This window comes from Periplaneta americana, chromosome 2 (genome assembly GCF_040183065.1).
Source record: "Periplaneta americana isolate PAMFEO1 chromosome 2, P.americana_PAMFEO1_priV1, whole genome shotgun sequence".
NCBI lineage: Eukaryota > Metazoa > Arthropoda > Insecta > Blattodea > Blattidae > Periplaneta > Periplaneta americana.
Genome location: NC_091118.1, coordinates 133,703,483 through 133,775,571, shown reverse-complemented (window position 1 = coordinate 133,775,571; position 72,089 = coordinate 133,703,483). Strand labels below are relative to the sequence as shown.

Here is a 72,089-nt window from a genome sequence, read left to right as displayed (position 1 = left end):
AAGTGTCCCACCTACAACGTCGCATGCTCTTTTGCCATGTGATATGCAAAAATAATGCAATTCTGTTGGAAATCCAAAATCTTCTTCATGTAATGTGAGGTTCAGGAAATTTTTTTCTATTTTTATACTGAGCAGAGAATCCATTGGAGAAATACATAATTTTTGTGGTGAATTACAGATGTTTGTTTTAATGACTCCATTAGATATTTTTGAAACAGATGTACAGCTGTAGTGTCATATTTCGGGCAGTGTGAAATTATTACCAGATTTTTAATAGAGACTGTATCGGATGACGATTCATTATGATATATTACGAAAGTATGAATGGTTGTCTGCACATTAGTCCTGTGATATGACTGAATTTCATCTTGGATTACGAAATAATAGTTTTCAGCGAAGTCGCATAACACAACAAGCAGGCATGGCTGTAGAAATGATTTCATATCACGTAGAAACTTACTTTGTTCAGATGATATAAATGAGTGAGTCAGTAAATCACCAAGTTTCTCCAAGAGACAGTTGAAAAATTTGTCTGTGGCTTTCATTATAGTCTCAAGCGTTGATCGGTCAGTCGTCATCCACTGCTTGTAGGTCACTGATTCACTGCAGTTTTATACGAAACATTTCTCTAAACCCTCTCTTATTTTGAATGGTTCAGGACATTCTGTACATTTCCTGAACAAGCAATTTATATGAGGAGGATTGCACACCATAGTAGCCAAGAAATGTTAAGTTGGAAAGTATAAAGAAAAATTTTCTTGAAATCCACGTAGACCTGAAACTTTAATAAATTGCTTCCAGCATAAGTTTTACATTCTGATAGGACACAAACACAGACAGTATAGTCCACTAACTCCAGCTAGAATACAATTTCTTGGTCAGGGTTAGAATTTTTAAACACTGCATATAATTAATTTCTGCTCATGTGATTTATTCCCTGATTCTTTAATCACAACAAATATTTCTTACCAGGCATCATTCTGCTTATCTTGTCAGAATAACAGAATTCTTTAACTTTACCGGCAACAGCCGCGAGCAAGGGTTTTCCAGGTTTCGGATTTGGTGAACACAAAATTCCCTTTCCCTTTGCCAGGACTTTGGCTTTCCGAATTATGTATTCGAAAGCTGAAAAAAACTCTTTTTTATATTATTTACGCTGCAGCTTTTAGGTAGTAGTGTTAAAATGGTGATTTTCTCACTTTTACCTGAATTTTGAAAATTTTCCTGCAACTGAGACAAAATTTCAGAATCAGAAAGATCCTGGTTCCTCGGCATCTTTATATCGAAGACTTTGTCTTTTACAATATTTTCAAATTTCTGTCTCTTATATTTCTCTTGTTGTAGCCTTTCTTGTTTAATAAGGAACACACCTTTGTCAAAAAGACTTGTATTTAATGAACTTACATTTGCTGTAGAGTTGACATATTCTTCATTACTAGAGTCATTATGAGGATTCTGCATAATAGCATCATATTATATTTTTATTTCTTTGCGACACATAGCGCACACCTTTTGTTCCTGTTTTAAATCAGGAAATACATTAAGCATGCACGATATAACACTTCTTAAATTTTTCCTCTGATTGCAGTGCCCTGATTTGTCGAAGGGATTGCAGCAAACATAGGCCTATAACTTAAAACGTGACTCCATTACATCGCACAAAACTACCACATACTACGAAAACTAACGACACTGCACTTGAAACAGATTGCACGTTTTGTATAAATTGAAGACTATAAACTGCCACTCATGACGGCCTGACAGATCGATGACACAGCTTATCAAGACAAGTAGGAACTCGTGCGCATGCAGTGTTGGTGTAAGACGGGGTTAAGTGCTACAAACCAATACATTGATATATTTTTTTACTGATATTCCTGAAACGTTTCCAAAATGAAACTTACAGTAAGGGGAGAATACTCTTACCTCTATAACATGCATTTTTCGCGAAATAATTTATGTCCCGCATTTATAGATATTCAATGTTAAAATGTGTTTCACGTGACTATTCAATAAAGAATTCATTACTTTAATGCAAACCTATTTTTATTGAAACGTATGATCCCTTAGCTTTAAAATAAGCCCAAGTTTAAGATTCTACCTCAATTAGAAGAGAAGTTATGAATTATTTTTGTTGACATAGTATGCGACATTTTTACATTTTTTCTCGTATTGACAGAATTGCTGTAGGGATATCGTGCATTATTGAAGGCTAAAATTTTACATAATTACTTAACTTAAGGTTCTTTACCATCCTACCAAATTTAATGAAAATCTGAGGTGGTCGGGTTGAAAAGTCCACTTTTTTGTGTTGATTTGACATGGAATGCCCCTATATTATATTTGTCAAGTTCCTGTATCAAATCTCTCAGGGCTCCAGGTCTAAATAAACTTCTTATGTTCCATGTAGCCAAATACATATCCTTATTCCGTTTGCCTAGTCGTCTCCGATGATCAGTCCGGCTTGCTTCTTTGGGTTTCTCAACTTTAAAATTTTTCCGGGATTGGGTTGTCAACCCAAAGCCCAACCCCCAACCTGGAGGACCAGGGAACCTTCTGTTAGGGTTACCATTCCTTAGCCGAAAAAATCCCGTTTAGGTGCCGGATATTCGCCTTGAGTCTTCCTAAAGAAGACCTACTGGTTTTCTTTTAGTGTTGGCCATTCCTGAGATTTAAAAATTCACCTATTCATCGGCACCTACCAAACCCAAAGATTCTAATATAGTTGACAATATTAACTCATCTGATTATCATGCCCCATCAATCAACATGTCCAGCAGTAAAGTGTAAATTTTGTGACCAGTATTTTCTTAGCAGGAGGGGCGTTTCCATCCACATTAGTTGTTTCCATCCTAGGAAATATCGCGATAAAATAACTCAGAATCACTCAGTTAATATAACTGAATCCAAAGTGCCAGTGTTGCCAGTGTCTGATATTATTAATAGCAAAGAGCTTTCTTCTAATGTTGACAATGGTGACTCGAATAGGCCACTTTCAAAATATAAACAAGAACTCCGTGTCAGGAAACTTCAATTTGAACAAGAAAATAATAATGAAGACTATGACAAGCTTGTTGAAAACTTCGCGTCGTTCTGATTTGAATCTATTAATCTTTTTTCCGGACCTAATCATCCTGCAATATAATATTATGAAGCCAGGTGGAAATGATGTTTGGCCTCCGATAGTAGACACCACCATCTTACGTCAAATCCACAATGCACTGATAAACGGGGCGTTGAAATGAGACGAAATAAATATTGTTGTTTATATAATATACAATTGTCTGCCTTCATTTCTTATATATATATATATATATATATATATATATATATATATATATATATTTTTTTTGGTGCCATGTTTTGTGTATTTTAGTGTACCTATATTTTCAGCAGTGGTGTCGCATGACATTTCGACACAGGGATGCGATTTTTTAAATGATTAAAATACAATAGTATGCTTTCGTTATGTGTGGGAGTTGCGTTCCTGGAAATAGTCGCTTATTGATGAACATTTGAGTTGAATTTTCAAATTTTCTTTATAATTTCCTTGTGGCATAAGTTGAAAGGATATTTACCGAGCTGAAGCCTGGCCGTGTTTACATAAAACATGAAAGACGAAAGTGCATAGAACGAGATCGTCTACACTGTTGATAATACAGTAAATCAAAATAAGCTTCATAGTTTTCTTTTAGATTTAACATTATTTCTTCAGGGAGCGAATTTGCATAGGTGGTAAATTGTGTATGATCAAGCACACTCAAAAGTTTCAATTTGGAATTTTCAGAAAACTTTTGAATAATATCAATTCTAATAACGTGGAGGATTTCATTGAACAATCCCTATACACAATTTTCTTATCCTCTCCAGGGATTGCATCCAGCCGTGATCTTTCAGATTGAGAATAATTTTCAGCAGCAAAATCATCCATGCGTTACCAAAATTCCTGAAAGTAATTTCTCAATCCTTGCTTGTACTCCTCGAAATTATGAATTTTTGTTTTACAAAAAGCAACATCTGTTGCCCTTGTGCCAAACGACAGTTTCATCACAGTCTAGTATATAGTCACGAAGCTTGAGTTTATGAGGGTACTAGAAATAATAGACTGTGCAGGTACTATTTTGCATTGTCTGTAATGAGGCGATAGTAGCGATCCTAGTGGCTAGCGGATGCATAATATTTACTACGTATTGAGCTTCGTGACTGTATATACTAGTCTGTGGTTTCATGGTCCCTTTCACAATCTTCATTATCCAACTGCTGCTGCTGCTGCTGTTGTTGTTGCTGTTGTTGTTGTTGTTGCTCCTGCTCCTGTTGTGTTGTTGTTTAATTAACTGTCGAAAGATAGGTTTGAACCTCATAAGTGACACCAATAAAGCATCACTCATGAGGCAACTAAGCCCCTGTTACACCAACAAAATCAAGAAAGTTTCATTTCAGTTGAGTCTTTCTCCATTAACGTGTACCTACATATTATCTAAGAAAAATTGCCAATATTTTCAACTACCATCCCTTGAAGAACCGAACAAAATAAATTAGAAAGATACTTTTTGAAATTCTTAGTATTTATTTATTTATTTATTTATTTATTTATTTAGTTTATTTATTTATTTAGTTTATTTATTTATTTAGTTTATTTATTTATTTGTTTGTTTGTTTGTTTGTTTGTTTGTTTGTTTGTTTGTTTGTTTGTTTGTTTGTTCTGGTAGAGCCCCTCTCTTCTGTCACTGTAGCAAATGCCCATGGCACTAACATAAACTTTACAGTTACAACTGCTTCAACTGTAAACTTGCACAGGTGATTTCGGTTCATATTCCCTTATTAGACCACAACAGTCAGGCCATAGATTGAACAGCTAGACGCAGTTTCATTTCATTTCATTTATTATATTCCATATCTTACATTAGGAATGAAGTTTTAAGATGTGGAACAAGTAAAAATTTTTGCAATATTACAATTACAATTATAATTTTTACAAATTTTTACAATATTTTACAGTTTTTACAGTTTTACAATTTTGCAATTTTCTACAATTTTTTACAATTTTCCACAATTTTTTACAATATTTTGGCGAGATGTAGTGAGATGAGGTGAGGCCCAAGGATTCGCCTGATGCTTGAGGAAACCTCGGAAAAAACCCAACCAGGTACTCAGACCAAAGGGGGTGAAATGAAGTGAGGCCGACTGCTATTGCTACTGTTACTGCTACTGCTACTGCAACTGCTACTGCTCTCAATTAAAGTTAATTTAAATACATTGTGATTTAATTCGTCTCAATCATTACGATGTTTCTTCTGAATTTAGATCTAGTAAACTCTTTAATATAATGATTTCTTTAACATTTAAATGGCTTGTAGTTCAAAGAACTCTTTTACAAGAACAAATAACTGTGGAATTTAGGTATGTAAACTTATATCTTGAGAAAAAAATAGTTTTGATTTAAAATTAGAAGTAGTATACTGCATGGCCGGTGAAGCTTGACCTTGTATGTTGCAACACAAAGCTATTCACCAAAGTCTACATGAAGTACGAATGTAGCGACAAGTCTGCTGCTAGCGGACAATTATGATCTCCTTTCCATGCTACTTTGCTGGTCTCTGATGTGTATCCACATAAAGGCTGCTGTAATATTTCCTCTTATATTATATGACAATCTGTTATACATAAGTGAGGTTTATAATTATGAGATGATAAAGTAATGATTAGTTCTTAAGTTTTTTTTTCATCATCATCAACATCAGCATCATGGATTAAGCCTTATAAGGCTCGTTCCGGTCTCATTTTTTTTTTAACACTGTTGAGCCCATCTTGTTTTCGGTCTACCAACATTTCTTCTACCTATTGGGTTATAGTTCATCATCAGTTTTGGTATGCGGTCTACTTCCATTCTTTGTATATGTTGTTTCCAATCGTTTCTATATTGTTTTATTCTGTCTATTAATTTAAAAATGCTTAGTTCCCTCCTTATATCATCACTTCTTTTCCTATCCAATAAGGTGTAACCTGCTACAGATCTTAGAAATTTCATCTCTGCTGCTTCTATTCTTCTTTCTTCTTTTTTAGTCAGGATCCAAAATTCAGACCCATAAAGCAACATTGGCACTGCCATTACCTTATAAAATTTAATTTTTGTTTCTTTCCTAGTACTTTTTAGGGATCTATTAATGACACCGCATACATAGCTGAATTTATTAATCTTGTTTTGAATATCTTCATTCTTCATATAAGAAATGTTGCACCCAAGATAATTGAAACAATTTATCTGTTCAATAATTTTTCCTTCCAAGACAATTTTGGCTCTTAATGTATCTGCTCCTCTAAATGCTAAAACTTTTGTTTTATTAATTGAAATGTTTAAGCTAAAACTTTTACTTATATTATTTAATTGGAATAGAGCCCTCTGTGCCCCATTTTCAGAACTGGATATTAAAACTTGGTCGTCCGCAAAGAGCAATGTATCTACGAATATATTTTTTTTAATTTTAAAATGTTCATTTAAATCCATCTGCCAATCCATTACGATTTTGTCAATATAAATATTAAAAAGTGACGGTGAAAGTGGACACCCTTGTCTTACTCCTTTATTTATTGTTGCTGCTATATTCTTTCTTTCCATTGATGTTCCAATTACAATTTTATTTTGAACGTATAAACTTTTAATTGCTGATATTAAATGTTGTGGAATACCTTTCTCTTTCATTATGATCCATAGTTTGTTTCTGCAAACATTGTCAAATGCTTTTTCATAATCCACAAAAATCATGTATGTTGGTAGATTATGTTCTCTATGTTTCTCTATTATTTGATTTATGGAGAATATACAATCGGCACAAGATCTTCCTTTCCTAAATCCATTTTGACTTTCTGAAAGCATGTTTTCTATTATGATATTAAGTCGAGCTTTTAATATTGACGCATATATTTTATAGCATGTATTCAAAATGCTTATTCCTCTATAATTAGAGCAATTTTTCTTATCTCCTTTCTTATATATTGGACATATTTTCCCTACTCTCCATTCTTCTGGTATGTGTCCGTATTTCCAACATATGTTCATCAAATCTAATACTCTGTATTTCAGTGGTAATGAAGCATATTTTATTAATTCACTATTGATATTATCTGTTCCTGGGGATTTTTTATTTTTAAAATTGTTAAGGGCTAATAATAATTCATCAAAAGTAATAGGATCTACGTTTTCATCTATTTGTGTTAAAATTTCTTCTTCTGTTTCTTCCTTTTCTGTCCAAAGATCCTGATAATATTGTAGCCATGTTTCTTCTGGTATCAGATTTAGTTGTAGATTATCTCTTTCTTTCTTACATAGATGAGTTAAAATTTTATAAGCTTTATCCTGTCTGCCATGAATATCATATTCTATATCATTTATATATTTATCCCAGGAGTTTCTTTTTATTTTCCTAACTTCTCTACGGACAATTGCACATTTATGTTTATAGTCAATTAAATTGTCGTTGGTTTTTTGATTAAGATATTTTATGTATGCATCTTTCTTCATTTTGGTCAGGTTTGCCATATCCTCATTCCATATTTTTAGTCCTCTTCGTTTGTAATTTTTCTTCCTTGTTCCTAGCGCTTCTGTTGCTGCTCGTATTATTATTTCTTTTATTTCTGTCCATTCCTGATTTATATTATTGTTTATGGGCGACTTTGTTAAATATAGATTTAGTCGATTTTGATATAACTGTCTAATTGATTCTTCTTGTAATAAATGAATTTTAAACATTTCCGGAATCTCTTTGTATGTTTTGGTACTACTTATATTTCTTTTCCATCTAGATGGAATAGCTAATTTTGAAATTAGTAAGTAATGGTCTGAGTTTATGTCACAACCTCTAAAAACTCTTGTGTCTAGAACTAATTTTGAGCATTTTGTATTTACTAGGGTATAATCTATTATACTCCTGTAGCCTCTTGCACTCCAAGTGTATTTGTGTACATCTTTGTGGGGGAAAAATGAATTTGTTATTTTTAAGCTATTAAAATTTGCAAAATTGATTAAAAGTTTTCCATTGTTATTTAATGTTCTTTCTCCGTGTTTACCCATTACGTTCTGTATGGGTTTATTTCCAATTCGTGCATTTAGGTCTCCCGCTATTACTAAATAATCGTTGGGATTTATATTGTTAACTACTGTCTGGAGATCTTCATAGAATTCTGCAGCTTCTTCTGGCCTACCTTCTTCTGGACTATATACCCCTACTATTGTGATGTATCCTCGTACTACTTTTAGACGTAGTTTTATAATTCTTTCATTTATAAATTCATAGTTATCAATTCTATTTCTCCAGTTTCTCTTAATCAATATTGCTATTCCCGCTGAAGCTCTTTTTTCTTGTGGTACTCCATGATAAATTATAAAATATCTTTCTAACTCGTAAGAACCTTTAAGTTTCTTTTTTGTTTCTGGTATAACAGCAATATCTACCTTCATATTCTCAAGTTCTTTCTCCAGTTCTGTTTCTTTGTTTGTGATTCCTCTAGGGTTCCAAGTTCCAATCTTTATTACTTCCGATCTTCCTAATGCGTTATCCCTTTTCCTAGCCGTAGTCGTCAACAAATGAGCAGCCGTGTTATCCTTTCTGAGACATTTAGTAGTGAAGATGTCCCCTGGGTATGTTACTAGCATCCCGCAGGGTAAGATGATAGATGGGGCTGCCATCTTTAGGATAATCATCGTATCCTCCAATTGTATTACCCCCAAGTGGAGGGTTGCCTCTTCCGCTCTAATAGGACCGTTGAGGACTTTCTCCCTGTATCCCCGGAGATGGGTCTTCACTTTATTCCCTGAAGAATAGGTGCCTCTTCCGCATACAAGTATCCGTTGAGGTCTTCACACTTAACCCTGTGCTGGGGACGTTTCCATCGGTGGCAGTCGCCCAATATGGGTCAGTCACTGCTCGATGTGAGTTACCTTCGCTTCCCTCACCTCTTACCTGCAGGCGAGCTAGTTAAGAAGCTAGACTCCCCCCGGAGGTCATCTGGATCATTGGTACTGAGCACCTCCACCACGACAAGGTGGTAACTCCTGGGGTGAAGTTTTTTTTTTAATTCCCTAATATTTCGATAAAAATAGTTAAATTACTACTGATATGTACAGAATATTCATGATTTGGAACTTAATAATTTTTATCATTTAGCTGAACTTATTTTAAACACCTTACTGATGGAAGATTTAACCTAAAAAGGAAGCAGTCCTAGTACTAACACAGAAATACTATAACTCTGTTTTTCACATGGTTACCTTTCAAGCTATTAGCAATAACAAGCAAAAGGTGTTCCTTGCCTCTATTGTACATATGCAGATGTGTTTATATCTAGAAAGCGCTGCATATACCCATAAATCTAGCACCGCAGCATCACCATAAAGGTACCGGTAATATATTTGTAATGAATTGACGTGTAGTGTGTCAATTGAGTAATTTCAAATTATCTATTACTTGACTACACACATAACTTTGTTTGAGGGAGAACTAGCCATACAGTTCTCATCTAAATGGCCAGTTTCGGTGTAAATAACTGTTGTAAAGTTTGTGATGGGTAAAGTAGCTGTGAATATTTCACTTGCCCTTCTTCTTTTCCTCTTCTTGTGTTTCTTTTCTTTCTCTCCGTAGTCACCTACCTCACCCTTCTCCTTCATCCCAACTCTTCATTTCGGTCGACCATAATGGTGGTCAGTGTACATGCCATTGAGGAACATAGAAGACACGAAAATAGAGCTCCTTTGTTCTGACCTGGTTTTGGAATGAAGACAGTTATTCCTAGGAAAGACTTATACTCAACTTGATAGAGATTGAGTAGAACCTGATCCGTTCTCGAAGTAATGACAATACAAAAAAATGTGTTTTCACTGAGCTTGAAACTATGTTCATCTCCTCCGTATTGTGTAATTCTACCGATTCCAGTTTGGCTCAAATTTAGCATTTGTACCGTTTAAATTAGTCCATTGTGTGCGCCATATATAGGAATTAAACAGACAACCCAAATGCATGAAAAATCTGGGGTATGTAGTATGTTTAATACACTTTTAATTGTCTGGAACGATTACATTTTCATTTTATTTACGGTATTATATTCCATAGATCTTACATTAACACTGAAACTTTAATATGTGAACAAGTCAAGAGTTACACAAATTTTTTGGCGAGATAAAGTGAGTCTGAGGATTCGACATAGATTACCTGGTATTTAGGCCATGTCTCAAAGCTCAAGTCCATACTACACACTAGTGACTAGCAACTAGGTGACTTGTAACTACACACTAGGGAGCTTTGGAAATGTATGCTTGAAACATGGCCTTCTTCATGCACTATTTTTCTAAAAACCATGACATCACGGTGCAGCACTAAATTAAGAAGGCAGTGTCTTAATGCAGTTTCATTACGAATTATGTGGAAAAGATGAGGGCTTAATATATTACAATAATGTTTAAAACATTGTACAGAAGGTACTAACAATGTCAGTGTTCAAAGTTAACGTGTTATTCTACATTATATTTACATTATTTCACTTCCAAAGCATTTTCAAATTTCATAACCCCAATTGCTGATGAGGTATCCATGTTTGTTTAGTGAACAAGTCAACAATTGAGCAAGCATTTTCGTTTACTAGCTACTACGGACTTGATTGCTATGCACTATGTAGCTTTGGATCATAACTTCTGACGTCACATCCGGCTATTTAGTCAACAATCTAGTTCACTTCAGCTGAAAATGTAGCTTTGAGACACGGCCTTACCTTATGGTTGGGGAAAACCTCGGAAAACCCAACCAGATAATAATCAGCCCAAACAGGAAACTAACTCAAGTCCAAGCACAGCTCCAGATCAGCAGGCAAGCAAGTCTGCCAATTAAGCTATGTTGGTGACTCTATAAAAAAATATACAGTACATAGCAAACAGATAATTCAGTTTACAAACATTATTCATCAGTTGGCTTGGTTGGTTCAGTTGGTATAGCGCTGGCCTTCTATGCCCGAGGTTGTGGGATCGATCCTGGGCCAGGTCAATGCGACAGGCTCATGCCTGGAGATTTACTGGCATGTAAAAGAACTCCTGTGGGACAAAATTCCGGCACACTGGTGATGCTGATATGACCTCGGCAGTTGTGAGTGTCGTTAAATAAAACATAGCATTTTATTCATCAGTTGAGCTATAAAAAATAATAAATGGCAAGTGAATTAATTCAATTTAAAAGCGTAAACAATACAATCAGTTGTGTTATACAAAAATAGGTACTTAATACATATCATACAGATTACTTGAATTTACAAGCATAAACAATTCATCAGTTGAGCTATTCAGTAATATGCAATACATTGCAAAAAAATTAATAAAAATAAATAATGATCAAGTTATTTGCCATCCTCGTATTCCTGCAAATACCAGTAGTCCAAGTCTGTTTATCAAAGTTCATTCGCAAACCTTTCATTGTAGATGTACAATCTTTGTTTTATATTGCATTATATGCCACTAAATTTGAGACTTTTGATTGGAATTTATTCCAAATAAAATAATCCATGGCGCTACAGCCCGTGAAGAGCCTAGACCGACCAGCCGGCTGCTGGCCTCACGTCCACATGCCGAAGCAGAGGTGGACGATCATCCAACCAGAATGGAGGTATCGTGTGGTTAGCACGATGATCCCCCCAGCCGTTATAGCTGGCATTCGCAACCAGATTTCGCTACCTATCATAGCTCCCCAAGTGCATCACGATGCTGGGTGGGCACCGGTCCCATACACTGGCCGAAATTTCATGAGAAAATTTCTTGTCCCATGAGGATTCGAACCAGCGCGAGTCCTAGGCAGGATGCCTTAGAGCACGATGCCACAGCGCGGGACAATTTATTCCAAATACTAGAATTAATTTAATAAATTGATCACTATTCACAATAAACTTGCAGCTCTTCGCTTGTTTCATTTACAATTGAAATGAAACAACCCAGAACTCACCACGAGGAGGTGGCTGCATGTCGAGTTCCGCCCTGCCCAACCCAACCTCCCAACCAGTGAGCAAGAGCATCTAGTTATTCATTCTTGTGTGGATAGCAATGAACCAATAAGAAATAAATATTTATTTTATCCAATCTGGTATATTTTCAATTAGATTAATGGAAACTTCATTATGTTTCTGTATCACAACACACAATGTCTTTATTTTTCTTTCTTTCTTTCTATCTTCCTTTCTTTCAACTCATTCTGATTATTTTTATAGGTTCAGTACTGAAAGTTTATTTTACATTCAAATGATTTTTGTATATAAATTGTATTTAATGTAACTGTCGTCACAGTGAATAAGAATCTGGTATGTCCATAATACCTTTCATTTCATTGTATTAATAATCATTTATTCTCTCTCTTTCTTAGTTCACTCTTATCACTGTCTCTCCTGTCCTTCAAATTTTAATTTCTTTCTGTATCAGCATTGGTAATTTAGTTTACATTCAAATAATGTCATTATACAATTTATTGCATTGACTGTAGCTTTTCTTTACAGTACCAAAGAGCATGGTATACTTTTCATTTCAATGTCCATTTTTTATGTGCTTACTTTATTCCTCTCTCGTGTATTCATTTATCTCCCTTTCTTGCTTCATTCTTATCTTTTCTTTCTTTCTTTCTATAAGCCCACTTCTGATTTTTCTCGTAAATATGTCCAGTATTGATAATTTATTTTACATTCACATAATCTCTTTATACAAAATTGTGTCTAATGTAGCTTTTCATTACTCTGACCAAGAGCTTGGTGTGTCCATATAGCCTTTCATTTCATTGTTTCTTTTTCATGTGTTAACCTTTTATTTCTCTCTCTTTTATCTCTCTTTCTTAGTTCACTCATGTCTCTGTCTCTCCTTTCTTTTATTTTTCTTTCATTCTCTAAACTCATCTATGAGCATTTTCATGAGTATGTTCAGCATTTAATTTATTTTACTTTCATATAATCTCGTCATACAATAACATTGTATTTAATGTAGCTTTTCATTACAGTGACTGGTATGTCAATAATTTCACAGCCAATTTCACTGTTTCTTTTTCATTTAGTTACCAGTAATCCTTTCTTTCTCATGTATTAAGCCTTTATTTCTCTCTCTTTTGTTTTTCTTCTTAGTTTGCTCCTGGCTCTGTCTTTCTTCGTTTTCATTTTTCTTTCAATCTCTTAAGCCCATTTCTGATTACCTATATTCAAAAGTAAGTTCAGCGTTGGGAATTTAATTGGCTTTCAAATAATAATTGTGGATTTTATTTAATGTAGCTTTTCATTACATTAACTAAGAACACGATACTGGTATATCCATAATACCTTTTATTTCATTCTCTCCTTTCATTTATTAATCCTTTATTCCTCTTACTTAGATCACTGTTTTCTCCCTCTTCTGTTTTTTATTTTTCTTCCTTTCTGTAATCCATTCCTGATTATTTTCGAAAGTTCAGCATTAGGAATTTATTTTTCATTAAAAATAATAATAATAATCTCTTTTATTTATTGTATATTTATTACAGCTTTTCATAACAAACTGGTATATCCATAATACTTTCATTTTATTCTTTCTTTTTCATTTATTAATCCATTATTTCGCTCTCTCTTCTATTTATCTTTCTTAACTCACTATTGTCTTTGTCTTTCCTTTATTTCACTTATATTTATTTCTCAGAGCCATTCCTCATTGTTTTCGGAAGTGAGTGAGTTCAATCGATTATTATTTGTATATGGGAGAGACAGAGAGAAAGAGAGAGACTATATTGTAAGTTTGTATGCTGGATAGCTCAATAATTCACAATTTTTGTTTTAGGATGTAATATTTCAAAATTTTTACTTAACTGTATTGACATATTTTGAAATATGTCTTCTCCTCTTCTTTAATCTTCATACTTAACCTATATTGACATATATTGAAATATGTCTTCTCCACTTCTTTAATCTTCATACTTAACCTGTATTGACATATCTGGAAATATGTCTTCTCCTCTTCTTTAATCTTCAGATCTTGTCTTAAAATTAGTGTGTCAATTTATAATTTTGTTCTGTGTTGTGTTGTGTGTAAATGTGTATTAGGTTTATCGAATTTTGTTAAAGTTTCTGTATATTTTGTTTTTAAGGTGTAATAATATAATATTATACTTACCAGTAGGTACCAATAAGTATCTACGGTACTTAGTGACAGTTTACAATTTTTGTTCTGCGGTGTGTAGTAGTGTATTAATGTTTAACTTATTTTATCAATGTTATTTGGTTTTAGGATGTATAACTTCTGTTCTGTGGTATGTAGTAATTTGTTTTTAGGGTGCAGTAATATAACTTTATAGTTACCAGTACTTAATATTTAAATTAGTGTGACTGTTTATAACAAACTTTTGTTTTATGATGTGTAGTGTATTAATGTGAAGTATGTTCATTGCATTTTAGCAATGTTCTAATTTGTTTCTAGGATGTAGAACTTTTGTTCTGTGGTGTGTAGTGTAGTAATGTGAAATAAATTCATTGCATTTTTATCAATATTTTTATTTGGTTTTTAGGATGTAGAATTTCTGTTCTGTAATGTGTAGTAATTTGTTTGATGATTTAGTAATATTACTTATACTTAACCCATACTGACATAATCCTATGTCTTCTCCTCTTCTTAATCTTCATAAATTGTGATCGGTATTACACAGATCTTGACTTAAAGTTAGTGTGATAGTTTATAACTTTTGTAGTGTGTACTTAGTGTATTAATGTGAAATATGTTTATCACATTTTGTCATTGTTCTTATTTGTTTTAGGATGAAGAGCTTTTGTTCTGTGGTGTGTAGTGTATTAATGTGAAATAAATTCATTGCATTTTTATCAATATTTTTATTTGTTTTTAGGATGTAGAATTTCTGTTCTGTAGTGTGTACCGGTAGTAATTTGTTTTGATGATTTAATAATATTACTTATACTTAACCCATAATGACATATCTTGAACTATGTCTTCTCCTCTTCTTTAATCTTCATAAAGTTTAGATATTGACTTAAAGTTAGTGTAACGGTTTATAACTGTTGTAGTGTGTAGGCTACTTAGTGTATTAATGTGAAATATGTTTGTCACATTTTGTCATTGTTCTTATTTGTTTTTAGGATGTAGAACTTTTGTTCTGTGGTGTGTAGTAGTCAATGTTTAGTTTGTAGGATGTAGAACTTCTGTTCTTAGGTACCGATATGTAGTAATTTGTTTTTAAGATGTAGTAATATAATTTTATACTTACCAATACTTAACTGTTAAATAGTGTGGCGATTTATAACATTTGTTCTGTTCTGTAGTGTGTCATGTATTAATGTGAAATGCGGTATGTTCATCGCATTTTGTCAATATTTATATTTGTTTCTAGGGTGTAGGACTTCTGTTCTGTGGTGTGCAGGACCAGCATTGGCAATTTGTTTTTAATATGTAGTAATGTAATTTTATACTTACCAATAGTTGTTAACTTTTGAATTAGTGTGGTGATTTACAACTTTTGTTCTGTAATGTTTAATGTATTAATGTGAAATATGTTCATTACATTTGTCAATGTTTTTATTTGTTTTTAGTATGTAGTAAAATAAGTTTATACTTACCAATATTTACAACTTTTGTTCTGTGGTATGAAGTGTATTATTGCCTCATGGCATATTGTTTACCTATTGATCAACAATTTCAATAGCATTTTTCTCATTCTAATTTCATCCATTCTGATTATTATTTTGATCGTAACTTGCCTCATGGCTTATTGTTTACTTGTTAATGGGTAATTTAATAGGATTTTTCCCATTCTAATTTCATTCATTCTCGGTATTTGTTCGTAACTTGCCTCATGGCCTAATTTTTAGCTGTTGATCAATAATTCAATAGGATTTTCCTCATTCTAATTTCATCCATTCTCAGTATTTGATCGTAAGTTGCCTCATGGCATATTTTTTGCCTGTTGATCAATAACTCAATTGGATTTTCATCAGTTTAATTTCAGGCATTCTCAGTATTTGATCGTAACTTGTCTCATGACATATTGCTTACATGTTGCCTCATGACATATTGTTTGTATGTTGATCAATAATTCAACAGGATTTTGATCATTCTAATTTCATCCATTCTCAGTATCAGTGTTTGATCGTAACTTGCCTCATAGCATATTTTTACATGTTGATCAATAATTCAATAGGATTTTCATCATTATAATTTCATACATTCTCTGTATTTGATCGTAACTTGCCTCATGACATATTTTTTACCTGTTGATCAATAATTCAATAGGATTTCCCTCATTCTAATTTTATTCATTCTCAGTATTTGATCGTAACTTGCCTCACGGCATATTGTTTACCTTTTGATCAATAATTCAATAGGATTTTCCTCAGTTTAATTTAAGGCATTCTCAGTATTTGATCGTAACTTGTCTCATAACATATTGTTTACCTGTTGCGTCATGGCATATTATTTGCATGTTAATTAATAATTCAATAAGATTTTCCTCTGTTTCTAATTTCATCCATTCTCAGTATTTGATAGCAAGTTGTCCCATGACATATTGTTTGCCTGTTGATAAAAAATTCAACAGAATTTTCCTCTTTTTAGTTTCATCCATTCTCAGTATTTGATCGTAACTATCTCATGACATATTGTTTACATGTTGCCTTGTTGCTCATGGCATATTGTTTGTATGTTGATCAATAACTCAATAGGATTTTGATCATTCTAATTTCATCCATCCTCAATATCGGTGTTTGATTAACTTGCCTCGTGGCATATTGTTTACTTGTTGACCAATAATTCAAAAGGATTTTCCTCATTTTAAATTCGTGCATTCTCATTATTTGGTCGTAACTTGCATCATAGCATATTGTTACCTGTTGACCAATAATTCAATAGAATTTTCCTCATTCTACTGTCATCCATTCTCAGTATTTGATCGTAACTTCCACGTGTCATACTGATTACTTTTTGATCAATATTTCAATAGGTTTTTCTCCAATCTTTTTTGATTCAATAATTATTTGAACGTACCCTGGCAGCCTGTTTTGTTGTACTGCTATACAGTATTTTGTTTATATCACAGACATGTAACATTTCATGTATTTCGGAGCATCTCCTTTTCTTCAGAAGTGTATGCATTCAAAAGTCTTTAATGTGGACTGAACATGGTATCTCGAGTTATCTTTCAAAATTAAGATTTTTTCCTTAATTTAGTTTTAATTTTTGATTACAGATATTAAATTTCAAGAAATTCTCAGCTGGTTTTGTCTCATTTCTATAGCTTGGCAGTCTCAAATTTTAATTTATATAGGATTCGTTGTTACAATTGCAGTTCATTTATGCCAATTCAATTCTTGTGGTCATGTATACCAGTAGATTCTCTGAAATAGTGTTATTGAAAATTGTAGCTTGCAGTAAAAATTAAGGCATTATATCTTCAAAATTGATAGAAGAAAATGTTACAAACTGTCTGATGGGAAGTTATAGTGGCAGCTGCTTTTGTACCATTGAATAATAATAATAATAATAATACCTTCTTCAGCAAATATCTACCGGTATCCTATTAGTTCATTATGTCTTCATATTACAAGAAATTATACAGGGTGAGTCGTAATTGTGTACTATAAAGTATTATAGAGCTATTCTATATTTCAATATAAACAAATTTTGTCATATAAACATATAGCCTTGATGGCTTTGTTATCGAGATATGGCATCACTGTGGGACGCACAAGTTGGCATTATGTCGAAGCTATTCACGCATCAATTGCTCAGGCGACACTCTACAGTACACAGTAAGTACAATTATAATTATTGAAGAGAGAGAAATGCTACAATCAGTCAACAGGTGCTGTGTATTTGCACTTTCTGCAAACTGAACTACCACAACAAGCAGTACCACTGTCAACATGATTGAACACTTGGCTACTTCAAAATGAAGCATCTGCACATTACCGTCGTGCAGTGAAACGTCATTTGAATGAACGGTATCCAGGCAGATTGAGTGGATGCAACGGGCCTGTTGCATGGCTGATGCTGTCACCTAAACTCAGTCCCTGTGATTTCTGTTTGTGGGGTCATATGAAGGGACTAGTTTAATCTCAACGACATGCACGAGAGATCATCTTTTGAATGGAATTATGGCTGCAGGAAATACAATTCGGGGCATTGTTCAAAGAGCAAGACATTCATGACGGAGGTGAGCGGAAATTGTGTTGTGAAGTGAATATTTCGAGCATCTTCTGTGAACTTGCATTATAAATAACCACGTCATTAAATAACACTCTCAGAAAAGTATCTGTTGTTTTTTTCTAACTGTTCCAGTCATTATCTTCATAATGAAGCAAGCACGACCTTAAGTTTTTATGAAGAAATATGTTTCATTTTTTGTATAGAATACTCTACACTACTTAATAGTACACAATTACGACTTACTCTGTATTAAGAACTTTTTCCTTATGGCCTCAAATTATATTCTAAATTTCTAGAGATACATAATGCTGGTAGATAATTCTGTTTAAGAAGTTCTCTACTTATCACCGACAATAATGTAAAATATCTTGTAATTTTTATTTTGAATTGAATTTCAAGTGTATTAATAAGTGGAAGGTATGAATGAACGAGTAGTTGATTAAGATTCTTATAGATTACTTTGATGCAATTACAGAACGAACTTTAAATTAATGTTCTAATAAAATAGAGAATAGTTCTCAGGTTAGAAGTGAGAATGATTCTCTGCTAGGCAGAATAAACGTCTGATTTTGAATAGTTTGTCTGAACTACCCATCAAAATCTTTGTAACTTTCTTCTATAGTAGAACACTACCTAATGTACTAAAACATCAGCTAAGCTGCCAAATGCATTACGGTATATACTGATTGTAGAATTAAAAATATACACTAATAAACATATGATTTTATAATACTAGACCAGATTCATTTTACATGACTTAGGCTATTACAATTAGTTTTAAGTTGGAATTGATTCCAAGCAGATCTGTGAGATTTATGGTGGATGACTGATAATCAGATAGGTCTATACAGATGGGTCTATACCTGTATACAGGTTTTGAAATGGAGAAAGATTGTGAGGTAGAAATAGCATTATTAGTTTCCACAGTTTTTTTTTTTTAATTTTAAATTACAAATAATAACATATTGGCTACTGACACTAAGCGTACTGGCATTACATAATTTTGTTTCTGAATACTGTTTTATTTTAATTTATTTGTTGAAACCTTTTTATAATGGACAGTTTAAACTTCAAAACTCCTCATGGATTTACAGTTATTTTCTCTTCGAGTAATTTTATTTCCCCTGTAAACTTATTCTTCACTTTCTCGAATATATCTTTACATATCTACAATAATATGCTTACCTGTATATCATCTTCTGAATCTCTTGTGAGGCACATGTAACTTATATGCTGAATTAAAATAAGATCATATGATGCATATTACTCTGTCAATATTGTATGAATGTAATGTTCACGTAAGTTACGATATGTAATATCTCATCAAATTATACTTGTCATCATCATCATCTGCATACTGCTGTTTGGAATGAGTGAGAGAAGAAAATCAAACTAGATTGATAGGTGGTAACAATAGAAAAGCCACAGGCAGGCATTTATCCTAAATCTCAGGACAAAGCATGCAACTGATATTCTAATGCATATAAAGTTCTAAATATCCACTTTCTTTTCTGCTATCCTTACTTCACGTAATTATGGTCTGAAAATTTGTGTTTGAAGTAACTGTTTATTTATTATTTATAAAATCCAAACTAATCAATTTTCATTTAATTGAATAGAATTCCGTCAGTAGATCTAATTGTAGTAGTATCACTTCATGAACATAATTGAAGCATTCAGAAGTAGAGTGATATGAGTGACATTAAAAAAAGTACCAGTAACATAAGTGCATATTCTAAATCTGTAATACATCTCTTTATGAGGAAAAGTGATACAGGTGCAGTACTAGTCAGTGCTGCTCTCTGCAGCCAACGCGTTATATTTTAACCAATGGCGGTACTGACTTACATCATTTACCCATGTGAAGCCAGTTATGTAGATCAATTTACTGACAGAGTCGCCCAGGGTGCGCCATAGGAGGGTGGTCTATGCTACACCCGCGATAAGATGAGATCATCAGGGCCACCGACAAAATTTATGGGCCCCTATGCAATACTGTACTCGGACCCCCATTGAAAAAAGTAACAATTACAAGTTACAGTACCAGTTATTCTAACCATAATAATTATTTGCAAAATAAATAAAAGATAACTCCATACACAGATACGAACTTAAAAATGTATTGAATCAATAAATACAACACGATCAGATTTTTCTTGCCCCACTAGTAGCCTCTCACTGTGACCAATAACATCATGGGCAGCAACCTCTAGACCTTTTGATTTTGACATCAGGTCACTAGAAAATTTGCAGCTTTCTACTGGGTTGATTCAAGAAGTAGTTCTTCGTGGGCTTAAATCACTCCCCAAAGAGTGTCCATGTGACATGGATGGTATTTTATTTCCTCATTGTGTTCTGCAATGCACCTTGAAAAATGGAAAGAGCGTACTACCAAGAGACTGACTGCCACATCTTCAGCAAGTTGCACGGTCAGTATTATGTTCTCTTCTGGTGAAACTCACTTTTGGAAGAGACTCTATGATAAATTATCTATACATGAAAACAGTGCTAGCCATAAGGTATATTATCTAGAGTGGCGGGGCTTGGAGAAATGTTTAAGTGAGTATTTAGCAGTTGATATGTTACTTTCTAGAACTTTAAAGAACGAAGTGGACAATTGTAGGAATATTTTAATCAGTATTTTGGATGTGATTCCGTTTCTAGGTGAAAGAGGCTTGTCACTGAGAGGGGATACCTATCTTATTGGTCATCCCAGGAATGGCAACTTCCTTGGGATCTTAGAATTAATTAGTCTATTCAACCAGTAAACTTTAACAATAACTTACAAACTCTTCAACTCCTGAATGTCCTTACTCAACAGAAACTGATCAATCTATCTCCAAATTCTGCATTGCGTTGTGCGTATTTACTACATTGCCATTAGAAGTTGTTTAACCTGTTGGCACGTGCGAAGAACATATTTTGCTCAACAATGTCGCAAGGGAGACTGTCAAGTCTTGGCACCTTAGTTTTGGAAAGCAGTCTTGCACGAGAGTTGGACTTTGAAGAAATAATAGACTGTTTTGCGAGTCGAAGGACAAGAAGAGCTTCACTGTAGATTTCTTAAAAGTAATATTCTCCTAAAATATAAGTTAGTGACTTAGTGTGTGTGTTTATAATTAAAACAAACAATAGAGAATAGAGTAGTGTAAAATATTTGTTCACTTTTGTAATGTCTGTAATAAAATGCATTGTTCAATGTTATGCTACTTCACATACGAGTGTTCTCAATACTCGTATATCGTTTGTAAGGGAGGCCTGTAGAATCCTAGCCAGGGGGCCCATTTTGGCTCTCTACGGCCCTGAGTATGGTCTATTGTTCGAGTTGTCGTACTGTATAACTTCTATATAAAATGTCTTCCACGAGTATCAAAAGAAATCATGTTGTGCTAAGTATAAAAAAGTGCAAATAACTGCGTGGTTTCTGGAAATGAGAAACTGTGGCTCATCTCAGAATACGAGACTGGAGTCACAACCATGTGCTATTTAATAAAAATCAAGGATGACATATATGAAGTATGCAAATCTACAATACGAGACCTCCATATTTCTATCTTTCCACAGATAGCCATTACAAGAAATTTCCTTGTCCCCTAAAATCCCGTTGCTAACAACCACACTTATGTCAGTGAACTTCTGATTCAGTACCTAGCGTGTTCAATACAAGACCATGGAGGAAATTAATTAGGAAAGTGTAAGCATTATTCACTAAATTTACGAAAATCTTTTATGGTACGGATTATCCGTTCAGTCCACCCCCTTCATTACCACGGATAATAGAGGTTCTGCTGTAGTTTGTTAAAATTGTATTTTATTTTATTGATTTATTATTATTTAAATATTTCATTGTAATTTTTTATTCAACCTGATAGCCTGAATATCTTCTAGATTCACTGATCAGGTGATAGGGCATCAGATAGTTTAACATTCCCATAGAGCATACTGTAAACGCATCGATCGAAGACAGTTTTCAGTCTATGATACCCTTCTAACAACTGAAACTGACCAGTCGACCATGATGCTTCATTGGGTGTTTGCTTTCTGTGGAGTCAGAACACGCGGCAGCCAGTCTACTGCATGTAGTACAGAGCTGCTGACCGACCACACGTATTTAATGACTGTCACTCTGTCATTTGTATTAGAATGCAGAGCTCTAGTCTGGACACACATTCAGTGAATATGGCCAAGATTTTGGCATAATATAAAAACGTGAAAGCACTGCTACTCATGTGTATGTAGGCCTACCTGAAATTGATAGGAAGTAGTTAAAATGTCCAGTAAAAGCAGAGATGTGTTGGCAGTAATTTAACAAAGTGCTTGCAAAAAATAAGAATGGGGTTGGCAGCAGAGAGGTAAGGAGCAAGGGAAGGGGAAGCAATGTTTACCTTACAACAATAATAATGATAATGATGATAATAATAATAATAATAATAATAATAATAATTTCTTTCCTTTAAAATAGGTTCCGAACTGCCATTTCGTTTGCTGATGAGTTCAGCTCAGCTGTGGGATGCACTCAAGTATCAGTAGCAAAGTGATGATTTTTCAACCAAGATAGCTTAAAATGGACTGCCTCCATTCTTTCATAGGTTTGCCAATGATTTTAATAGCCATTAAACTGCACAAGTGGGAGATTATATAAAGTGCCCGCTAAATTCCTATATTTTCAATTGGTCGCTTTATCAAAATGTAAAATAGGAGATGGTTACATTATAGAAAAAGTGCATTTATTTTGTTGATTTTTTTCTCGCGAGCTAATTTAACGAAGGCCTGGGAACAAATGTAAATATTTAACAAACGGCTCGGGCGAGCCCTTGTGAGCCCCACCAGCACTTCCTTGAGTAAAAAGTTTGAAGTTATCAAAATGAAAGAACCCGACTTTCGGCTTTTGCTTACATGAATGTCGTGACTCAATCTTCTGTCTGGAACGATTCAGAAGCGTAAGTCCAAGCAATAAAACGGCGAGAAATGAGATGGATTAATGTAAGAAAAGAATGTCCATTTGTAATCTACTTCAAGACAACTCTCAATGAGGAAATGGAATTTTATAGAGCTGATGTTTCAATACTACGTTTTGGAAGGCCTCCGCATATTGAGCTGGACCAATTGTACAAAGGTCCAATAAAGATAACTTTTGTTAAATTAAAATACTTGCAAGACCTAAAGAGCTACTTTCACCCATACATCACACATTCTTTGAAGATTTGACAAAAAGGATTGCAAGAAGTCAAAGAGGAAATGAAAGGGGACGTTGAAGGAATATTTCTTGCTGTAGACAGCCTGCAGAAGAGCTTGATAATGGAAACACAAAATATTGCACCAGAAAGAGATGTGATTTCATCAGATGAGGATAGTGATATAATGGACATCGATTAATGCTGAATTTAATAGAATGTTAAAAAAAAAATACTCTACTGCTTTAAGTTTCAATATAAGCAGGCCTATATTTACGCATGGGCCACATGGGCTCGGGCCCAGGGTGGCAAACTTGTAAGGACAGCAACATTTTGAGAAAAGGAAAAATTGTGCTGAAAATTAATTCTTGATATTTCCCTAATTTGCAGATGCCTGCTTTAGATAACATATCATCTTTCAACATCAGTCTTCATAATGAACACAGTACTTTTCCAAATACAATCGCAGACTCAGAAATCAAGCAAGCCATTATCATGTCTGGACCAAACTAACCAGAGCAACCTTTTTCAATGGGACTGCTAAATATTTGAGATTTGCATAAGTTAGTTGGTAGGAAGGCACAACATTTTTTCGAGTCTATGAGTGTAGTATTACCCAAATATGGGGCTGAATTTAAGTATTTTGTATTAAGCATGATAACCATGGTATCCAGAGTTTATTAAGACAGAGAAAAAAGATTCAATGTTATGAGTAGATAGTATTCTTATTCTAAATAAAAATAATTCTGAAAACCATTGCATTTATATTATTTTTGCACTAGAACATTTTCATGGCAAAATAATACTTGTGATTTTAAGCCTTTCTTATCCTGAATGAATTTAGGATAGAGCCTTTATTTGCAAAGTTTGGAAAATATAGCTACCAATGTACGTATACCATTGCAGAGGTATAACATCATAACCCTGTTACTGATTTTTTTCACTTCCTTTTAAACATCACAGTCGTTCATCTCAGAACTAACAAAATGTCACTTATCTCACTTTGCTTCTGAATTCCTCAATTGTCTCCGAATCAATATGTATAATTATCAGTTTGTGCTACATGACATTGAGTGTTACACCTTCAGTGAAAGTGTTTTCCTGTTTATTCATTCAATAAGTAACCGTTATAACTCAAATTTTTCACCTTCATCCGAAAGAACTTACAAACACTGCATTCCAGCACACTTACCACCACAAATCAGTCCTATTGTAATTCCAATAAAGGGAAATGTTAAGTTATTATTCTCAGAAGTTATAAAGATCAAGAGATTAATTATGTTTAAGAATAGTAATAGAAACAGTTTTCCTGTGTTAATGTGAAACTTTGTTGGTAATTTACCTTGGTTGACTAGTTTCGACTTGATTTGTAGTTATCTTTAAAAGATAGAGAGAGAAAACTGTTCATATAAATCATGATTCAAGTATAATATCTATTATCTCACATATGGGTAATCATATTTATTAGCAATGTTACTATGATGCTGTATTTTTCTATAAAACTTAAACTTCTGTTGAGGAGAGGCGAATTATTCTGTCACTTCACAATGAAGGAGATAGCTAAAGCAATTGGAAGGAGTAAATCTACTGTCCAAAGCATAAATAAAAAAATTATAAATTATGTTTTATTTAACAATGCTCGCAACTTTCGAGGTTATAATAGCGTTGCCAGTGTACTTACTGGCTTTTAAGGAATCTGGAGGTTCATTGCCACCCTCACATAAGCCCGCCATTGGTCCCTATCCTGAGCAAGATTAATCCATTCTCTATCATCATATCCCACCTCCCTCAAATCCATTTTAATATTATCTTCCCATCTACGTCTCGGCCTCCCTAAAGGTCTTTTTCCCTCCGGCCTCCCAACTAACACTCTATATGCATTTCTGGATTCGCCCGTACGTGCTACATGCCCTGCCCATCTCAAACGTCTGGATTTAATGTTCCTAATTATGTCAGGTGAAGAATACAATGGATGCAGTTCTGTGTTGTGTAACTTTCTCCATTCTCCTGTAACTTCATCCCTCTTAGCCCCAAATATTTTCCTAAGCATCTTATTCTCAAACACCCTTAATCTCTGTTCCTCTCTCAAAGTGAAAGTCCAAGTTTCACAACCATACAGAACAATCGGTAATACAACTGTTTTATAAATTCTAACTTTCAGATTTTCCGACAGCAGACTGGATGATAAAAGTTTCTCAACCGAATAATAACACACATTTCCCATATTTATTCTGTGTTTAATTTCCTTCCGAATATCATTCATATTTGTTACTGTTGCTCCCAGATATCTGAACTTCTCCACCTCTTCAAAAGATAAATTTCCAATTTTTATATTTCCATTTCGTACAATATTCTCGTCACGAGACATAATCATATACTTTGTCTTTTCGGGATTTACTTCCAAACCTATCTCTTTACTTGCTTCCAGTAAAATTCCTAGCGTCGCCAGTGTGCCGGAATTTTGTCCCACAGGAGTTCTTTTATGTGTCAGTAAATCTACTGATACGAGCCTGTCGCATTTAAGCACACTTAAATGCCATCGATCTGGGCTGGGATCGGACCTGCAACCTCGGGCACAGAAGGCCAGCACTATACCGACTACACCACCCAGATTGACTACCAAAGCGTAATAAATAAGTTTAAAGATAAAACAGTGTCAGTAAACAATCGAAGAAGTGGATGTCCACAGAAACTTTCTTCACGAGAAGAGAGATAGGTATGTAATAAACTTAATTAAGGAAAACCCTAAACTAACTTCATCTGAACTAGCAGTTCAAGCAGAAAAATATTTTAACAATCCATTAACTTCACGAAAAATAAGAAGGGTTCTTCATCATGGTTGTGCAAAGCTAGGGTACCAAGAAAGAAACCTCACATACGGTAAGTAAAATAAACAAACAAGAGGTTACGATTTGCAAAACAGTATACAGAAAAAAATGAGTTTTGGGAGTAGGTGATGTTTACCGATGAAAAGAAATTCAATGTTTTTCACAATGATGGACATATTTTGGTTTGGAGACAGCCTAACATGGAGTACAATGAGAAAAACCTCCTAATTACTGTGAAACATGAGGGTGGTGGTGTTATGGTGTGGGGGTGTCTGGCAGCTTCAAGTGTAGGGGAGTTAATTTTCATAGAAGGAAATATGGATAAATTTGAGTATTTGAAAATCTTAAAAGAAAATCTTAAAAAAGCGCAGAAAAAACTAAATCTTGGTAATTGATTTCTACTTCCAACAAGACAATGACCCCAAACATACGACAGCCATTGTTCGTCTGTGGTTACTTTACAACACTCCCCACACATTGAAAACACCTCCACAGTCTCTGGATACAAATCCTACAGAGCATCTGTGGAATGAGAGAGTCCAAGGTGAGAAAATATCATGTACCGGTAATAAGCAAGTCGGAATTGAAACACCTACAGCAGGAATGGAGAAACACTGGGTCAGAAAATATACGAAAGCTTGTTTTTAACTCTCTCTGTACAAATATTTTTGTCCATCCATGTCTGTATATATTCAGAACTTTAATCAAGTCGAAACTAGTCAACCAAAGTAAATTACCAACAAAGTTTCACATTAACACAAAAAAGTTTTCCCTATAACTAATCTTGAGAGATAAAAGTGTGTAATCGAGATATGTATAGATTAATATGTAGTAATTTTCTCGTTCAGTAACTAAATTTCGAATTATTTACAAATTAACTCAACGAATAGATTATATAGTTGCAGTGTACTGGGATGCCAGTATAGCATTATAAAGAATATTTTGGCTCTAAATTGTATAATAACATAAAATTTTATCACAAAAAATTAAACAATTAGTACCAGTTAAAATAACACACGACTAAATTTAAATATTATCACAAATAATATCTTGTTACAAGTTGAAAAGATTTTCTTCATCTGCAGAGGGCAAAGTTTTAAAGGCACATATCAATGTGAAGAATGACTCAGAATACGGTACTGCTTAAATACAACATTGTTATTGCATTATTTAATTATTTAATTTTGGTGCAAGGAACATCTTTTTTATTTATTTACTCACTCACTCATTTAGCTATTCATTCATTCATTCATTCATTCATTCATTCATTCATTCATTCATTCATTCATTCACTCTTGTACCATCAATAAAAAAGATGTGTTTTTAATTATTTTTAAGTTATGCAGTCTTTTTGTATACTACATACAGTATAAATACTTAACAGTATTCTGAAGTAGGATATGGCACAATGTAAAAACGATGGGAAACGTTTTTTAATCTATTTGTTATTATTTTATTTATTATTTATTTATTCATCTGGTAGCTGACTAGAGAGTTTGAGTTAGCCATTAATTTTACTAGTTAATATTGCACAACTTAAATTCTAATAAATACCTTGAAAAAGTAAATTGATGCACTTGAACTTGACAAAACAGCTGAGACTGAAGCTTCAGTATGAAATAATTGAGATTCCAGCTTCTTAAAAGGAAGTGATGATCGCAGGCATGAATCTTTATAGTATTTGAATAATGTTGCTCCACAAATAATTTTTGTTATAAGTATTTGTCTTTCAGGAAACATAATTCGCACATATATTGGATGCATTGAGGCGAGTTAGAAAGCTGTAGCAAAGAGCAGATTGTTGCTGGGCAACAGTACACAATAAATGTAATGTGCTTTTGTTATTGTACCATTGCCTACTACATACTAAAAACCTCGCTCATCTGACAAAGCCTTCTGTTGCTTATTAAGTACCTAACGATTACACTGATCTACAAACAGAAATCTTCAAGAAAATGGATATGTGGATATCACTGAAACTGATAGCTGATTTAAAATGTGTAATTGGTTTTCCTCTGTCATGTATAGGTTTTAAGATGAGTCATATTTTATGTCTCTTTATTGCGAAAAATTGAAGAAATCAAGTTTGAGAATTTTTAAACCTCTTACTAAAATTACTAAAAAACGGAAAAGGCCTTACTTCTACAAAAATATCTGCAGTGGGTATTTGCTTAAAGAAATCGAGCAGGATGCTTCAATCAACTAGTAGTAGTTGTTTCTGATAAGTATGCGGTGATGCCTCACAATACCCTACTGTGGTGTAGGGGTCAGCATGCTGGTTTCTTACGCAGAGGGCCTGGATTCGATTCCTGGTCGGGTTGAATTTCCTGGTTGAGGTTTTTCAGGGTCTTCCCTCAACTGTAAGGCTAATGCCAGGAAATTCAGACCACAACATCCCTGAATATCACCGGCCTCATTCATCACCGAAATCATATTCATAACAAATCTGTAATACATATACAGTCGCCATCTAGTTCGCAGCTATAGAACCAGTCTCAACAATAGTACACAGGCCTTCAGATTTCACCCAAAACATTAACTCGCGATATGACCAAAGATGTTAAAGCGAGTATAAATAACAGAGAGGAAAAAAAAACCCTACTTTCAACACATTCCTTATTATAATCTTTCAAGATGACAACAACTTGAAGTGCAATGTAGTTGTTTATAAGATGGATTAGTCAATTTTAAAGCGAAGTTTAATCTGTTATTCTTATTAACACAAATAATATAAGTCCTATCTATTTTATTCGGAAAGAAGATAGATGTACCAAAGAAGCTAGGCCTACTTGAAATTAATTTTTTAAGGAAATCAGAATTTAATATTAAGGTCTTATTTTTGCTTAAGTCACTTTAGTTTGTTGCTTTCACTAAAGGAGTAACTTAAGGTTTTTAGCAAACATGAAATATATAAATTATAGTGCACTCTTTAAGTTTTATTATTTACTAATGGCGGGTTTTTGACTTTTTGTCATTAAGCCATATGAGCCAGTTATGTAGACCAACAGAGTCATTGCCCAGGATGCTCCATGGGAGGCTGGTCTGCACTACACCCGCGATGAGTTGATGATGTAGATTTGTTGGTATGCCATAGGAGAACCGGAGCTCCTGGGGATAACCCCTGTGTTACCTAGACCACGAGCTTGAAAGTCTGTTTATGACCCGAATAAATTTTGCATTGTATGTGGATCCTTTACAACAAAATCTCAGCATGAATAAATCACACTGGATCTGCAGAAGATATATACGTTTTATTTTGGGGATCAAGGTAAGGAGTGGGCCTATCGTATCATGTGTTCCTTATGCTCCAGTGGATTGCATGATTACTTTATCAAGAGAAAAGTACTTTCGCAATCCTTATGGTTTGAAGGGAGGCAAAAATCATAATGGTGGTGATGTTGATTATGGCGATGATAATTGAAGTTTTTGTTATGTGAACACAGGGTCGTACACAAGGAGGGAGGAGGTTGCGTGTTTGAATCCCCCCCCCCCTCTTGATTTATAAAAACACATATTTAGATTTGATTTTTAATCCATGATCATTTTCCTTTCTCTAATTTTTCACTGTCAGAATAATAAAATCTAATTGACATAAGCCATAGTTCTCCTACCACTTCTTCAATATAATCCTTGTTCTTGGTGTTGCGGCACATTCGAATTATAATCTTTATTGTAGAGACCTACAGCCTAGTTAGTTGTAATAAAATGAAGCTGACATGACATGAATCTAACTTGTTCTGAAATTTATTGGAAAGGTTGTTTTGACAATTCTGCAGCGCATATGTTAAATATTGTGCATTATCGATTTTAAACTCATTTTAAGAGCAATATTCACTCTTTCGTTAGTTTGAGTTCTGACTTTATTGTGAAATGTTCGTTTAACATTTTGTACATTTGATAGTTCATATTTTTAATAATAATAATAATAATAATAATAATAATAATAATAATAATAATAATACACAAACAGCTTCCTACGGACTGGATGGTCTAGGGTTCGATCCCAGGTGGTGACAGGATTTTTTCTCGTTGCCAAACTTTCAGAATGGCCCCGAGGTTCACTCAGCCTCCTATAAAATTGAGTACCGGGTCCCTCCCAGGGGTAAAAGGCGGTCAGAGCGTGGTGCCAACCACACCACCTCATTCTAGTGCCAAGGTCATGGAAAGCATGGGGCTCTACCTCCATGCCCCCCAAGTGCCTTCATGGCATGTTACAGAGATATCTTTACCTTTTTTTTTTTTCATTAATACACGAAATTTAAAATACCAATAATGTAGATTGTAAACAATTTTAATAATGACCTCCCCTTGACAAAATTCTGCATGTGCCACTATGTGAACATTAGTGATTTTAATTTCTATACAATATGGTATATGTGAATACCTTACATCAGTCATCATTCCTCCTGACAGTGACTACATACCAGGAGCTAAGACTTCAACACCACAAACTTTGTCAGGAAGATGAGGGATGGGTGGAGTGGAGAAAAATTATCTCCAGCACCGGAACTCGAACCCGAGAGGATTCAATTCGGTGTGGCTTAGTGGATAAAGCGTCAGCATGTACAGCTGAAAACCCGAGTTCGAGTCCTGGTGCCGGAGAGAATTTTTCTCTGCTGCACCCACTCCTCATCATATGGTAATGCAGAATTCCAGCGGAAATATCATACGTACTTCGGTAAATCACAATAATTTGTCAGGAAGATCTGAATGACCTTATAACAGGTCTTTGTCTTTCTAAACAAAAAGCGAAGTTGCTTGTCTCTAGACTAAAATAAAAAATGTTCTGAAGAGGCATGTTGAATTGCTTTTTAACGAGAAAGCAACCATGTAGGCCTATTGAGGAAGTTCTTCACTCGTGTCTACATTACAAGCTTGAGCATAATTTTTTCTGTGGAATACAGACTTACAGTACTGTAATATAGTTCACCAAACAAATGCATATCTTTATAATTAAATTGAGTGTAATCTTAAAACGCGTTAAGTCCATTTTAATGAAAGGGCTAGATTAGCTTTTGACGCTTAGTGGTTTTTTTTTATCCTCTGGTCTACACGTATTATTAAAAATATTGTAGCGTTTTCCATTCATTACCGAAAATAGTACCCAAGGATTATATAAAAAAAATCATATCCGAAACGTTTCCTGCCCCTGTAGTTCTAGTAAACGGGGTTTTACTTAAGGCATACTGTAATATACCGGGTAGTTACAATATTTAACTCTCACTGGGATCCGTTTCAAAATCGACGACATATACCTGTCTTGCCGATGGGAAGTTATTACTACGTCTCGAAGTAATAGGCTAGTTTAATTAATTTTGGAGAAATGACAGCGATCACGCCCAGTGAATGTTTCTAAATCGCCAACAAATATTTTATTTCTGGGTGTATCTTTAGCGATTCTAAGACTGATATATGAGTTGTTGTTGTTTAGTCAACTGTCCGAAGACAGGTCTGAACTTCACAAGTGATACCAAGAAGGCACCACTTATGAGGCAGCTAGGTCAGGAGATAATGAGGTAGGATGGTCAGTTCCTTTCCCCCTCCATTGCATACAACGCCGACTAGCTACATAAAACACTAATCAGACTTCAGGTGCATATAAACAATTGTTCTTCCTCTGACACTTATATCGTCAAGTGAGATGTACTGCCTGATAATAGATGTAGGCTATGTACATATCAGTCAGAACCTTAATCAGAAGTTAAATATGTAATAAGATAATTTAGATTATGAAAGGGATGGACAATAAAAGAACTCAACGTTTTGGAGCAGCTTGATAAATGTGTTTCAATATGGAAAAAAATGGAAACCCAACCATTAGTAGAGCTTCTAACTATAAAACCAGGGAACCTGAGTTCGATTTCAGGTAGGAGAATCATACGGTACGTCAGTTATTTATTTTGTCTTGTGTTGTTTTGGCAAGGAAGCTTTGATTACGTGATCACTCTTCCTCGTGTATTTTTAATGTTGATCTGAAGACCCTCAAGTAAGCAAGGGAGGAAATGGCCAAGACTCAATTATTGAAGTAAATTATGATGATGACGACGACGATGTAACCATGACAAAACTTTTGTTATATGATCTAATTATCGTGTCTGTAAAGTTCAGACGCTTCTGTAATTTACTTGCGAAATTCAACTTAGTTTACTATATCTAACAGTATTAACTTTCAAACATCGAACATTTGCGGTACATTAGTGTTAAAATTATCGTGCGTACGAACTTCAGATCCTTCAGTTAATATCCCTTAGAACCAACCGTGTTCTCCAGGGTATTAATAAGTTCTGTGCAATTCAACAAGTCTCAAGCATCGAGTTACAGAAAGGCTTTGTTAATTATACAGCGCATTTCACGTTAAGGAATCCATCATTTCATAAATAGAACGTGTTCTTTGATCCAAATGCATGTAGTACTTGGTATTTAAAAATTGTTTCTCCTGTTGCTGTACTTCACAGAGGTGTCATAGACATCTAATTCCACTCTAAAGCTGCATCTCACGGTTCAATTTTCCATGCGCGTACGCATGCAATCTGGGAAGAATAATGAAGGAATCAAGTTTAAAACGCGCGTTCAATTGAAATGCTTAAGATTTTGTGTCTGCATGGTGCGCCGTTTTGAACGTCATCTTTACTACGTATATAATAATATATAAATTAATATTAAATATCAATCTTGCATGCATTGCTTGAATGCGTAAAGTTGAAAGAAAAGTTGAACTGTGTAGATGCACCTTAAGGCATATATTGTTGAGAAGCTGCAATAATGTCAAAAGAAGCAGTGTTGTAGGTCTAGGTTTAGACATTCGATATGACCTATAAAATGTGTATAAGTATAACCAATACAATAAAATAATTAAAATAAAGTATTATTTATATACTAGATCTGATTGATAACTTTATGTAAAATTTTGTCACCTCGTTTATGGTATATCTAGGTATTTTCGTAAAAACTATTTCTGCGGTATTTAATCTTGTTTTCGAAGTGTCCAGATTTCGCTACCATATGCATATTATGTATGACCATACAGCAAAGTCGTAACTATTAAATCATAATCATCACTATAATAATAATAATAATAATAATAATCTTCATCTCCATCTTTCAAGAGTTAGTTGTCAAGGTTTGTTTCAGTGTCATTAATTTTAATTAAATTCATTCTCTCCATTGCGTTGCTTTTTTGGTCTGTCAATATTTCTTTTACCTTTTTGTTCATAATCTAATACAGTATTATTTTTGATACCAGTATACGGTTTTCGGACAATCTTTGAACTCGTCCCCTCCATTCATTTCTATATTGCTCTATTCTATCATTAATTTGAAAATATTTAATTCATTTCTGATATCTTCACTTCTTTTTTTTTTATCCAAGCGAGCATATTCAGCTACATTTAGAAATTTTATTTCAGCCGCTTCTACCATTCTTTCTTCTTTTTTATTTGTCAAAATCCATAATTCGGAGTCATACAGTAATATCAGAACTCATTACTTTATAAAATTTAAATTCATTTTCCCATAAGATATCTTTCAGATATTCCTTTTTATTCTTTATGATTTTGTGCGTCCTGATTACGTCATTATACTTTCTAGTGAACGTTGGTGTGATAGATATATCAGCTAGTGACATAAACTCTGTGCTATGTGCTTCTAAGGAAACAACGGTTATTGTGAACCTAAATTCGCGCGTTATAATGATCGGATGTGTTATTACAATATTCGGCGATATTTTGTCACTCCAATGTCTAAAAAACAGTTAACAATACTGATTCTGGCAATATTTTCAGCTCAGCTTTCCATGGTCAGAAATTTGGAGATCGCATTTCACAACAATCTGCACTTTACAGAGTGTTTTACAATTTATTATTATAGGTACAAACTGCACGGGTGAATAGAGTACAATGAAACAAGGTGAAACGTTCTAATAAACATAGTCCCGAAACCAGTCGTTCCCGAAATTATATCTCGTCAGTACATTATGCTTGGAAGTAACATAACACCTGATATGTACTGGAGGAAGACAGCTTTTAACATGTGCTCAATATGACCACAGTTCATGATAAGGCAGGAATCATTACATTTACTCATCGACAATCGTACGCTTTCGAATATCCCTGACAAGTCTCTAATGCCTTGACGATCATTGACAATACGTTTCGAGTGTTTGTTAACATTATCAACAGGGATGAAATGCACAAAACATATCAAATATCCCCCCTCCCCGCCCCAAAGTCCAGGGGATTGAAGTCGGGGGACCTGGAAGGCTATGGTGTTGGTAAACCACGGCCAATAAATCTATTGTGAAAGCTTGTGCGTAAGAATTCTCGAACGTTCAAATGAAAATGAGCCGGTGCTTAAATGAGGTTGCAAATGTACGATGTGTATTCAGTAGGTAGCTACAGTTTTGACATAGCCTATCTTGTAAACAGTTGGTTTACGGACCTATGTTTATTGGGCATTTCTGCCTTGTTTCTGCCTTCTAGTCACCCATGCAGTTTGTACTTGTAATTTTGAAACATTCGGTATATTGGGAAAGTAAAATAATGTGTAAAATTCGAATTAATCGTAGTTAATTTCTTATAGAAAATCAAACCCTTTTTGAAAGTGAGTGTTGAACATGGCATTCTCTTCTCATGATGCAGTATCCGAAAATCTTGCATTACCGGTAATCATTGTCTTGTGTCACCCCAACCATATTAATTGTGGAAGTAGGATCATAAAGGTGAAACTTAATTTATTAAGGAATGAACTAGGCCTGTGGACTACTGCTATGCCGAAGAATTGGCATAGCTTCTTTATTGTCACAACATTGTACAAAAACAAAATAATCGGTATAAAAACAACGATATGTTGTACTACCTCACTGAATATTTACAAGGGAGCTAACAGGTCTAAATTACAGAACAGTCAATTGTTTTGTATTTCCTTACGTTCTGTTAAGTACCACAACAAAGCCCAGTACTTGAGCAATCGACATTCTGTCCTACTAAATATATATAACGGACCTAGCGTTCTTGGCAGCCACAATGATTTTATTTAACATCATGAAACAAATTATCTGAGAAGTGTAAAGTTTATATGATACAGTTTTTTTATTTTATATGCTTTTCAATTAGAAGTGAAAGTTTTCATCACTTCTAGAAAGCAAAATGCTTTTAATAAGTTCTTTTATGTAATAATGTTGAATCAGAAGTCTATTTCTCAAATGTTATTTGTACACGCGATTCCAGTTATTCCACAATAAGTGAAATACTTAAAATGTTCATCAGCTCTCTCCACCTTACATACATGAGCACATAATGTTCAATAATGATCTTATTATTAGTGAAATTTATCCTGATACTTTATATTTACAAACTGTGCAAAGTGGCAAGATTGTGTTAAATACAATATGATGTAATATTTACTTTATTTCGTAGAATATGCTCAGTCCTACAGTGTAGCTTTACACTGTTTTTCTCTTCTATTCTATACCCTCTTTATTATGTTAGAACTGCGGGATGATTCAGCAGTCACTTCTGAACATTATGTGATCTGTTTAAAATTTAAATTATTTCATTTAGTTTTAGTTGACCTGGCTACTTTGAGTGATTCTCCACCTTTGCGAAAATGATGGTCACTTATGGGATCCAATCCTTCGTATTCAGTGTTACTATCATCGTAATAGGCATAATCATAAGCTTCGGGAGTTTTTACGCCTGAGTTTGTTCCAGATGGTGGCTGCTGCGAAGGCTTTGCAACTTTCTTGACTCCACCGTTGGCAGGGACATTTTCGTGACGTGGCTTCACCGTCGTTGGACTTGCAGAATACGCGTTGTAGTTACTGTTCCTCTGTTGATAGTTTGTTGTTGATGATGGCTCTTTGCTTGACGATGGTACAGATGTCTGTTTTGGATAGTTCTGAGACACAGTTGTCTGTGGTCTTCTCGTTGTTGGATTCGTTGCTGAAACACTAAACGGCCTTGGTGCAGGTGTTGTCTGAGAGTAGTAGTTATTGTTATCATTTGACTGTCTTGAAGAGGAAGCGTCAGAAGAATAAGTTTGCGTATTTGTGTAAGAAGTAGTTTTTGGAGTTGTATTGCTGTTGTAGTAATTATTGTTGTAATTCTGAGAAGATCTATCAGACGCAGTAGTGGATGTTGTATAATTGTAATTATAGTTCTTAGTCACTGTTGTACTTGTCTTAGTATTGGCATTGTAGTTGTTTTGGAAGGTATTGAAGCTGCTAGGTCTGTAATTGTTACTCGGCGCTGTTTTCAGAAACTCGCCGTCTGTTTTATCATCAGCGGCAGCAAAATCATCATTGTTGGCATTATTACGTCCAAAATTGTTATTATTGTTATTTGTTCTCTGATAATCGTAGTTGTTGTAGTTATTATAATCTTCGTTACTAGATCCTGATTGGTAGTTGTAATTCTGAGCCTTAGACGTTGGGGCCAATGTTGTTGTGGACACAAAATTGACGGTAGATTTAGTGCTCGAGTAATCTGTGCTCCTCTGATTGTAGCTATTTCCAAATCTCTTGTTGTTGTATGCATCATACGTAGAAGGTGCGAATGTTGTTGGAGAGTAATTTGTTGAAGTACTCTTCGAATAATCATTGGTAGACTGCGTTTTCTGTCCATTGTTGTTATAGTTTGCAAAGTTGTAGTCATTGTTTGAGCTCACTGGATAGTTTGCTGTTGTTGGATAATTGTTTGTTGCAGAGTTTGATGTTCCTGCTGCATTATTGTTTGTGTTGTACTTCTGAGTGTTACTTTGTTGTGATTGATAATTATTGTAATAATTTGCTGTTGTGGCTTGAGTTGTTGAATAATCTACTGGCTTCGGGGTTGTTGATTTCTGGGCATTGAAAGTATTGTAATAATTAGCAGCATTGTAGTTGTTGCCTTGGTTGTTAGCATTGTAGTTAGTTCCTGTTCCTTGACTGTTAGCATTGTAATTAGTTCCTTGAGTGTTAGCATTGTAGGTAGTCCCTGGGTTGGCGTTGTAGCTAGTCCCTTGGTTGGAATTATAGTTGTTAGCATTATTTGTCGACTGCTGATAGTTGGTGGCAGCATTGTTAGTAATTGGCGCCAGTGTAGTGGTAGTGGTAGTTTGAGCATTATTTCTTTGAATAGTGTTGTAACGTGGTTGATAATAGTTATTGCTTGTCCTTGGGGTTCTGTCACTGACTGTGGTGGGGTTCTCTGTTGAGGGGTTGTAATAATTGTTAGTGGTGCTGCTTGTGAATGGAGCTGGATTTTTGTAACTGTTTCTCTGATAATTTCCTGCGTTGTAATTCTGTTGCTGATTGGCAAAATTATTTCCATTGTTGTTGTTATTATAATTGTAGTTATCATAATTGCTTGAGCCACGGTTGTTTTGACTGTAGGTTGTTGATGGGATTGTCGTTGGCTTTTGAGTAGGGTAGTTCTCTCCTTCTGGCAAGTCGTTCGGTCGCTTCACAAGCTTCCTCACTGCCACTTTCTTCTTGTTTCCGTTTGATGGACGCCTGTAGCTATTGTCGCTTGAAGTCTTCTCTTTACGCTCCCTGTATGTTTCGTCTTCATCTTCATCATCTTTGCCTTTGTTTGAGTTGAAGAAATTGCTACTGCTGCTACCTCTGTTGACCAAAGAAGTACAATAAATTAGCATACAAAACTCTCAACTGCTTCTCAGACAAAGTTACAGATATCACATGGGAAGCGATGGAAAGAACCTTCTCCGTCAAGGAATTTAGAGTAAGAGTCTCGTTAATCCGAACTAATTGGGACCCAAGACCTATTCGGATTACAAGATTTTCGGATTAACCGAAATATTTCCTGTAATGCAATGCATGCTATTCACGAGCGCTGAGAGACGGTGTTGGGGTGGTGGGAGTACCCTGTTGCTATTTTTAGAACCTCAACCAACAGGTTCACTTCATTACGCCAACAGAAAATTACTGATATTATGAGCATGACAAATGTGTAAATTATGTACAGAAAATACTAATAGTTGTAAATAGGCCTACCCTTGAATGTGTTATTTTCATTACTTGTTTAAGTAAAAGAAATTGAGTAAATTTACACATTTTTTCTTTTCGCTACTTTGTACTATTACAATAAATTCAGTTTATTCTTAAAATAATTTTGTTCGGATTAACCAGATTTTCGGATTAGCGTAGTTCGGATTAACGAGACTCTATTAAGAGGGTCGAGTTTAGGCAATTTAAGGTGGTAGCCTAGCCTCATTAATAATGTGCCTATCTGTACAGTGATCCTTTGTGCTAGGAACTGCTAAGCCTGCGAAGCTTCATGATTTGAAAATTTAACTAATAACTTCATTATTTTAATCCTGAAGTCGGTACAGATATGAAAGGACCTTACTCATTGTTCTTCAGGATCACGTTGATGATGATAATGAAATTGACTTATTGTATGCACTTTTTTTGTTTCTTGTTAACGTAATGCTTCTTAGAGGATTATAAAACATGTTTTATTGAAGGTATTTTAACGACTTTTTTTTTTTACTAAAGACGTTTATCAACTTGGGTGAGATGATATTTGGCGAAGGTAAGCCGATTGAAAGAGAGGTTATAGATTAATTAAAACTAATTTTATTGAATTAATATAGACCTACTAAAAATTGTCATCGTTGATCAGGCTCTCAACTTCTCAATTCATAAAATTAAACAAGAATCCATTTATTATAATATAGTTTATGTTAACATTTCGAAATTAATTTAATTCCTTCCGTTGGAACAAGGAAACAACTTCTCACCAAAGAAATAGAGATTACAGGGATTATAGTCTTGACAGGACTTGTGAAGTTTGAAGTAGATAAAGTGGAATCTAGTACCTCCGCTTCCCTGACATTTTCATATCACTGTTATTCCATTATTGTCACAGTATCTCGAACTATAGTCCCGTCGCTCTAATTTCCGGCAGCCAAACGCGTTGCAGGTCGGCTACATTTAAACGTGTGCGTCTTGTGATTCGCTGAGGAAGACATTATTCATTTCTTAAGGCTCGATAAATACTTAATATAATCGCCCGCCATTTTGGCTCTTTCGTTGGCGTTCGCAGAAAGCACACGAAGACGTTATTTGCCGCTCAATTATTTGCTGAATTACAGTGCGTTTGATTTATTATCATAGGAGCTACGACATGATAATGTTTAACGGTGTGGCAAATAGATTCCTCGTATGGTAGCTCGGCAACGAAAGAACAAAAATGGCGAACGATATTACCTACCTAGATTTTATAGAGCCTTCACTTCCTAAGATGTAAGCAAAGAGGAGGAGTCACGCCGGGAATAACAGCGTCGCGACTATAAAACATCGTTATTACAAAACCATTCATTACCTACGTCACACATGCCTTTCTAATAACTTGGGTTTAATGGAATTTACAATTAATAGTGATGACGATGATAATGATGATATAATAATAATAATAATAATAATAATAATAATAATAATAATAGAGAAAGGTCACCGAAAAGGAATGGGTACCTGAGAAGAATAATTACGCTGTCCTTTGAATGAAGAGCATCATTACAACCACAATCGTAATAATTATCATAATCATAATCACCATCATATGAGATCGAGAGAACTGCTAAAAGGATGGATATTGAACTGGGATAGGACAATCTTTCCTTTTGAATTCAAAGAAGAAAATGTTAATCACAACTTTAATTTTGCCATTTTACTACTACCATCATTACTAGCGCAATAATAATAATAATAATAATAATAATAATAATAATAATAATAATAATAATAATAATAATATATATCGCGAAAACCTCGCGTTACGAAACAGGATAGTTAACTTATTATTTGAAGTCGCAGAACGACATTTGCTGCGAAGGGTGCCTGGCTATCAGAGTATAGAAGGGAAGGAAAAATGCAGACAAGTTGCTCAAGAATGAAGCAAGTATCTTCTACATTTGACCTGAACCAGCCTGCGGTATTATCAAATCAAATGCAAAAACTGCAGTAAAGCTATGGACTAGGAGAGAACATCAGAAAATATGGGCAAAATATCCTAGTCAATCTTTAGACAAAATTCTTGTTAAAGGCTCCAACCAAGCTCTCACAAATTCTCTTCCGCACCTGAACAGAAGAAAACTTAAGAGAGCGGTTGGGTTAAATAGGAAACGACCATTTTAGGAACATCTACAAACTATGGGGCACTTTCAACGAGATCCCATTTGTTGTAGACTGTGCAAGCAGTATACAGGAACTGCAAAACACACAGGCTACTACAACACTCTGAGGTTTTAGAGAGGAGACTCCAACATTTGGGAGCCCTGTCACCGTAGAAGTGAAGAAAGGTTCTGGGACTTATTAAGAATACGGAGCTACAATTCATATGATGGGCTAAAGGCTAAGGGCTAAGGGGTAGCACAAAAAGGCCAAGAGAGTCAAATAATTCTAAAAATCTCCTTTTTACTACTACTACTACTACTACTACTACTACTACTACTACTACTACTACTACTACTACTACTACTTGAATGAAAGAAACGATAATTTTATTATAATTACAGCCACAACCACTATTACTACCATGATCATCATAATGATGGTCATCATGATCACGATTATCATATTATGAGATCAAAGGAAACTACTGATAATATGAATTCTACAACAGGATAGTTATCGTGTTTATTGAACGAAGAAGAAAAAGAGCATGACCGCAATCACCATCAACATTCCCGTCATTGCTGACTGGTTGCATTTAATTTTTTTATTCTTTAGGAAATACGATTTGGATAGTGTATAAGGAATTAATATATAGAAACATATAACACTACAGTCGAAATGGGGTGGTGATTATATACCTCAGAAGATCTTTCTGTTGAAGTCTTCGGTCTCCGGTTTCGCTCCTTTGAAGGAAGTAGTCCTCTTCTTCATCTGAAGGTCGGTTGTTTTGGTACCGAGGCCTGGGTTTTGACACGGCGGAGGTCTTCAGAGGTGGTCTCGCGGTTGAAGGTCCAAGAGGAATGGGTGTAGCATTGCTCGTGCCCAGATTTGGACTACTTGGAACATGACCTGCAAAAATGGTCGATTTTTTTACATCATAACACGAAGCTTTTGTCATTTTTCTCCGGACACTATAATGTATTGCTTTGTGCAGGTGCAGTTGTTACGTGTGATGCTTATCAACAAAGAAGCTATAATGAGTTTTGAGTAACGAAACTGTAACTATTATGTGTAATGTTTACTGATATAGCATGTTATACAGTATTTATTGATAAATACATTATTATTTGAGTCCTCTGGAGTCATAACTCACAATATCCCCCAAAAAATACTTATTCTTTAATAATTCGTAAACTACAATAAAGAAACGATTTTACTTAAAAACAGTCATTAATATTTAGAATTATAATAGGTGGCATATTTAAAATAATTCTGTTAAATGGTAATTAGTGAGATGTATGTTTTTGCTTAATTGTCAAAAAACAAGTGTTTGAATATTGAGAGTTATGATTTTAGAGGACTAATTTGTAATTTCTTACTAGTATTAGCATTTATATATTTGATGAAATAATAGGAAGTATAATTTATATACATACTGCAACTGTAATTTACAGTATTATGTTTATTGTTCAAGTAATTATGTCTCTATACTTATCGATATAGAAGATGTCATGCACTTTGCTCATTATTACAAAAAAAAAAACATCATAAGCTATGTTTACCGATACAACTATCATAAGTTGTGATTGCTGGTGCAGCAAATATATTATGATTGCTAATACAACAATTTTATCATCATTATCTTACAGATTCTGTAACTATGTTACATTTAAAGTAAATATGTTATGCATACCTATAATTTAACCATCATAATACAGGGTGATCCATTTGGAATGACAAAATAAAAACGTGATATTTATTGTTAAATAATTTGTACACGTATTCTAGAAGAATGATAGTTTTGTCCAAATTAGACCTCAGCGTGCCCACCATTGCGAACATGACACTTTGCATATCTTGAGGCTAATTTCTCCCATGTTTGATCTAACATTTCAGGGTAACTTTCTCGAAAACTGAGACAATCTTTGCTCTGAGATCATACATATCATTCTTCACGAAACTCCAGAGAAAGAAATCGAGTGGTGTCAAGTCTGGGGAATTTGGAGACATGTCCAGATATGGTCCTGATCGAACTGTTTCCTCTGCGAAGATAAACGGCCCATACAGATTATAGCGACTTACCACGCAACAAACATTAACTTTAGGACTAGCTCGTTTCAATTCATATAAGACTTGTAACTCGGAGCCCTCCGAACACCATACTCTCGTCGAAACCGCTGTTGAACAGACGTTACACTTTCAAATTTAGCAAACCACAAGACATATTTCGCTCTTTGTTTATTCGGTCGTTGCTGAATAACTTCTTTTGTATCTTATGCGGTAACAATGATGATACAAAACTACCGTGCTTCAGTATCACATTGGAACTGAAATGAATTCTACAGCGCCCCCATTATACAGTTTATAGTCATTTTATTTCATGTCTTCCCAACGGATCATACTATATTAGACCTATTAGTTAAGCACTGATACAGTAACTATAATTTATCATGCATACGATAATTATCTTATGTTGTGCGTACTGATAAAATAATTACCATGTATTATGTGTACCAACGCAGTAACTATCATGTGCTATAATTACAAATATATTCGTAGCAACTACTGTATAATGTGTCATTCTTACTTATACAGCACGTATTAAGCGTCATGCTTACCAATACGGTACAAGTCGAAGTTATCGCTGTAGTAGAGCGTTGCAGCTTCACAATCAATGTCAAACCAATTGGCACAAATCTGATTTTCTTGGTCAAACGATGTTTCGTTAGGGCAAAGGAACCGGAAATCTTGTACCTATGTAGAGAAAAGTAATGTTAATTTTATAAGTCATGAATCGTTTATTAAAGTCATGAGCAACAGTTTGTTGCAATAGACATGAAGTATACTAAAATACAAGATATATAAAATAATATTTGACATAAAATATAAAAACAGAATGAATACAACAATACAAATGAAATAATGATACTGCAATTAAATATAAGAGTGACCAATACTAATAATAATTTAATATACAGAGCAATGCAGCTTATAAATTTAGAAAATATTCACAGTGGAGTCAAGAAATTCGCTAATACTATAGGTTAGTGAAATAAACTTCATGTACCACTAGGTACATCTAGGTAGTACATATTTACCACAATTACACACATAATGATTATTTCGTGTTTTAAATTTCAGCGGTCCCGGGTTCGATTTCCGGTCAGGACGAGTGGGTGAGGTTTTTTCGGTGTTTTTCCCTCAATCCTATGGATGAATATCAGGTAACTTTATCAGGCGATTGAAACCCCATTCATCTTCGTCACTTCCTGTCCTCCCCCATCATCCTTTCCTCATCATCCCGTTTCTGGTTTTTCAGATCACTCCCGAAGCTGCTGGCTCTCTCGACCAGCCTCCGTGGAATGTAATTCAGCGATGTTGGATGGCTTCTGCAATGGCACCCGAGGCGGACCTATTCGGGGGAGGAGTTTCACCTCGGACCGACAGGGGGACCTTGAGGGAAATTGCCGAAGCAAGAATGGTATATGGATTTCTGTCGGCTGTAGGGACCGGTCGTTAGGGAGTCATGTAGTTAGGGCGGTGGGCGTAGGGGATCTGTGGCACGCAACTCATTCCATATCGAGGGTTAGCGCAATAGATCTCAATAGGTCGCAGTGTTGGGCCATCCGTGCCCCCTCAGTTAAATTCCATTCCATTCCATTTCAACTTCAAATGAAATTCTTGAAGGCTTAAAATTATACGTAGGCCTACAGTTCTTTGCTATTATACCGTGACCCAACAGTCTTGACATACTATAGGCCCAATTCAAATGCTTAATATGCGCCTTCCTCCTTTGCTTAATTAAATATAAGTAAGACATTTGCACTTTCAGAAGATATTTATACGATCAATTTAATAACATTTTCGCATTCCAGACATATATCACTCAATGATATCGTTAAAAGATCTCTGACTTCTTGTGGCGTCCCGTCTCTTTTGGAACCACCAGGTATTAGTCGCGCGGATGGTAAACGACCCGATGGTCTCATCTTAATTCCATGATCTAGAGGAAAATCTTTAATTTGGGACTCCACTTACGTTGACACTCTAGTTCCATCTCACTTGCCGAATACCTCCAGACGCGCAGCATCTGCTGCTGAATTAGCCGTGAAGAAGAAGGTCAATAACTATGCTCATCTTTTAGACAATTATATCTTTGTCCCCTTTGCTGTGGAGACCTTCGGTCCTTGGATCATGACGCTAAAGTTTTGGTATCTCGAATCGGCCAAATTTTGATCTCCATTACTGGTGATCGTCGTTGCACTACTTCTTTGCGTCAACGTTTAAGTATTACAATTCAACGTGGAAATGCAATGAGAGTTTTGGGTACTCTTTCCGAGTCCAGCCCTTTGGACGAACTCTTTCTCCTGTAAAATTTTTTATTCTGTGTGTAAATATTTCTGTTTAGTTTTGTATGTATATATATATATATATATATATATATATATATATATATATATATATATATGTGTGTGTGTGTGTGTGTGTGTGTGTGTGTAATACCATTTAAGCATGCGTTAGATGCGTTTTTATCAACCTGAGATTCTATTATGCCGTGGGCATATTTTCTAAAGAGGAATTTTATAATCTAATATATTGCTTCTTTTCACTTTCATATCCTCTTTATTATTATTATGGTATATATAATTAGATATTAATTTCTTTAGGATTTTACTGTAAATAATAATTTGTCTATTTAGGCTATGTATTAATATTTTTATTTAATATTTCAATAACATTTTCATAAAGGTATGCGCTCCATTTCCAATAATGTTCGCACAACGGTTCTGTTAAATCAACACGGCATCGCCAAGAACAAAGCTCGCATCTATAATCCATCAGCCTTAGAATCCGGTGGATCCGATGAGCACCGATAAATTCCATCTATAGCTTTAGGAACGGTTCCAACGAGCCCCGTTGCCGTCGATGAGCTTATCGGTAGATTGACTTCTAAAACGTGCGCTGTGTAGCATCTTGCTGGAAACTTTCACAGAGTGGATACACGTTGCGATGTTCCGTGATATGAGTTGCAAACTAAATAATCACTTTACGGTACGTACCCCTACTCCGGGAACCTTGACACAGACATGAAACATCTGACAGTCTGTTTCTGGGTCCGCGTAATATCCCCCAAGGATCTTATCCCTGCAGTTGAAGTTCGTGTCCGGCATGTCGTCCAAGCTGTAGTTAGGAGGACGTCTTTGTGCAGCAGCACAAGCCACGAGGAATCCTGTAGGCAGATAGAAAATGAAAGTTTTACATAATTTAGTCACTTGCATTAATTAAAAGCTTGTGCCATGTTTGTCGGCTTCCAAGTGGCTATAGTGCTAATCATTATTATTATTATTATTATTATTATTATTATTATTATTATTATTGATTGGTTATTTTACGACGCTTTATCAAGTACGGTACTATGGTTAACTAGAGTCTAAGTGAGATGAAGGTTATACTGCCAGCGAAATGAGTCCAGAGTCCAACGCCGTAAGTTACCCAGCATTTGCTCTTAACGGGTTGAGGGAAAATCCCGTTATAAACCTTAACCAGATAACTTGTCTTAACCAGGATTTGAAGTCAAGTCCACTCGTTTCACGTCAGGGCAGGCTAACCATTACTCCACAGCGGTGAACATTATTATTATTATTATTATTATTATTATTATTATTATTATTATTATTATTATTATTATATGTGGCTACTTTATAATAATAATAATAATAACAACAACAACAACAATAATAATAAACTCCACTTTACGAATTAGACACCTTGCGCGTTCCGGCTTCACAGCTATCATCAGCGATTCCTTGGTCGCCCCCGATCTGTTCTTCCCCTCAGCATCTATTGTATTTTTTGTAGTGGGTTATTTTACGACGCTGTATCAACATCTCAGATTATTTAGCGTATGAATGAAATGAAGGTGATAATGCGGGTGAAATGAGTCCGGGGTCCAGCACCGATAGTTACCTAGCATTTGCTGATATTGAGCTGAGGGAAAACCCCAGAAAAAACCTCAACCCGACCGGGATTCGAACCCGAGCTACCTGGTACCGCAATCAGACGCGCTAACTGTTACTCCATAGGTGTGGACTCTATTATAAGTTAGGGCAGTTCAAGGAAATGTATTGTTTTCCATTCTTAACAAACGTTCAGTCCAGTTTGTCTGTTATCTGTTATTTTATTACATACTGATTCATGTTCAATTCTTTCCTAATGCTCATTCTTTGTTTGATCTAATCTTGTACAGCTTTAACGTTCCTGAGGAATTTCATTTCTGCCGATTTAACGATAATTTTTTTTAAATTTATTTACTAATGTTTAAGGTGCTGTACAATAGCCAGAGGCCAATGACAGATAATAATAATAATAATAATAATAATAATAATAATAATAATAATAATAATAATAGTAATAAAAATAAAAATAATAGTATTAATAATAAAATAATAATAACAATAATAAATATGTTTCATATATAAAAAAACTTCATAAACTACCACTATAATTTCAAAATGCATAATAAATGTAGCCTATATAAATAAATGGATTTATCTTAAAATAATTATAATTATAATTGGAGAGAAATTATTTTAACATAAATTTCTTTAAATGAGGCGAAATTGTATGCCGGAATAAATGAATGAATGAATAAATTAATAACTAAATGAATGAATAAGTGAATTAATGAATAAATTAGTCAATAAAAGATAGAATGAATGAATTAATCAATAAATAATGAATTAATCAATAAATGAATGAATGAATGAATAAGTAAATGAATGAATCAATTAAAGGAATGCATCAGTCAATAAATGAATACATAAGTGAATAAAGCGCAACAAATAAGTTAATAAGCTGTCAGTTTTTTTTTTTTTTTTTTTTTTTTTTTTTACAAATTAGGCCTACATTAATGTAAGAGATGTTGAACATTGAACATTGTAATCTGTTATAAATCAAACATTAAAAAACGCTTGGTTAGTGATTTACTTCCGGTGGATTCAAATTCTCTGACATAATCAGTATAATTAATGATACATCAAAGCTATTTCTTGCTTCCTATCGTTTTTGAATATCCAAGGTATTCACGCTATGTTAACTGCTACACCGGTACCTAACAACTCACGCTCCATATCATCCGTTAATTAAACATTTCGATTATCGAATGAAAGTTGATAGTATTTTGATAATTAAAGTTGACGAGCTAATCCGGCTGATTGGTGGATTCTAGGAAATTGAATATGAAGCTACAATTTACATTCAGGAGCTAACATAACTCCAGTGGAGACAGCTATTTTTAAATAATATTGCTGTTAGCTTACCTAAAATGAAGATAAAGGTCTTCATGATGTTGGTTGACCTTTACAGTCGGCTTTACTTCCTCTAGTGTTTCCTGTAAAAATAAACAAATTGCATTTCATAATATATATAATGCAATATTTCATTTTCTCCGCGGCATAGCAGGTAGCGCAGCGGTCAATGCCACACCGAGAAAGTTGATAACTTGAATCTGGACAAGAACACGTAACGGTTCTCCATTTAATAAGGGTTGTAGATAACAGTGACTGTACTCTTCCACTAATAAGGGTGACAGATAAAGTCAATGTGAAACTGCTTTTTCCTTGGTGCAGTTGTTGTGACAAGTCGAGAGATGTTTAAAATTGCAACAACGTATGTTTCGAGAAGACGGAATTTGCACAGGCAAAGTTAAATAGTAATTCAATGAACAATTTTCAACTCGAAATTATCTAATAAGGGTAGTTTTCTTTTTTAGTTGGTTATTTAACGAAGTTGTATCAACTACTATGTCATTTAGCGTCGATGAGATTGGTGATAGTGAGATATTTGGCGAGACGAGGCCAAGGATTCGCCATAGATTACCTGATATTTGCCTTACGGTTGGAGAAAAGCTCGGAAAAAATTCAACCAGGTAATCAGTCCAAGCGAGAATCAATCCACGCCCGAGAGTAACTCCGGGTCGGCGAGCGACTCAGCCAGTCGAGCTACGCTGGTGGCCGCATAGGGATAGTATCTGTGATTTATTTAATTAATTAATTTCACTACGAGATTTGTTCAGAGCATTATGCTGAAAGCGATGGTAGGCCCTGTGTTAAGAGAAGGGTAATTTTTTTTAGATATTTCCTATAGAATGTTTAAGATTAATGAAAGTCACTGAGGAAAGAAACTCAACTAGTGTTACCAACTTTGGTATATAAAATTACCGGCCATTTTACACATGCAAGTTTGGATCAATATATACTGTATTATACTATAGCTATGAAATACAGAATCTGCCAAGGAAACATGTTCTTTTTATTGAAAAAGAAATTAAATTGTGGTTTATTTAACGACGCTCGCAACTGCAGAGGTTATATCAGCGTCGCCGGTGTGCCGGAATTTTGTCCCGCAGGAGTTCTTTTACATCCTAGTACATCTACTGACATGAGTCTGTCTCATTTAAACACACTTAAATGCCAGGGACCTCGGTCGGAATCGAACCCGCAACCTCGAGCATAGAAGGCCAGTCTGTTTATTGAACTGTATAAATAATTGTGATATTTGATATGAGTAATAAAAAATGGAGAAACAGCAATCTTGATTCTGTGTTCCAAATTTACTTTTCAAAGTCATATTTGGAATTTGATGCCACAGCTTCAAGAACTTATTTTTCTTCTATGTATTACAAAGCGATAAAGTTCTGCACAATTAAATTTAGTTTTCCCTGATATAAAGTTCAGCTTTTACTATTTATACATTTAAACGATCCTCTTCGTCATTCAGTACGTTATTCATGACTAAGGAGCGAATTTACAGTTCCGTACCTATTTTGTTGCTACGTCCTAGACTATGTTATTCGGATATCTCTACGTTTCACGTACACAGGATCCCTCTATTATAATTCTATACGACCTAAAATGTCTAAATGAACCATAAACTCCTATAAATGCCTAAAAAGTATGTTTGTGCCTGAAAAGCGCCTTTTTAGTATTTTATGTAGGCCTACATAATAAAATAAAAATAGCCTATTCTTAATAAAAATGCCCAAAGCTACAAAAATGCTATTTAAAATGTAAAAAATTATCTTACAGATAAACACTGGTCTGGCAGGTTCTTTCCATATTGGTCTTAGAAGGGGGAGAAAAGATTTTACTTAATTTTCTGCTGATGGAATTTGAGTCAGTTCTGTAGCACTCTGTCAGCACCAGTTATTTCTATACCGGGTGTTTCCGAGGTGGTGTTACAAACTTTCAGGGATGATGGCGAAGGGCACATGTATAAATTTGAGATAAGGAACCATGGTCCGGAAATGACTGAGTCGAAAGTTATAAGCAAAAATATTTGTGTGGAAATGGAATTGTAATTTGGCACCACGTTCCCTCCTTCCCTTAACCTTTGAAACAGTCGTGGAAAGATGGTATGGGCCGGATGTCTCCTACGTGGGTACTTGCCCCGATACAATTTGTGAGCTTATCTACTGTTCCCATTGGCTCATCCGTATTCGAAAATCAGGTCTGCTTATTCCGCTCTCGTGTACTCCTCCATTTCGCTAGGACTGATCGACTGGACACTGCAACTTGTACACATGCACTACTGTCTACAGACGTGCATATCAGGACCGACCATGTCCGTTACACATTACGCTATCTGCATTGCTTTAGTGTAGTTTCCTGTCCCCATCTCTCAGACAGCGCACTGAATGGAGTACTGTAAGTAGATAACGTAAACAACGTCAGATGAATACAGTATGTGTAAGATGTACAGATAAATACACATAAATAAAGTGTACAGAGGAATAAAATTATTTCATTTCCACACAACTATTTTTGCTTGTAACTTTCGATTCGGTCATTTCCGGACCAAGGTTCCTTATCTCAAATTGATACATGTGCCCTTCGCCATCATCCCTGAAAGTTTGTAACACCACCTCGGAAACACACTGTATAAATTCCACCTAAATTGAAATATTTACTACAATTAAAATTATTAATTATTAATTTTATATAAAATTCTAGAGTCTTAAATTTAGTATATCTTTTTTAGCACCTATAAATCCGTTTCCTATTGATGAACATGCTCCATAAAAGCACTGTATTGGAAACCAAGCACTACTGCTATTGTTAACACAATAAATATGTGTAAAATACTATCATATTCGTATTTTTTTCAATGGATGTAGCCTATGAATCTACTTACATAAGCTTAATATTTGCACATATCACATAGGTACACAATATTCGAATTCATTCCCCACATCTGATAATGTTTTATTGGCTTATAATCAAAGTATCGAAACGTTGGACAATAGCTAAATTAATTAGCTATTGCAACGGTGCACGCCGTAATGGAGTGGTTATGGCGCTAAACTTTAAAGCTGAAGATTGCAATTTCGATTACCGATGGAGGAATGAATAATAATATAGAGTAATAGGCACTTAAAATATTATAACAGATTTCCATTTTTTTCTTTCTGTTCAGGAACATGGTGCAGTCAAATGTTGATATAACAAGTAATACCACTTCAACGAATAATTGAATTCAACGAAAAAATTCTGAATCCCTCTTCATGCCTCTGTAAGGCGCAATGTTAAGTAATCTCATTTATACGAACGCTGGTATTACGAAATTTTCGTAATTATGTTATAACGATGAGAAAAAATATTCCTTCATCAAAACGTGATCGCTCGAACGAATTTATTGTATGCATTTTCCTTTACTACTTCGGTAACTCATCAAATGCGTACCGCAGCCCCAAATCAATGAGCGGGTTGTTCACTCCCGCACTTCAAGCTCCTAGGTCCTGTGTTTTTTTTTTTTTTTTTGCCACAAATGAAATCGTACAGATCAGCATAGGTATGTACCCGTAAATAAATAAATAAAAATAAAAAAAAATAAAAAATAAAAATGTGCAATCAGAAGACAATTTCAGACTGTTGTAAGCACCGGACATTCAGTGTCTTGTGATACGAACTTGGTTGACTTTGTTTCTAAAATGTACTGTATCCATTGCCTTAGGTTATTATGATTGACCGGAAATCAATGTGCAGAGAGTGTCCTAAGGTAAAGCTTGACAGTCAACACAACATCGAATAGAGAATGTAAGCAGTTCGCTTTTAAGGAAAACATTACTAATATAATTTTAGAACAAGTGGATAAAGAGCAGAAGTAGTCAGGTGTAGCGAAGAAATACAGCGTGATTCTCTCGCTAGAGGCCCAACATTTTTTCTATAAAACTGTAATTTACATAAAGTTTGTCTTGAAATTTTTTATGCACATACCTTCAACAATATAAAACAAGATCTAAACCCTTGCAATAGGTCTTCCAGTGACCTTGATTGATTTTTGTTCCGCTACACTGCATCTCGGTAGTGTTGGCTCGAATGTCTAGGAATTAACAATGTACACAGTCGAAGAGAGCGTGTTCTTCTTCCGTAAATACTGGGAAACGGGTTCATCTAAAGCATGTCAAAGAGCATTTCAGATTAAATTTGGTGTGGAAGTGTACTTCAAAGTGTTGTATCCAGAAATTGGTAAGAAAGTTAGAGACAACGGGAAACCTTGTCAACATTCAGGAGACCGAAACCTATCTGAAGAGAAAATACAGGACGTAAAGGAGGGTTTACTTGCGTCACCATCGACTTTCCAAAGAAACTAATCTCCCATATTCTACGTGTCAAAAAGCTAAAAAAAAAAAAATCAAAACTACACGCTTACCGTGTGTCATGTATTCAAGATGGAATTATATTTATTATTTGGAATTATTAAAGGGTAATTTTGAAATGGAAATTATTTCTTGCTTTGTGTGGTATACCATTTTTGGCTGGATTTTATTCAAGGGATTTAATTTTGGAAATAGTATCTTTAAGGTATGTAAATATTTTTGGATTTATTTTATTTTATTTTTCTACAGGTTTAACTGTTTGCTATTCTTAAGAATTGCAACCTACGGACCATGTATAACGTGTTCGGTTTTGTTTATAGTTTAATCTGAAATGCCCTTTGACATGCTTTAAATGAATCCGTTTGCCAGTTTTTACGAACGAGAGACTCGCGCTCTTCGTTTGTGTAGGCCTACAGTACATTGTTAATCCCTAGACATTCGAGCCAACACTACCGAGATGCAGTGTAGCAGAACAAAAATCATTCAAGATCACTGGAAGAGTCCAGAAGCAATTGCGAATGGTTAGATCCTGTTTTACATTGTTGAAGGTATATGCATACAAAATTCCAAAACAAACTTTAAGTAGAGAAAGAACGCTTTATACAGACAGAAGTGAGATGGGGCCGGGCAGGGCTAAATTTATTTACGTTTTTCATTTTAATCTCATTTGAAAGATTTCAGATCTTTACTCGTCCTCTCCATGACATGATTGAGTTTCTGTATGGTTGTGAAACTTGGACTCTCACTTTGAGAGAGGAACAGAGGTTAAATGTGTTCGAGAATAAGGTGCTTAGGAAAATATTTGGGGCTAAGTGGGATGAAGTTACAGAAGAATGGAGAAATTTACACAACGCAGAATTGCACAGATTGTACTGTTCACCTAATTAGGAATACTAAATCCAGACGTTTAAGATGGGCAGGGCATGTAGCACGTATGGGCGAATCCAGAAACGCATATAAGGTGTTAGTTGAAAGATCTAAGGGAAAAAGACCTTTGGGAAAGCCGAGAAGCAGATGTGATTAATCTTGCTCAGAATAGGGACCAATGGCGGATTTATGTGAGGGTTCCTTGCATTGCTGCAAAAATTCCACAAAATGCATTCAATATTTCAAAAGCTAAGTGCTATTAAGTTTGGAAACCGCCAATCAGAACTGGCATAGGTAGTAGGATATCAGGATATTAAAAATACTATAAAAGAAACACACTTGTATGCATCAAGTGGACATGTTTTCTGAAACGAATAAGCTCTAATCAAACTTAATCTATGAAAGGATAACCTACTGACCAGTCGTTACAACCCTACTGATTCAATGATCGTTCATGTGAACGTGAGGGTAGCAGTTCGGCTGATTGGCCTTGGCCCTTCCTGGGGTGCCGAGCCACGGGTTACAATATTAGAACAAAGCGCTAGATAAGTGAAATGGAAAATACCGATACATACAAGGTCACATGGTGGTGCAATTTAATGCATGGCCTATATTACAAATACATCATGCTCACATATTTCTGATAATAACCAATGTTATCGCCCCTAGGCCTTATATTCTCCGATAATTCCTGGGGTTAACATTTCTACTGATAAGAAAATATTTAGCACTAGCGAAGAATTATTAAATTATAAAACTTTGAGTAAGTCAAGCCGGTATCAGAATTATCAATTTGGTTTTATGTTTACTTATTTATAGTGCATATTTCGGTCAAAATAAAATCGTGAAAGAAAGTGTGTATAGGCTACTAGATTTAATATTATAGACATTTTACACCATGACAAAATGTAATTCTTATTAAATTGGCTCCAGCATTTTGAGTTATATTTTTATAATAGATGAACTTATTTATTGCAAACGCTCAACACTATTTTATTGGCAATTAATGAGTGGGAAAATGGGAAGAGATATATTTAAAAGATACCGGTAGGGTCTACATGAAAACGCGTCCTTGCAAGGTAAATTGGGGCTGAGAGGTAGTGTTTATGTGAGCTTCAAGCCTGCTGACCACTTGTCTCATTTCGATTTTCACCGTTCCCTATGAGGAAACATTAGACAATTTTGAGGACATTATTTTAACAATCAAATTACATATGATGGGATCAGAAGCAAAGGGGTACAAGTGACATTTATAAAAAAAATGAGTTGAATACATCCAGGATAAGCTAAAGCATAAAACATTTTAGTGGCAAAGGGATATATCTTTCAACGACATCACACATTAAAATTTAAAATCGAATCTTCACGATATTTACGAAAGATTAATCATTTTCAATCACATTTTCTCTAAAGTAACTGAAGTACACTTATACACCTTTGCTTCTGACCCCTTGATATAAAAGTTTAATATAATGACGTGTCAACTAGCAATCATAGACCTCTGGCATAGCTTATGACCAGGCTTCGGTCCTGGGCATAGAAACGCATGAAGTTCAGAACGCACGGACAATAGAGTTGTGTTGGTTGAGTGGAGTGGGGGATGGAGCGCGCCGTTACTTCGTGTCGCAACATGTAAACAGTCCGTCACAGTACGGCACAAAATATATTTCACCCTGTACAGATGCAGTATATACAGTGCATTCCTAGTGTAGACAATAAATGTCTACCATTAAAGTATTAACGTGAGTTGTAACCTTCAATCAGGTGTCCCTACGCCGAAGCCTGTTACACGTACCTCAGCCAAGCAGCAATAGGCCTACACACAACGGTAATGCACATTACGGACCCACCTGTGCTGTTGCAGTCGGGTGACTGCACACGGGTCATGACGCCATTTATACTCCGTGTACTCTAAACCTCATACTGGTTACTCTGTGTCCCTAGGCCGAAGCCTGTTATGAGTAACGAGCTGGCCTGACGCGTCGAGGCTGTACTCGGGAGTGGGTTTGAATCCCTCTTAGACTCTTTAACTGGTCGGGGTTTTTCACGGTGTTTTTCCCAACTGCGAAGCGAGTGCCATATAAGCCTTTGGCCAATCTTCGAACTCATTATCTCCAAAATACCATCTCGCTGATATGAATTTCATAACTACTAGATGTTCTCCTAGTTGATACAACGTCGTTAAATAACCATTTAAATAAACTAATTGTAAATGGAAACATTGTATTAATAGTATATAGAGAGTCTCGAAATTCGAGAACTCGGTCTACATAGTGTAAATTGAAGATGAAAATGGAGAGGAGAATGACAGCAACAAAATTACGTCCGAAGAATTTCAGTGTACAATTGGTCAACATTGCACAACACATAATGTCTTAGTAGTCTACTGTAATGTAATGTAACTAACAGACAATAAAATGATAAGAAACGAATAAACAGTAATCTATTATGAAGTTATAATGGAACAAAATGAAGTACCTACAGAAATAATTCATAAGTTACATTACAGAAATATAATAAAAAAAAAAATAATAATAATAATAATAACGGGGGAGGTGGCTTGAACCATGAATATTTAGTTTTAAACAGCGTACGGATAGCTTGAGCTACGGTTACAGGAGTAATATTTATTTGCAAAATATAGTGTTGCCACATTTTGTAATTAAAAATTCTTTTCACGAAATTTCGTCACATTTTCGTGTCCATTTTCAACCAGGATTCACATGTAGTCCATATGCGCGAATTTTGGGACAATCTGTATTAAGAAAAAAGATAAAATAATCGCATTAAATGGTTTTCAAGCTTTTCGTTACGCCCTTTTTAAGTATCCCGACAATTTGTCCCAGACATTAGATACTCCGACAATTGGTTCCAAGTTTGTAATTCGCACCAGACAATTCGTATCGCAATAATAGTTGGTACCACAATTATAGTTCTTCCATTGTACATCGTTGATCGACAAAATAATTACAAAGTTTGAGCAAAATTTTCGGTATGGAGAACGGTCGCCCCCGTCTCATTGTATCAGAAAAAGGACGTTCTAAATTGATATAATATAACGGTTTCGCATACACACGGCATCGTGCGGGACCAACAAAAACTGAATGGAGATGTGAAAGAAGAAACGAATGTTCGGCGCGGGTCCATCTTGCAATCACCACTCTAGAGGTACTGAAATCAACTGATCAAACACACGCGCCTGACTGGAGAAAATGTAAAGCCATGGAGATTTTTTTTATTTTAATAGGTTATTTTACGACACTTTGTCAACATCTTAGGTTATTTAGCGTCTGAATGAGATGAAGGTGATAATGCCGGTGAAATGAGTCCGGGGTCCAGCACCGAAAGTTACCCAGCACTTGCTCATATTAGGTTGAGGGAGAACCCCGGAAAAAACCTCAACCAGGTAACTTGCCCCGACCGGGAATCGAACCCGGGCCACCTGGTTTCGCGGCCAGACGCGCTAACCGTTACTCCACAGGGTGGACGCCATGGAGATAGTTTCATCTATAAAAGAAGCCGCTAGAACTTCCAGTGAACCTACCTCGTCTATAATAGATCGGCATGTGGCAAATGTAACGAGTGAGACACATCTGAAGCTTCCAAAGACTCAAACAATTCGTAAAACTATTCAACGTGTGAGGACAGACGACTTGCCACCAAATCCCAGAAATTTAGAAAGCCTGACAGCAATACCAGATAAATTTAAAGTCGAAAAGAATGGACGTCAGTGGCTACTAAATTTGATGAGGAATCGAAATTAGTTATTTTCGCTCCTAAAGAAAATCTTCAAATCTTGAGTCGTTGTATGTATTGCATTTGTGATGGCACGTTCAAAAGTGCGCCATATATAATGTGCCAGTTATATACAGTACAATATACAGTGGTTCTCGTTACTTATGGCGCTGAAGATAAATAGAAGCCAAATTATGTACAAGAACATGTTGCAAAGTGTACTTGACGAGGCTAGGACACTTTACGGAATTGATTTAGCACCGAGTCATATTTCCACGGATTATGAAATCACTTCAAATTTGATGAAATAAATTGGAACATATTTAAACATGTGACGACATCCTTATTAGTGACAAATAATGTGGGTACTAATTGTATCATGGTACGAATGGCCTGGGACAAATAGTCCTGGTACGAATTTTTTGGGACGAATAGTCGTAACTTCCTTTTTAAAATAGTCGTAAATTGACAGAAAAATAATCTTTACTTACTCGGGAAGATTATGAAGTCCTCAGAATTTCACAATTCGCCATATTGACTACAAAATTAAATAAATTTCAAAATGTAACAAATAACATTTCATTTATTCGCTTGTTATGTAAATTAAACAAGTGGCATCAATTTATTAAACGTTGAAAATTAATTTAAACTGAATTGCAACTCCAGTTGTACAAATTAAGTATAATTTAACTTTTTTATATTTCACAATCAGTATCTTTCAGTCCCTGTGAAATTAATTTTGATATACGTTCAATACATTCCTTTTCATTTATTCTGAATTTTACTATTTCCAAAGAACTGTAGGGGAAGGGACGATTCTATAGACACACATACTAGACATCGACACATTTGTGGCTCTCCCCTAGCTTGGAGTTAGCGGATCTTAGGGGCCTCAACTGAGATACACAAAGGACAGAACATTAACAAGAGACATCTATCCATGCTCGAGGCGGGATTCGAACCCACGAATCTTCGGACCGCACCGTTGAGTTCGATCAAGAGGAAAAAAGGTACAGTCTTATTGTACCACAGAAAAGAAATTGTTGAATGTAGCTAGAAACGTCGTTTATAGTTCTACCGTGTATGAAAAACTACGCACATATAAAATAGACTATGTTTAAAATATTCATGTCCAAATATAAAATAACATGCACACATAAAATACATATATAAAATTATTCACAGCCAGATATGAAGAGGTCACTTAGAAACTTGATGAAATTAACTCCAACCTACATAATATGTCTTGGCACTAATCTAATCTAATTACAATATTTATGGAAAGTTCATTTTTGACTTTACTCTCACAAAATCATTTACGGAAAATTCATTTCTACTGAACAGTGTAATTTATTATTTTTTCTGATATTTATTGGCAGAGTTGACTTTTGTATAGGCGCTTGGTACGTAGAACCAAGGACCCGGGTTCGATCCCGGCGCCGGAGCGAATTTTTCTCCTAAAATATTAAGTGTCAATATTACAGATAAATTCTGTAGGACAAATTAATATATATATATATATATATATATATATATAATATTAATGTTATGTCTTTATTTTCTCGGATGTAAGTTTTCATTGCATATGAATTTCCTTCTCTTAATGTGGTTCTTCGGAAACTAAGTAAAACTGGTAGATATGGAGAACTAGTCTGTCCCTGAATAAGAGAACTTCAGGAAATATTACTGCCAGTCATTTCTTTCCCACGTTTCTGCTCGTGCTGACAGGTGCCTTGGTATGTTCGTGAGATTTGGATTTTATCTGACGCTCGAATGAGGAAGAATAAAAATCAGGTCATGGCATTGCTGTGTGAGTTATATAAACGTTTGCAATCGCGTTCAAATAAAATTTCAGTAGGACCCAATAGGTTATAGTTGTCATATCAAGGGTCGTATAAAATATCAATAGAGATAGACTGACTTACTTTTAGGTTTACCTCTTACCCACAAAGTGCTATCTAATGAAATCCAATCCAATTCTTCTACGGGACTATTACCAGTTTGATCAAATCAGTCCATTTTTTTTTTTATCAACGGCAAGGAAATTCTAACAAAATTAGTTAGTGATCCACCCAATATTATTTTGAACATAAATCAGAGGACACTTCCTTCTGGAATAAAGGGACTGAATTCTTATTGGTTATTTTAACTGTCTCTTATTCTGTAGAGAAAATTGCGGATACTAATCTCAAATGTAACGTAGATGGTTTCTTTTATATTTAGCTCGGCTCTGACAATGAGTAGGGAACACGCGCATCAAACATTCTTGCGTAGACTGCGTCATTATCGATTCTTAACCTGCCGTGTATTTTTACTCATATAATTTCGATTTATAATAGCATGTACAGGTACGGAAATAAAATTTGGAGCTCCCTTATTGTATGTTTCGCTTAAAACACACTGCGCATGTATAGTAACAAGAGTCCCTGTATATATATGCTATTTGTAGACAGTCGTGTGAAATCGTTACCCTTATACAGGTGTACTCTCATCAAGACTCGCTCCAAATTTTAATTCCGTATTTGTACACAATTACATATTTTGTCATAATGAGTACTAACCTTTGTTATTGGAGTTGTTCAAAGTGATGTCGTCTACATTCGCACATTTCCGACATCATCTGATGAAATTGTTATCACAGTCTAAATACTCTAAAAATAGAGTATGCAGGAATAAACTTCACACTATAGACGATCTCAGGAACAATATAAGGAGAGAAATTGCACATGTTACGGAAATACATAAAATATTTGCGTGTGAGTAACAATTTCATCAAACGATGTCGGGAATGTTTGAATTCAAAATATAAATGTATTACCATTAATTAAAGTTATATTACTTAACAAAGTTGGTGGAAGGATCGATAAGCCAGTAGTATAGGCCTAAGTAACACAGGAGTTTTCTCCGGGAGCTTCGGTTCCCCTGTGGCATCCCAACAAATCTTCATCATCTCATCACATAGTAGGTGTAACGTAGACTAGCCTTCTATGGCGCACCCTGGGCAACGACTGTATCGGTAAATTGGTCTAAACAATTGGTTTCACATGGGTGAATGATGAACAGTCAAGTAAACGCCATTAGTAAAAAAGAAGATGACATAATAACTAGGCCTATTTGAGTAAGTGGTACCTTACTAAATTACACACATTTGTCATTATTAGGGCTAGGATTTTGATGACCTATAAATAATCAAAAAATGTCCTAAAACAATGCATTTATGACCTAAAAATCTTTCAAAAGTGCCCTTAAAATGCCCTAAAAATTGATATTATATAATTGGCTTAGTAGGAATATTGATATTTAGACTAGTAATTCAATTAAATTATAATACCAACATTCATGTTTATTTAATTTTACATAATGTTTCTAAGTAGTACACTTTAATTAATTATTTTATCTGTTGTAGTTCCATGCAATCCACTACAAGGCCACTCTTATCCTGAACTTGCAGGTATAGAGGAGTCTATAGTGAAGGGGCAGTTCGACTGATCCATTACATGGAGGTGTACTACGTTAAAATGACAATATTTGTTTAGAAAAAACGATTAAAATAATATACAAAATAACGGGTATTAATGGACAAAATATGTAGAGAAAATATCAAAGGAAATAAATAATATTTTACATTAATAATCGGGATTTATGGCCAAAATTAAATGAAAATATACTAAAAATGACCGAATAAAACAAAAAATGCTCTTATAAGTTGTAAGAGGCAAAAAATGCCTTAACAAATATGTTTTAAAACACTCAGTTTATCAGATAACATGCAAATACTAAAGCAGCAATTTTTCTGGCTTACTAGAAAAAAGATGCAATTTCATCAAAATCCTAGCCCTAGTCATTATAAATCATAAGCAGTAGTTAAGATAACCATTGTTTTATATACATTTTTAAACCCTCCAAACACATTTTTCCTCGTTCTGTTGTATTTTTCTTGGTAGTCCGCAAGCGATATTCTATGACTGATTTCCTTACTACTCATACAAATTCGAAACAAACCAGTTCTAAAATTTACTGCCGACAATGTAAGCGACTGGTGCAGTAGCTACCCCGCTGAGAGAGAGATTGAGGATTCTTTGACCGAAAGAGATGCCGCTGCTGTGTAGGATGAAGCATGTGATGGACGATATGGAGTGGGCTAATTTAGTGCCTTTTCAAATAATACAACGTGTGTATTTATTTATATTACTTTCTCTGTTAAACTATTCCTTGCACTTTCTCTGAAACAATCAAGATTATTTTCCGGTAATTTTATTGTTGTAAATAACTTATGTAAATGTTTATAAGCCACAAATTTTAATCTAGAGGAGGGTTCAATTTGAAGTACAAGTTGTAGATATTAATGATTAGTTTGAACCAAATATTTTTTGGTAATGTAATGTGTAGACTACATTGTTCCACATGAAACTATTTATTGTACATTGCAGAACAAAAATTCAAAGGCAAAATCACCGCCAGACGATTTTAGTTAACCGTCATTTTGTACAGTCTTCGCATTAAGAGGTTTCAACCACAGTCTAGTATATACAGTCGCGAAGCTCAATACGTAGTAAATATGCAAACATTAGATAGTTGCTCACCACTAGGATCGCTAATATCGCCTCATTACAGGCAATGCAAAATAGTACCGTCACAGTCTAGGTTACTGTTTTGTAGGGAAACAACAACGCGGCAACCTGGCTCTCGGCTGAGCCACTCGCAAACTCCGGTTATGCAGAGAGCTCACAATTGTTCATGAGGTCGCCCTGGGTGGCAAGGCAGTATAGCGCTGGCCTTCTGAGCCCGAGGTTGCGGGTGTGATCCCGGCCCAGGTCGATGGCATTTAAGTGTGTTTAAATGCGAAAGGCTCATGTCATTAGATTTAGTGGCATGTAAGATAACATGCGGGACAAAATTCCGGCACACCGGCGACGCTGATTTAACCTCGGCAGTTGCGAACGTCGTTAAATGAAACATACTTAAAAAATGTTCATACGCAGAACAATATCAGTAATTCGACACACGATGAACTATAATTATTATTTTACTAAAGATAAGCAGTTAAACATCATTTAATTAGGAAAATTAAGAAAGAAAGTGCTGAAACCGTCTGTCCTTTTGTTACAAATATTTGCGATACCTGTTTAAGAAGCGACTCATCCCTTGCTGCAATTCCCGTTGAGAAATGGAAGAGACGTTTAGCTGAATGCTATTTATTTTTAGTTCATCTGTGATATGTAGGTTACTTTTGTACATTTTGGCTTTTAGAGTTCCCTAAATATAAAAGTTACGAGTTGAAGTCGGGTGACAGAGATGACCACAGATTCTTACTTATAATAATTATTTCCTCTAATACCAAATTAAGCTTTTCCATAATGCAGACAGATGCATATACTGTCGCAGTATCCTATTTAAAAAAAGCGGAAAGCACATTCCCTCTCGAATTTTCACTCTTTCACTCAGTATTCCGAGTGCATATTTCCCGCGCGGTTGAATTGACTCTGTAATAGATCTGAACAAAATCTGTCCAGTAGTCTTAGGGGAGAATCTGTATACATACCGACGAACAAAGATACTGTATAACAAAAACCATATTTTCGATATTCAGAAAAGCTTAAAATTCGTTTTGATGCGGAAACATAGACAAACATATTTTCTGTAGTATCATAATACCTCACTGTCCTTGGAATAGCGTTACCACAATGTTCTCTTGTTCACTATAAATCACACTGTATCTGTTGGGGACCAAAGTCAACGCTCTTTATGAAAATCAGTTATCTAAGCTATGTGTTGTTCCCTCATTAATTTACTTTATGTAAATCTTATTGACTCTAGGGTAATGTTAGGTATGAATTGTCAGAGCTTGAAAATTATATCCCACTAACTATACAGGCTGGAAATAATATAACTGCGCACATTTTAACAACTTATTTATTGGATAGAATACAACAAAAATTCTAATACCATATTAGTCCCAAATAAACACTTTTCTAAAAAAAAAATCCCCTAAATGTTAACACTGTTTTACTCGTTAAGTATCCATACGATTCTGATTTTTACTCTTATCATTAGTGAAACTGATAAAGAACGATTTATCTCCTTGTAGCTTATCAATAAAATGGACGGTTTTCTTACAAATTAATAAAAATATTATCACGTATCGTTAGTTCCTGCCATTAGGAAGTCTGCCAACCCTTCTAGCGTGACCGAATGCGTGTGTGTATTCGTATGTGAGTCGGCGACGCGCTGCTGCCAAATTTTTTAATTATCATGCATTTACGAGTAATTACAAAATGAATAATATGCGTTTTTTTATTTATTTGGATATATTCTATTTGCCCCCTTCAATCTGCACAGTTATATCACTCCCACCCTATATATTTGTCACACTTATGAATTAAAACACTCCATGGATGAAAAAATTGTGTGGCAATGCTGTAGATATATTATAATTTGTTATACAGGGTGATTCACGAGGATTTACCGTCCCTTACGCAGCTTATTTCCGAAGATATTTTGAACAAAAAATGTTATATAAACATTTGTCCTAATCTCATTGTTTTCAGAATTACACTAATTTGAAGTTGTTTGTAAAATACCATTATTCTCGAGTTTTAAGGGTAAAAGAATATTACAGATAAAGAATGAACTATTCAGGAGTATCATTTCTTTAATTAGCTAGTATTCTGAAGCTAAAAATGTGTTGTGAATGCCATAGTTGTCTCGTACAGAATTTTTTTTCGAGTTTTAACTACAAAATTATATTTTCTTACGCATTTAACACAACAATTGTTACAAATCACGCCACTGTTGTAAATTCTTTAAGACTGTACATTAGGATGCATAATTAAACTGTAAATAATCAGTTCTTAAAGTCGTGTGATTTGTAAAACAATTTTTTATAAGTGCGTAAGAATGTTGTCATTTTTAGTTAAAAACTGAAAATCTGTGCAAAACAATTAACAACACATTTTCAGCTTCAGATTACTAACCAATTAAAGAAACGACACTTCTGAATAGTTTAGTCCCTATTTGTAATATTTTTTTACTCTTAAAACTAAAGAAAAAAGGTATTTTTACTAACAACTTCAAATTAATGTAACTTTGGAAATATTTGAGATTAGGACAAATGTTTATATGACAGTTTTTGTTCAGAATGTCTTCGGAAATAAGCTCTGTAAGGGACGGTAAATCCTCGTGAATCACCCTGTATTCTTCCAAGTCATGAAAGTTGAAATATCAACCGGCCTATGTGCTACGTTATTTGTCAATTGATAGGGTTTTTCAAATATTGGTCAACACGTATGGAAATATTGGAAGATTATGATTTAAATCTACAAGGTTCCGTAACAGATTTTACTGAATAAAACAAAATAATAACAATTTGTTACTTATTCAGGTTTACTTGTTCGAGTTGTAGAAAAATCAGTGCATCAAGATTTAACATATTTGACCTCTTTGAAAGTTTATGTGGATTCGCTGTGAAGTCAGACATGTCGTAAACATAATAAATAACTAATGAATGATTTAAATTAAATTTTTTATAAACATTTCCAGATTCTGACAGTATTTCCTTTCACTCCTGAAGCATCGCAAATGTTATTTTCATTTATGAAGATTTTTTTTTGTAAAAACTATAAATGCATTATAGGCCTATCTATTAAGAACAATGGAATAAATAGTGCGTTTTATCGTGCAATAAATTGAACGTAGCTATAAGTTATGGATATGTAATAAAATCAATGTAGGCCTATATAATTTGTCCCATAATTCGTACATTAAGACAGCAAAATCGTATTGCATAGTAAAACAACTAGTCCTCTATGTGTGAATGTTCTCACGCTGTTTACGTTCAAAGTTAGCCAACAGGAGAGCGATAAACTCACGTCAAGCATGCTGTTAGCTACTGTGAGAACTGTTACACTTACTACTGTAACTGGGTTGAGTTATCACAAATTCTTCCATATAAGGATGTACAAAATATCTTACGTCCTGTCTCCAAAAACTTCAAGTAGGCTATCGATGGCATTTCTGATCTTTGACGATATGAAGTCATGCTAATAGCACAGTCTAGTATATACTGTCACGAAGATCAATACGTAGTAAATATGCATCCATAGATAGCTGCTAACCACTAGGATCGCTAATATCGCCTCATTACTAGACTGTGTTAATAGTATATAATCAATCGCACATATTGACTTCTAGTTTTACCTCTTGTGAAAATATTAGATAAGTTTACTTTAAACACTTGTAATTTCAGTATGTCTTCTGATCTACTCAGATTTTATACCCTTAGTCACTTAGGGTGCTATTCATAGATATTTCGCAGCACGCGTTACGAGCGTACTAAGCTAGCCCCGGCTATCCACTGATTACTAGTACAGGATTCAAATCATATCCTATCGCTAACACTGGTTTATGAATACGAAAAACGCTGATAATCCACCGAAAGCCCTCGCTAAAAATGTCTATGAATACGGCCCTAAGGAATTTTTTAAGTTTTTTGGTTGAAGTGAAATTAGTTGCTAATTATGTATTAGAAACTTCAATTCACTCAAGTAGAGAAATGACAAATTAAGATAACATTTGTGGATAATATAGTAAACAGAAATTAAAAGAAGAGATTAAAACTTTCAAAAATATAAAAAAGGAAGCTATTATCAACTTTCTTTAGACTTTCAGTACTACCGCTATTCTACAGAAGGGAATCTTCGAGACGTAGAAAACAAAATAATACCGGTAGTTCATTTCAGTGAAATACCATTTTCGAGAAGTACATATGTTTTCACTTTACCATATATGATCAGAAGAAATGAGGGCTCTTGGCATAGTTTATGTTAATGATATACGAAAATATTACAGAGAAAGTAGGAAGAACATGTCCTTACAATGAGATTAAAAATAAATATTAAACTATAGACCTTTGGGAACAAGGAATATAGAAAGATCAATACAACGCTGGATTGTCGAAACTGGCCAGCAGACTGTTTTATGATTGATGTTAGAGGGAAGATGTAACAATACTGTATCTTCATTATTTCCCGAAGTGAGTATTAATTATTATTATAATAATTATTGTTATTATTACTTAATTATTAATATTGTTTTGGATGATAATATCGGGAAAATTTCGACTTAGGAAATCAATTAAGATGTAAGCTCATTGCACACGGACACTTTCTATTCTTTCTGGAGAAAATACTACAAGCATTGTCCTCGTGGACGCTGCCGATAAATGAACTCTTGTATTTTACTGAAATAATCTTCCGCTATGTGAGCCGAGAGCGATAGTCTGGTGTATTCCTCAGTCGAAGAATTACATGTAATAATTAGGGAGCGGAATTTTAGGCTCTAAATGTGGTATTTTAGGCGCTTAAAATAGGCTCTTAAACTCCTTTATTTAGGCTCTATAAAATAAAAAATAGGGGTTTTTTTTGTTAAAGAATGTAAGAATATAAGAGTGTTTTTCATTCACCGATCACATTTCCATAGTTTGCTTCACAGTAGATGATCAGCACCTATTGTGGCTATTGTGTCGCTCACTGCTGTACTTACAAATGGTGAGAAAATGGAAGGGGTTGTTATCTGTCTTGGAATGTAAGAGAATGCTTATTCGAGTACAACCCAGCGAGTTTGTCTTAAATTGCTGACAGACAGAGGAAGAAATAGGGCCTAATAATAATAATAATAATAATAATAATAATAATAATAATAATAATAATAATAATAATAATAATAATTTTTCCCGCAGGAGTTCTTTTACATGCCAGTAAATCTACTGACATGAGCCTGTCGCATTTAAGCACACTTAAATGCCATTCACCTGGGCCGGGATCGAACCCGCAACCTCGAGCACAGAAGGCCAGCGCTATATCGACTACGCCACCCAGGCGGACTGAAAGTTGGAATTTTAGGATTTAAATATTATAAGAATGAGAAGGGGTGGCCCGGAGGTACTACTTCTGTATTGGGTTGTTCACTGCTAGGAAGGAGTTGTTGTTATCACTCTTGGAATGTGTACGGTGCAGGATGTTAAGAAAAACAGTAAACAGTTACGAAAAATGATGCAAAAATTAAAAAACTTACAAATAGGCACTAACGTCGAAATAGGCATTTTTAGGCACTATAAAACTCCCTTTATTTATAACTATATTTCCATGAAATATGTAAATATTAAATCTCAAGCCTGTATGTATCAAGGAAAAAAATAGGTTTTTGCGTAAATTCCGCTCTCTGGTATTAATATATAGTATAGTTATTTACTTTTATCTTGTTAGATTTTTTTCTGGGGCAGAAATTTAATTTAATCATAGGTTTAGCACTTAACATTTAGGAATGTGGCAGAGAAATTATGTAGAAATATATAAATATATATATATGTTTTTTTATTTTATTGGGTTATTTTACGACGCTGCATCAACATCTACGTCTGAATGATATGAAGGTGATAATGCCGGTGAAATGAGTCTGGGGTCCAGCACCGAAAGTTACCCAGCATTTGGTCGTATTGGGTTGAGGGAAAACCCCGGAAAAAACCTCAACCAGGTAACTTGCACCGACCGGGATTCGAACCCGGGCCACCTGGTTTCGCGGCCAGACTCGCTGACCGTTACTCCACAGGAGTGGATCAAAATAGCTCTATATCTTTCTTTCCATTTTATTTATGAAATTTCTTAAACAAATGTATTTGTAATATCTATGAGTTAAACAAGAAATATGCCTTTCGCACCGTTTTATCATCTCGTGTATTGATGTTTTATTTAAATAGTAAAAACGCAGCTAGTTCTGTTAAGACTGCAACGCATAAGTAAATTATAAATATATAATTAATTGTACATTTACAATGAAATTATTATTATTATTATTATTATTATTATTATTATTATTATTATTATTTATTTATTTATTTATTTATTCACTTCCAAAATGTTATTTCTTGTGGAATTAATAATTTATTTTACACTTGTTATCGGTAGGCGTGAGACAGAGATTGAAGTCTTTATGTTTCCTCTCTTTTTCTGTATTACATTTTATAAACCTGTTTGTTTATAATTGAAATTAATATGGATTGTATAGTATCCATGACCTGGTACACTGTAACACAGCACTCACCGCTCTGCAGGTAGCTTAACTAACATGTATCACAAGATCACTATATACCGTACGTACAGATCACTCTTCAGACGCTGTGTGTATCTCGTTGAACGCCCGGGCACCGACTGACGATGAGAAGTAGCGAAGAATAGGGTTGCCTCATCTCTGCTATGTGTGAGAAATCCCCTCCAGATGAGAGTGAAAGGATATATTTTTTCAGCTCATCCCCACTATTGTTGCTTGTGTTACTTGTTTTTCCCTTGCTCCCATCAGGTAACGTAACCCTCGTTTGTTGGTGCGCCTCTTCACGAGACGGAAGGAAGATGTGGCTGCCCTTTGACTTTCCCCGATGTACTTGCCTCCTCTCCGACTGACTCTGTTACGTGACCTCCATTCTTACAAGTGAAATGGCAGGCCAGTTGATGGACTTATTCTACGCCAAACGTTTAAAATTATTCGTCGTACCGGCAGCTTATTGTGTCCTTGCTTTGAACCTTGAGTTAGGATGAGGGCGGACGGTCATGTCCAGTTGTTTTGGTTAGTCACACATGATGATTCCACTGCCCCTCCATGTATCAATCATCTACAAGAGTTAAAAATAGAATGGGGTGAAGTTTTAGGAATAGTATATGTTTCTGATGCTTATGTAGGAAAGACTTGGGCTTCAGAGCATGGGGCTTATCAGCACTTGTCCAAAGATGACACCTGGCTTTGTCAGGGCTAAGGCAGAATAGCAATAGCCCACCTGTCAGTATCGGATTAACGAATGCCACCCAGGTCACCTGGCGACCTTGGTCAACAATCACATTATACAGGCTGATTCACGAGGATTTACCGCCACTTACGGAGCTTATTTCTGAAGACATTCTGAGCAAAAAAGTCATATAAACATGTGTCCTAATCTCAATATTTTCAGAGTTACTCAAATTTGAAGTTGTTAGTAAAATACCTTTTTCTTTAGTTTTAAGGGTAAAAGAATATTGCAAATAGAGAATGAACTATTCAGAAGTATCATTTCTTTAGTTGGCTACTGTTATGAAGCTAAAAATGTGTTGTTAATTGCTTTGTACAGATTTTGTTTTTCAATTCTTAACTAAAAATGACATCATTCTTACGCACTTATCACAAAAATTGTTACAAATCATACGACTTTAGGAACTTGATTCTTTACAGTTTAATTATGTATCTTAATGTACAGTCGTGAAAAATTTACAAGAGTGGCATGATTTGTAACAATTTCGATAAATGCGTAAGAAAATGTAATTTTGTAGTTAAAAAAATTCTATATAAAGCAACTATGGAATTCACAACACATTTTTAGCTTCAGAATACTAGCTAATTAAAGAAATGATACTCCTGAATAGTTCATTGTTTATCTGCAATATTCTTTTATTCTTAAAACTAAAGAATAATGGTATTTTACAAATAATTTCAAATTAATGTAATTCTTAAAATATTGAGATTAGGACACATGTTTACATGACATTTTTTGCTCAGAATGTGTTCGGAAATAAGCTACGTAAGTGGTGGTAAATCCTCGTGAATCACCCTGTATAGGGCGCACAGTGAGTTAATGCAAACCGAAGTGCAAGAATTCGTCCCGACTTCGGCCCTCGAAAAACAAAGCCAAACCAATTAAGCCATATAATTATGAGTCACTTGGTAAAAAAAAAAAGATACGATGATTATTGAGAACTAGACATGTCTTAAAACGATTTGTTTGTCACTAAAATAATTCTTAAACGGTTAAGATAAAATGTATTCCTTGTTTTTTCATTGTATATTATTGAAGACTCGCTTATGCTATTTTGACAGGCTGTGCGTCATGGTTAGGTAAAGAAACACATTTTTTTTATAAAGTGGCGCTTAAGATGTATTGGTCACAACAGAGTAGAAACTAGAGATGAACAACGATCGAGAAAGTAAGACTAACAGCGCCCGCAAAGCCGAAAACACGCACGACAATGTTGTATACGTCGCGTCGTTGACGACTGCTTGTGAGTGTTTCGAAACGACATTGATCACTCCCGAAGTCCCTAACGTCAAGCAGCCTTGAATCGCCACAGTTATTTATACTGACTGAACTTTTATCTACTTTGGCAACTGTTATATATGTATGAACAATCAAGTAGCCTATTTGAAACATCATCTCTACCTTTCAGTGTATAATAATCCGTTCCCCAGTCTTTATTTAATTACTGTACTCTTATTAAAAGGCTAGGAATTTTCTTTTCATATGTTTGAGATCAAGTGTGCAATCGCAAGTAAAAAAATATTAAAGTTATGTTTTTATGTTTTTTAGAATGCAAATTTATTTGAGACTTGTTTTTTTTCTATTTATAGGGCCTATAACCTTAGGTAATATCATATAATAGAACCAGAACATTTTGATAACTGAGATACTGTTTTGTTTTGTCTTTTTGTCTCATTTAAGCATTTATAATGTTATTTATTTCAATGATGTATGTTATTCAAAGTTATGAATTTTTTCCACGCCGACTAAATGCTATTTCGAGAATGATGAGCGAGACTCGAAGCGCACGACGCATGCATACTGTACGTCACTTACAAAAATTATATTTTGAGATTGAACATGGCTAATGCATTTGTTCCAAACATTGAATGGTTTCTGCAAATTAAACGACCTCATAAGTCCCGGAAAACAACCACATAGTTATTTTGGTTATTGAGTTTCAAATAGTTTTCAATAGAAAATATTTATTGATTTCAGATTGACGGAAGTACGATTTTGTTACAATAGTTTATTGCATGAAAAGTGTAAGAGAGTGTTTATTATTCATTTCCTTCTTGTGTTTCCGATTGCAATTCTTTATTAGGACTACATATGTTTATATTATTAACACCATTATGTAATTGTTAGAGCACTGTTCATATAGATTGTGTAAATAAGCCTAATGATTTGTGTGTGTGCATAGAGCGAAATTTATTTCATTAAATTAATAAGAATGTTATAAAGTCTGTACTGTACAATGAATTGATGTAATATCCTTATAAACTATTATGTCTGACAGACTGAATGAATAGAACAACCCTGGCTCTTGCTATATTAACTCTGGAATGATAACGTAGGGGTCCATCAGACTCCCACATAGTCTACTTATTTCCTGGAATAGCTCAGACGAATGGACAGTTTTATTGTTGTTTTTTGTAGATCAACATGTTTTCTTTTTTCAATTCTATTATTGTAAGCATATTAGTTCTATGTAATATTAAAGAATATAATACATTTCTTCCATATTTCAGTCTTTAAACTTGAATATAGTAAGGGGGTCTAGTGACACCCCACGTTATCATTTATATTAGGAAATTTCATGTTACCGTTCCAGGGTTAATGCAGGGAAGATAGTTGTAATGTGAGTCCGCCACTGCGTTAGCGTTTTGCTCCGAGCGAAAGCAGCTGTGGCCGGCTAAACGGAGCCGCTCTCATGAACGGCGCTGTTCTAGAGATTGCGGGTCTTCCTGGTAACTATCTTATATGTATTTTTTTCTCGTATTGACTCTTTCAATTCGTCATTTGAAACATAAAATATTTTTTCCTAGTATATTTCTTTCTCTTTTCTAATACTTTTTCAGCCACTTTTTCAATTTTTTTAATTGTTTCCATTCTTTTGTTAGAATAAATGCATGTGTAAATCTGACTGTCCAATAATAAAAGGTGTCCGCTATTGTGATTGGTCTATTTCGCGAATTTCACTGTATCATAACTAAGCTAACTTATATCTAATGAATAAAGGACGGAAAAATGTGCGTTATGCCTTAAGTTCAGTGTCAACGGGCTATAGCGTTATCATTCACTCTCGTAAACAGCGGCAAGAGAGTACAGTCTGGTAACGAGAACTCCATCACTCCATTCAGTCGATCTATAAATACTGGAATGAAGTTATAATATAGTTATGATGATTTAAAAACTTACCTGAAATGTTAACTGCCACCGCCTGGATGATTAAAGGATGCATTACACTGAACCACAATATATGTACATCCGTAAATTATCTAAAGAGAAAGTTCGACGTCTATCACTCAAACAGTTTTTCAACATCGAAAAGCTTCTTTCCGTGTTACAAGATGTTAGAGGTGCAAATGAAAAAAGCGCCATAGTATCGTCGTTTTTCTCTCCACTCAAAATGTTACACATAGGCTAACTGTATAACCCGTATTTTATTATTATTTTTTTTGCAGAATTTATGGGATTTTTCTCTCATTTTTTCAACTCTAAAATGTCGATTATCAAGTTTCTTGAACGGAATATTTGCAGAAATCATCATATTAAAAAAATCCACATTAAATTCAGATCGTGCATTTTTTTCATTATTTGATGTCGAAGATCTTTGTACGCTTTCGGCATGTTTCTTGCTTTTACAATGACGCTCTATGTAATATTTCCTACGTATTTTAATTTCAAATTTGCGCATGGCACAGAAAATATTTTCTCCTTGCG

At 34.7% G+C, this 72,089-nt stretch overlaps 1 protein-coding gene across 2 annotated transcripts; it reads right to left on the bottom strand.

The window, feature by feature from the left end:
* Positions 1-34,930: 34,930 nt before the first annotated feature.
* On the bottom strand, positions 34,931-67,825 carry LOC138694580 (putative uncharacterized protein DDB_G0285119). Of its 2 annotated transcripts, none has more exons than XM_069818448.1 (6): positions 67,706-67,825; positions 47,613-47,683; positions 45,354-45,523; positions 42,912-43,047; positions 40,992-41,202; positions 34,931-37,779 (listed from the first exon to the last, which is right to left on the bottom strand). In XM_069818448.1, the coding sequence occupies exons 2-6, from the start codon at positions 47,635-47,637 to the stop codon at positions 35,730-35,732; spliced, it is 2,592 nt and encodes an 863-aa protein (XP_069674549.1). In that variant the 5' UTR covers positions 47,638-47,683; positions 67,706-67,825; the 3' UTR covers positions 34,931-35,729. The 2 variants fall into 2 exon arrangements, with proteins under 2 accessions (XP_069674549.1, XP_069674551.1); XM_069818450.1 differs by lacking the exon at positions 67,706-67,825 and adding an exon at positions 67,649-67,667.
* Between the last annotated feature and the right edge of the window lie 4,264 nt (positions 67,826-72,089).

What these genes read in the sequence shown, in the direction of transcription:
- LOC138694580 (XM_069818448.1), bottom strand. Translation starts at nt 47,637, where the DNA reads ATGAAGACCTTTATCTTCATTTTAG. An exon ending in GACCTTTATCTTCATTTTAG is followed by an intron (nt 45,524 to 47,612) that starts GTAAGCTAACAG and finishes ATCTGCCTACAG; the next exon opens with GATTCCTCGTGGCTTGTGCT. An exon ending in TCAAGGTTCCCGGAGTAGGG is followed by an intron (nt 43,048 to 45,353) that starts GTACGTACCGTA and finishes TTCTCTACATAG; the next exon opens with GTACAAGATTTCCGGTTCCT.